Consider the following 61784-nt stretch of genomic DNA (forward strand, 5'->3'; position numbering starts at 1 on the left):
TAAAAAATAAAAGAAACATTATAGATATGGGGCCTCACTAACAGGCCAGTGAATCTCATATATCCTGAAAATGCATTGATATTGATTACCTCAAAACCTTCAAAGTAGCAACAAACTCAAGTATCTGCGTGGTACTTTCCAAGTAGGCAGTAGGTTGCATGCTCCCTTCATTTCAATGAATAATCAACCTCGTTTTCTCACTCTTTACAGTGTAGAATCATGAATATAAAATCATATATACTCCTAATTTGGGCACACATATTTTTATACGTATTTGAGAAAAATCTTTTTTTGGTTGGCTCTTTTATTTTTTATAAATTTTATATAAAAATAATTAAAAGAATTATTTTTTTTCATCATTCAATCTTGTCCTTTCTAGATCATATATAGGGATAGAAGTAATACGAACTACGAAGTATATTATTAAGTGGCCTCCAATTGTGTCACAATACATATAATTACATGCTCCCATGTCATTATATATGATGTGAGAGGGGAGGGGGGTGTGGCTATTTATTTGATAAAAGGGACATTATTTTAGTTTTTCCAAATGATTTTCTTATCTATTCACCATTTTTGCCGCTTCTAATCCACACCTTTCCTTCCCAAGGTTATATTCAATCAACATACACTATGCTTTTCTTTTCATAATATATTTATGGATAATAAAAAAAATACATGGCTATTTTCTAGCTTTAGTTAAGTTCTTTTACAAGAAATTGAGACTTGAAAAGATGATGGAGTGTGTATTAAGTGATCTTAATTCTATTCAAAAAAAAAAAAAAAAAAAAAAAAAAAAAAAAAAAAAAAAAAGTGACTTAATATACGGAGTATCATTTTGCACATTATTTGATTAATACAAGCAAAATAATTATTTGGTGGAGTCATTTTATGACTTAAAAAGTTTTGTATTCCAACAGGGATGATATATTGAATACATATTAATTAGTAAATTTTCATAGAGACATGAATTACAGATTTAGGGCATGTTTACTTCAGCTTAATTTCAGTTCAGTTCAGTTCAGCTCCAATCAGTTTAGCTCCAATCAGTTCAGTTCAGTTCAGCTCCTAATTTCCTTCTCTCATAAAATATTCAGTTCAACTCAGTTCAGTTCAGTTCAGCTCTAATCAGTTCTGTTCAGTTCAGCTCCAATCAGTTTAGTAAATGTAAATAGGGCCTTATAGTATGTATATACAAATTACAGAGTATATACAAGTATAAGCAATATTTATGTGCCACACATTCAAGCTATTTGAATTGTAATTTATAATTGAGTTCAGCCATCCATATAAAATCAAATAACCACAAGTATTTGAATTAAAAAAATTTGAAAAAAGAAATTTGGAAAAAGAAATTGAAAAAAAAAAAAAAGAAAAGAAAACTACATGCATAGAATTAATAATGAGTGTTTTATAAATAAACCTACGCCCACTGGCCACATTGGTCACAAAGTCTTCACCCCGTGATTAAGTCCCTTGAAAAGAACAAAATGATAGTCATATGTTTCAATCAAAATCCAAAGCTATATACGAAACCACTTACGGAGTACAATATTTTAGACGACCCTTTCTCCATCTATCCTTTCTACCTATCTACATCCATCATTCTCTCACTCTCAAATTATTTAAGTCTTAGTGTGTTACTAGTAATTAGCCTTTGTAACTTATACTCCAATTCAATCAATTCAATATATACTGAAAAAGATAATGGAAGTAACAAATAACAATGAACAAAAACCTCCCACCTTGTTTAAACCTTCAAACTCCATGCCAATTTCAGATGATCAGTCTCCATCATGCTCCATAGAAGAAGTAGAAGCTCAAATAATTTCAACAAAAGCAAAAAATGAAAATCTCCAATATCAACCTATTTATAACTTGGATCTTAGCTTATGCAGCAATGATTTTGAAGAGCAAGACGACTATGATCCAAAACTCGATCTTATCGGTGGTTTCAACAAGGATATAAGTCCAATTTCAAATGTAGCAGAGAGATTGGGAGAAGCAAGGGTTTTCTCATGCAACTATTGCCAAAGAAAATTCTACAGCTCCCAAGCACTTGGGGGCCATCAAAATGCACACAAAAGAGAGAGAACACTAGCGAAACGCGACCAACGGATGATGACTTCAACAACATTTGGTAGCTATCATCTGCCTCAACATTTCTACAAGAGCAACAGAGCATTAACATCATCATCATACCCTAGCAATATTTCAGCCCTTCCTCTTTATGGCTTATATTATAATAAGCACAACAACAACAACAACAATCTTATTAGACCTCTAGGAATACAAGTTCACTCATTGATACATAAACCGCCTTATGGATCAATGGTTCCTATGATTGATCTGCAACCAGCAATTGGGCGTCTTGCAATTGGCTCATCATCTTCTTCAAATAATAACTCTGGGCCGCCTGGCCATGGTGTTGCACGGTTTGATAGTGTTCATCATCACAAGAATTCTCAGCCATTGGATAGACATAATAATATTGGAGGAGGGCTTTGTTGGAAGGAAACTGTCAATGTTCTTAAGACTAGTCTTAAACAAGATCATGATCATTTGCATAAGCTTGACTTGTCTCTTAAGCTTTAATGCATGCTAACCCGTTCACTTTTAGTTGCAATACTTTGTTTGACTAAAAATGTAAGAGTTTTTTGGTCAAACTTTATATTATTGCAATCAAGTATAAGTGAACGCAGGAAGTTCATGTAGGTTGTTTAGCCTTAGTTTGATTGAAATTTATTTCATATATATTTTTATTTTTAATATATCTAGGCTTGATATCATTTACCCTTTAATTCCTTGAATTAAACCTTATATTACACGAAGTAGCTAGGTTAACGAATGTATTTATGTTGAAAAAAGAGTTGAGCTATATGCTTTAGATTTTGAGGTCTAAATTCTATGTTACTTGAAGTCTTAAATTAGCTCCAAGCTTGAAATTTGATACCAACTTACCAAGTATCTGTACATAGTTGCATCCTTTATTTTTATTTTATTTTACTTTAATGATGTTTTTTTTCCTTCAACGTTATCGACGAGATTATATATGTGAGGGCTATTAATAGAGGCGAGGCTATAGATACTAACACTGAAAGTGGCTTGGTGCAATTTTGTTGAATAAGGCCCTAAAATCATTTTTTTGGAGGAAAAATATGTTACTAAATTCAAAAACCAGGGCCCTTTTATAGTAGTTTCACTTAGGGAGCCTTGTGCGATCGACCACCCTGCACATGCTTAGAACCACCCTTGGTTATTAATAACAAAGAACCTAGATAATGTATGACTCGCGACTTCACTAGCTGGAAGCCAATATAATTCCTTAGCTATATTACTTCTTTTGTTACATATTAATTGTAACAAATGAATATTTTATATCTCATGGATAATACCCCTTTGTTGCAATTAATATTTAACGGAAAAAATATATTGATGAATGAAGCATCAAATTAAATATTTCTTTATTTTCAATGACATCATTTTTCCCGTTGAACACTGCAAAATCTAACTAGTAATTGATTTGCTACCTAAGAGATCTCCAAATTATAGTGGGGTTTGTCAAAAAAAAAAAAAAAAATTATAGTGGGTCACAATTGATTATTTAGCGCGTCCATATCCACTAATTATTCACAATTTCACACTATAGTCCATAGATCTTTAAGTCAAGGAAATTTGTACAGTGCAAGATAATACGGAGTATTAATTTTCCATGTAGCCAGTAAGTACAACATGCTACTTTTAATATTTAGGCCTTGTAATAAATTTCCGTAGGAAGTTGTATTTTATGGAAAATTATTTCTCAAATGAAATTCCTAGGAAAATCTTTAAGTTATTTGATTATGACAATAAAAAGTTGGAATTCGCATTAAATTTTATTGACCAAGGGGGTTTAGGTAATTTACTTTTTATGTTTTGAGGGAAGTAAAAATTCCCATGATTTCCAACTTTTCATAAATTTTCACTTATCCTAATTTTTTTTGTCAACCAAACAAACCCTTAGATGTCACGGAGTATATATCATACGCGTATATTAATATTTTCGTTGGTTAAATTTTGAGAATTATTTTTGAAACAAATCTATATATTACTATGCACATACTCGAAATCCCTTAAGAAAGTAAAGATTCAATGAAGGCCGAATTTTTTTTTAGAGGATCTATAATGCTCAATTGCTCATCATCAACTTCAGCTAGCTTAGTGGCTAGGTGATCAATCATACTCTATATCCATATCACATTATTATCACATAAGTATATATTGATTAGGTTAAAATTTAAAATAAAAAAACAAAGCTGTCATTTTACCCAGGATATCATGCAGAAGCAAAAGATTTACGTAATAATTTGGTTTGTAATTGTCCCAGGACCAGATATTGATGACGTGATTTGCGATTCTTCAGATAAAGAAAGCCAAATATCCGATCACTTTCTTTCTTTCTTTCATACAAAAAGAAAGGATTTAAACATAATGTTAATGTTAATCTTACTTTAACTCAGTCAAACATTAGTGTTGACTTTGTTTGTGTTTATTTTGTTTTATATTTTTGGATTAGTTGTATAACTCGATGGAGAAGTAAGATGCAGTTTTATTATTAACTTAAAATTATAATTGTCGTAAAAAATTAGGCAAATTTCATTTTTTTTAATCTAGATGATGATCCGATACTAATACGAAGTATTCAATAATCAATCTTCTCAAGTTACACCTTTGTTTAGGATGATAAGGAGGTTTGGAGAGTGGTTTGGGGTCTTGGGGGTCCCCCGAAGCTTTGCCATTTTGTTTGGAAGGCCTGCAAGGGTAGCATGGCTCTTAAGAAGGAGCTGCATAGATGCCATATTGCCCCGGATGATCGATGTGGTGGATGCGGTTTGGAGGTGGAATCCATTGCCCATGCTTTATTGAGTGCCGGTGTGGGCAGCAGGTTTGGAGCTATTATGAGCTATCAGATATTATTGCAGACTCTCCCCGACATGCCCGCTTGCTGAGTGGCTATTATGGATGAACAATAGAGTGGAGAGGGGTGTGTTGAGAAGGATTATGACCATTGCGTGAGCTGTTTGGTTCTGCCAAAACAAGAGAGCTTATGCAAGTGAGCAGCTGGATGTATTTTATGTTGCCGCAGGTTTCATTCGAATTGTACACGAACATAGTTCGTATGCCGTGAAAGTGCTCCAATGCCCTTCTTGTGCTAGGCAAGTCAGTGAGACTAAATGGAAGTGTCCTCAAACCGGCATCGTAAAGATTAATGTGGATGCTCGCGTTGGTGTTGGTGCTGCAAGCGGCCTTGGTGCGGTGGCCAGGGATGACAAAGGTAAAATTTTGTGGGCTGCTACCAAGAAAGTACCTGCTAGCTGGCCTGTGGAAGTTGCGGAGGCTGCAGCTGTTCGCTTTGGTTACAAAGTTGCGAGGAGAATGGGTCATGCAAAGGTGTGGGTAATGGGTTGAAGGTGATGCATTAACTGTTGCGAGCAAAATAGGCAAAGCTGAACTTGGTTTCTCCCCTTTGTGGCTGATTTATGATGATATTCGGTTATTAGCTAGCTCATTTCATGTTTTCAATATTTCTCATGTACGTAGAGCAGGATATACAATAGCCCACCTTGTAGCAAGATGGGATACCCGTAGTTGTTTGGAGCTTATTTGTATTGACTCTATTCCACAAGGTGTTTTAGCCTTGGCGGAACTTAATTTGGAATAAATTTCCTCCTATCGTTTTCCCTTACACCTTTGCTGTTATTTATTTATATGAAGTATGCTTTTTCACAATCAGTTTCAATCACATTAGACAACGTACTATCACTCCTGATGTATGTGAAATTGGGCTCAAATCCAAGACGTTAGACATGTAATATTGTAAGGTATACTGAGAAATAAGTATCCAAAAACAACATTGGGCTCAAATCCCAGACATTAGACATGTAATAAGTAATATTGTAATGTATACTAAGATATAAGTATCCAAAAACAACCATGAAGACTCTAAAGTCATAGACTTTATTCAACCATCACCATGTCATGTGCATGTAGATATGAAACTGATATTGGTTCCTTTACCTTCCCCGGAGTTGGTGGAAACTGAAAACTCACCTTGTAACTTTGAGGTCATGAATTTGAGCCTCACCAACTACATTTGCTTGAGTGTAGGGAGATTCCCTTACCTCCCCCCTCTATTTTCAAGCATTGACCAGCTAAGTTAGGCTGGTTTAACTTGTGAGAGGTGTTAATTCAGTAGGATCCTTTATCTTATCTTACTAAAAAAAATAATAATAATAATAATAATAAAATAAATAAATAACGCAATAGTTTGCCGTTATTTTCTTTTTAAAAAAAATGGTATCCAATCCCTTTGCAACTCTAAATCTCTAATCCTAGCCGGTCATAGGATACAAGTTTAGTATCGATTATAACACCACACAGTGATATCATCAACATGATAACAATGTTCTATTATGGAAATCACAACTGTATCAGCAGTATCACTTACATTAGAGCACAAGTGACCATTATATATTGAGTATTCATGATAACTGCTCAAGTTGCGCCATCAAGCACATTCATCTAGAGGCAAACATGCTACTTCTCCATCACTGACTTTACAGAGTTCATCCAACGAATGTATTCAGCCTTCTCTTTATAATTTACATAGTTGTGCAAGAAAGCACAAAGTGTATCATCTATCTGCCTTTCTTCCAAGAATTCATACAGTGAATCTTGTAGCTCATCATCCAACTCCCTAAAAACAAAAATATAGGTGCGAGGAAGAATAAGCAAATAGCTCATGGGAAGAAACTATCAGATGAGAAAAATGAAAAAATCACAAATTTTTCAGCAGATCGATATTGCTAAACAAGAAAGTAACTGCCACAAGTGATTGCCTTTATTTATATGAAAGCTACATTGAAGCTTCACTAAAGGGGAAACTCAACACATTTGTATCCTTTAATCTCATGAGATAAGCGAATCAAACAAGAAACAATTAGATTAGCATAACATCACTACCTGAATTTAGGACCAGTATAAGGGTTAAGTGGCACCTTAGCCTGCTGACGCACAAAAAGTTTAGAGATTGCTATAGTGTCAGGCCAAGCAGAGCAGACGAACTCGAGGACTTGGTTAGAGTTGTTCTTGAAAATACTAACTATCATCGATATATGCAATTGAACATCCTGGCCAGGCAGACCAGCTTTCTCGCCCTGGTTAGGAACATGGACTGAACCATTAAACATAGTGACTTCGAGTTTAATCACTTCATTCTCTCCAAATCGTTTTTCCAAGCTAATCCACTGCTCACCAGGCCGCTCAACCACCTTGAATCCATTGATCTCAGAAGGTGGCTGTGAAAAGAAACATGAGAAAATCCAAACAACAACAGAGAATAGAAGAATTCTAAAGAGTGAAGGTAAATTATTTATTGGCAGAAAACGAATTAAGCTTCTAGTTCCACAATTTAAAAGGTGTTATTGACATTGACAATAAAACAATTTCGTCTATTAAAGATACTTGGTATAGCAAATCCATCAATGCACATAATTAATCCACTAAGAGATGCATGAATTTGCATTTGATTGACTAATCCCGATAATTAAGAGAATGCGATGATTTCCTTAACAACAATAAATAATGAATCACTTACTACACTTGAAAAATAATGCATTTAAAGGGAAAAAATAAAACCTGTTGGAGAGGGGAACGATCAACTTCATATTGAATCTCATTGCGGAGAAGTCGCAAGGTATTCGCATCAATGCTCGACTTTCTCATTTGGGTGACATAACTGCTGCTGCTTCTTCTTACATAACCAGGAATCAGATTTAAGGAAACTAGTTTCTGGGTTTCAAACATTAATCCTTTTTGGAGCAATTGAATTGCTCTTGCTCGTCCTATCATTTCTTCCCAGATTTTTTTTTTTGGGGTTTTTCGGGGGTTTAGGGTTCTAAGCTTCTAAAGCCTTATTTTAAGCAATAAAACAAACTTTTTTTGAGGAAATACAAGTTTATCCTAGGAGACAAAAGTGTAATTTTCGTGGTGAAAATTGGTAAAATCGCTACCTGCTGTGATATACGAAATTTGTTTATCACGGAGATTAATCGGGGTAGCCTCAACTTTTAACGAGATACAAAGATTACAAACAAGCCAACTACCACTTTGGGCCATTTTAATTAAATTTCCCAAATTCATTTTTTTTTTTTTTTGGTGTTTAGAAAGCCACAAGGGCAGGGTGTGGCACACAAATCGAGAGGTTTATGATAAACCTTAAGGAATAAAACGACTACCAAAACTATAACCGAGCAATTTTCTAGATACGTAAATTGAGACAATATTCGAGTACGCAAACCAATGTCTCTGGTATATTTGTCATTTTTAACCTCTACTTGGATTCATAAGAGTCAAAATAACCCCTAAAACCTTAGCATAGAAATTTTCTTATTACTCATATTGAGACGATAGGGCACACAATTGAGGCATTTATGGGTTTTATTTTGTCAATTTTGACTTCAAATTGAATCTATAAGAACCAAAATGATTCCTAAAGTTTAACGGAGCAATTTTAGTCATCAAGATGATTTTCGAGCATGCAAACCAAGTTAAATTGTTTAAAGAAATGCATTGACAAATGGCAAACGTGTATGATCAAAGTTGGGAGATCAATTGTGAAACAGAGGGAGTATAAGTTTTTAATATTCTTTTACTAATATCTAAATTTTATACAAAGTATATGTCTAAGGTCAATATTTTTTTTTTTTTGAAATTCCCATTGATACCACTGTGACGTTGACATATTGATACCACTGTGACGTTGACTTTCCTCATACATACCGATGGGATCCCCAATCATGCCCGTGAAATAATTTCAATATCCATTCCCTTAATTCTTATTATACTCCACTACTACAGGATAACAATAGCAGAGCTAGAAGAAACTAGTAATGCTAATGCTAGCTAAATATAAGATTCATGATTAAGATGTTCTGTCAGAAGAACACTTGTGTAATTGTGTTGATGGTGATGTTTCCATTCCAGTTTACCTCAATGTCTATGATATCACTCCTTTCAATGGTTATGCTTATTGGCTCGGCCTCGAGGTTTATCACTCTGGTGCACAAGGTACTTTTTTGTATGTAACTATGTATGCTTTTGGAGCGCGTGAGTGCCCCTCCACAAGGGGGAGCCCAAGAAATGCGAAGGATTTTTTATCTAGAAAGGCGATATTGATAGGATGGACAGAGTTAGGGGCAGAGGAAGTCCAGGATTCAGGAAGGTCATGGAGCAATTCTCAAAGGAATCTTATTAGCAAGAATTGCAACCATTTCTGAAATGATGCTCATTAGGCTCACTGGGAATAACATCACAACTTGGGTCAATTGCCTTCCTCTAACTGGTACATTCTAGATTATTAGACTTGATAGAGTTAATTAGAGATTCCTAAAACACATTAAATGCACAGGAATAATATGCAACTGTGCGACTCCAGAGAGGATAACAACAAAGAGGACCTAGCAGCATCGCACAAAAGAAGAAAAAGGAGATCAACTACAGTAGTAGAAAAGAAAATAGAGAGCAACTTATCAAAGAGGTTCGCTACATCATCGCTGCCTTCCAAAACTATTAATGATAATAATTGCAGAACAAAATTGGTGACACTTTCTTGTTTCTCCACCTTTAATATTGGCTTCTCCTACCACCAGTACCAGTAGCAAATAGCAACAAACTACAGTAGTAGTTTTAGAGATCCAACATCTACCTAAAGGCCTGGGAGGAGGGTAGCACTGTTGTCAAAATATTCTGGGAGGACTCTAAGGAGGAGGGTAGCACTGTTGTAGCATGCATCAAGTGGAAGAGTAATGCTTTCAACCCATAATTATGTATCAAGATTAGTATTTCCACATGCAATTATGTAAAGACAATACAAACTGCAACGACCAGAGTCCAGCGCAGTGGACATCACCTTAATAACAACTTTATTAAAAAAAATGGGATTGAAACGTATAATTAAGAAGCAAAGCACTATAAATGAAATAACTACCGAGTAAAAATTATTCAGCAAATACTTCACATGAGTTGGTTAACAAATGGAACAATGATAATCCATCTATTACTGTGGTCTAAAAATGGTACCATAACGACTTCCAGCAACTCCACATACAAGTATAAGATCAAGAATTTTTACCAACTACCACAGTTGACTCAGGATACCTCCATGAGAGGATAACAGTTGACTCTGACAGCAGTGACATTTGATGAAAGACATTGATTTAGGTTTGCTTTGCTTTCATCCAATCAACAAAGTTGTCCAGGATCAAAGGCCAAGCAAGGTCTGGATCATAATTGCTGAAGTCTGGGAAACTTATCTGATAAAATATCAGAGAACATAAGACCTTCTGATAAAGAATCTCTCCATAACGAATGCTCATAAAAGCAGCGGCAAAAATTGCATCTGGCACTTAAATTTTCAAAATCATCCAGGACGACAATGCAAGAAATTTAATGCATAAATCAAAACTAGGCACAAGATTAGAGAGATTCCAACACATGATGACGGGAATATATTTAACATGCACACTCGACTCACTCTCACCAATAGGTGAAAAGGTAGCAAGTTGCCAGACCAAATCACCCAACCCAAGGCTAGAGGAATTAAAATTTAGGGAGCTCAGCAGAAAAGTGTAATTACAAAATTTTGGAATTTCTACAAACTCAATTATAGCACTACACAATCCAATTGGTAGTAAGAACAACATCATTAACTATATCAGCACTAATATCAGTAAGAGAAGATTAAAAATAGAACTTCATTATTAATTTTCTTGCTGCTTTTCGATAAACTATATAAATCCATATTTCGGCAAAAGAACCACAGTGAAGTAGATTCTTAAAGGACAAAGCAACCTATGCAATGCAGAAATGAGGTTCTTTCTGGGAGAAGAAAAACATAATTTTACCATGTATAAAGTTTTAAAAAGAAAAGTCAATACAGCATTTAGGTTGTGACTCACTTCTCCCTACGTATCATGGAATGCAATCCATTCAAAAAAATCACGTATATTGGGCTCCATTTTTAACCGAAGCATTATTATCATATAGACATCGTAAATTTCAAATTAATTTCATTGCATGAGGCATGGCAGGAGCTAAAAAAGGCAACATGTCAGCGCGTCCATTTTTCAACTGTAGTTTAAAATATCAGTATTCTTAGACTCTAATTTATAATGGATAAATTAAAACAGCTAATAAGTTGTTCACTTAACTTACTTATTGAAGCAGGCACAGAGTCATTACATTTCAGATCAAGGGTCAGGTGAAAATTTTACCAATAAAACAATGAAAATCCAATCTACAAAAAAAAAAACCAACTCAACGTTGACCAGATTTAAGGATTATTGGACTCAAATGCAGGACCAATATCACCATACCTCATTGCAGAACCGGTAAAATCCCATCCACTGGTCCATGTTTATGACCTTGTAATCAGTCTGATCCTGAAGCACACACACAATCAAAATATTAATCCTTTTCTTCTCTCATTATTACAGCAGAATAAAAAGTGAGGATCCAGACCTTTGGTTGTTTTTCTTAAAATATACGTCAAATGGTATAACTTAAATCAGATAAGCTCCATATAAAGAAAATATTATGACTCCGCAAATTCAACAACCACTGCCTTATTTACCTATTTGAGTGAACATTGTAAAAGCAGCTTTACATAGTATTCAAAACCACATGTTCAGTTCAACTGCTTACTTTCAAATATTCGATGAAATAGTCAACTTGGGCTCGAAATTGGGATCCTAATACAAGATCCAACAGTTGACAGATGCTTTCAATATCTATACTCTTCTGCTTCTCCTCTGCAAAGCAGAAAATAGAGACTATATAATCGACAAAACACTATATTATCAACTTCCCACATTTGAAAGGCTATCACATGACATGAAAGCAGCATACCTGTAAGACAATAATGGAATGCGTACTGATAGAAGTCCACAAAATTTGACATCCTTCTAACCTTTTGAAAAAGAGGGTAAACAGTGAGCATAAGTCCACAAGACAATAGCAATATCTCACTTCTCTACCTCCCCCCTCTTGTTTGCACAGTTGGTGTGAAAGGAGAATCAAAGATAAACATACCTCTTTCTCAAGCTCAGGGAGTGTCTTCTTTAATTTTGCAATCGTATCAACCCTCAGAGCTTTAAGGCCTCTCCGCCACTCTTCCTGCAGGAAACATTGCTTTCAACTTTAAGGAGCACATAAAGCATATCAAGCTTGGCTTGCCCAATATAATTAGTTATGGTCCATGATAAATGTTTGCCAACAACAGCAGACAAGTAGTATACAGAGTTGTCTGTTTAAGTATCCTTCATTAAAGACAACTTAACACTTTTGCTTACCAAAGTGAAGTAACCCTGTTTCTCAGCATTCATTTTCCTGAAACAAGGAGCAAGCAAACAATTAATATTCAAGACAGGCTAAAAGTATCACAATTTAAATACAAGTGCCTGGAAAAATGATTGCATTTGCCAATCTTACCAGGCAAGCATCAGTACTCTGACATCTGTATGATCCACTTCCATGTCTGAACACAATGCCTCTATACCTTCTGGACTGAGTTACAATTGACAAATCATGGGTGAAAAACAGTCTCGTTGATATTCATAAGGAGGAAACCACGGAAATGAAGACGAGAAAAAGTTGGGAGTAAAGGAAGTGCTTGAACAGTAAAACCTCAATAAAAATATTTTTTTAAAAAAAAGTTTACAGTTGTCAAATGGTTATTTGCAACTTTGAAAGGAAGGCTATCAACCAGAGTAACAATGGAGACAGGAAAAAAAAAACTTAGGCCTTGTTTAGTTTGATGTAAAATTTTTTCAAATTGCAAATTACTTTTCCTTTGTTTGGTTCCTTACAAAAAAGATTATAGAGTAATTACAAATAGTAGTGCAAGTGGGGGTAGATGGGAAGAAAGTAAAAAGAAGTTAAGGAGGAGGGAGGAAAATGTGGGAAAATGTTTTCCATCATTAATACTATGTATGGATAGAGAAAAATGGAGGGAAAGGAGGAGAAAAGAAAAGAAAGAAAAGGATACATTATCTATTTGGATACCTAATGCAAGGAAGAAAAGGGAGGGAATTAGGAGGATCCACTTTGTTTCCCTTTTTTAATAAACCAAATCCCTCCAACAAAATGAAAGTTCACCTTCCCCCCCCCCCCCCCCCCCCACCTCCCTTTCCCTTCACTATTGTTATCCAAACATAGGGCAAGAATGCATTTTTCCACCGTCAGGAAATTTATTTTCCACCTCTTCACAAACCAAACAAAGGAAAATGGAAAAGGATGGGAAAATCATTTTCCATGAAAATATTTTACATCAAACCAAACCGGAGCTTATGGGATGGTAAACATAGCATAAAAAAATTTGAACGGCCCACTCCAAATTAAATTACATTTGTTTAGTAGTTCACTATTTTTGAATATGATCATTTCATAGTTCTTATATAGGAATTATAGGATGCTCATATATTTTCAGTTTTTTTAAAAAAAAATTACTTATGATGGTATAATAAAACAAATAAATGTAAATTCTTCATAGCTAATGAATCAAAAAAATATCCAGAATAATTAGAAACAGTTGTGTAGTAGCTGTAGTGTGTTAATAATACAAGTGTGAAAAGTATAAATGAGAATTAAACTGGTATCTAGATAAGAATAGACGAGAATGACTGGCAAAAGCACAGGCACTCCCACAAAGTTTGTCTCCGGAAACAAAAATTAAATTAAACAACACTTACTCAATGAAACCCGATGATTTATTGGCATAAGTATAGAACAATTGATCAATTCTTTCTAGCTCCTTTGAACTAGCTTTATTTGTAGCTGCACATAATCAAATCAGATACTCCGTATTAATTGAATACTTATAACCCATGTAATTAACAAATCAAACTTCCTTCATTACAAGATCTTATATTTAATCAACACCACAATGCTACTCTTTTCTACTTTTCTTCTTTATCTTTATAATCCAGGTCAACAATTGCATGTTAGCGTTGATTTTAACACAAGATTTTCAAAGCCACTGCTAATCGATCATACAATCAAGAACGAATTAGCAAGAGAAAAGATCACCAAATTCACAGAAAGTAAGACTCGAAATCAATCGATTAAAATTTTTTAAAAAAAAATTAAAATAAACAAAAACCTCGATTGGGAATAATAAAGAGTACGAAATTGAAGAATGATGAGAGACTAAAAAGGAAAAAAGGTACCGGAGCGAAATAGATCAACGGAGGCGTTAACGGCGGTAGAATTAGATTGGCCCGTTTTTTTTGATGAAGCGCGAGGCATCCTTGATTCCAGAAATTAGAATTTGTAAAAAAGAGAGATAAAGCAGACGATACACAAATATCACTGCTATAATTCTACTCCTCCTTCTCTTCTCAAGCTTTTTACTGAGATGATAAGAGCCTTCAAGGACGGAAGAGGGCTTTTATAAATACTCTCTATATTTTATTTTATTTTTTTAATTAATCTTACCGTCCCGGGAACTCTTGTTCTACGCCGACTATCCTTAGGGTCTATTCTCATTTACTTTACTGAACTGAACTGAACTGAGCTGAACTGAATTGTTTATAAGAAAAGAAAATTAGGAGCTAAACTGAACTGAACTTGATTGAGCTGAACTGAACTGAACTGGATTGAGCTGAACTGAACTGAAATTAAGCTGAAGAGAACAGGCCCTTAGTCTTCTTCCCCTTATCGTCACTTCACGCGACAGTTTAACACCCTTCTCATGTAGTAGTAGTATAAGTATAACTATTGTTTATCTCATAAGATGCCTCGAGTCATCCGTTATATAGTAGGAAAAGTATATTTTAATAATCAATCAATAGGATAATTTTCTGATGTGTCCTTAGGATAATTTTTTTTTTTTTAATATTTTTATATCTATAAATAAACTTGTAATCTTTAAAGCAGTCATTTTAATTTGTAAGGAAAGCTTAATATTTTTTATTATAAAATCCTTGTATCTTAACTAATTTGCACTTTATATAAAAATTATTTTGGAAAATTGGTTAAGATATTTTTTAAAAAAAAATAAAAAAATTTACTCTTTTGACTTATAACGCAAGCTTAAGTATCTTACATTAAAACAATATAATTGTAGACTCCTGATTGTGTCTCCCCAAAACCAAACCCAGTGATGAGTACCTTTCACATCAATGATTATCGAACGAGCTGAAATGTGAAAGAAGCTCATGAATGCGGCCGCTTTAATAAAAATATTTCTTTCTGTTTTCGAAAATATTTCTTTTCGTATCCTATTTATGAAAATGTCCAGTCCAGATTAGTTTGTTCCATGATAAAGGTCCAATAATGGTATAGTTGGATTGGGCTCGAAAAGAGTTTTCCAACAATATATTATAAGCCCAATTCCGATGAATAATGAGGAAGTTATGGCCAAAATACTAAACTGGGCCCGAAATGGTTTTTATATGCGGCCCAATGATCTAGTGGAGAGCCTATTAATTATCATTCCTAAAGTTATTAGGATTTACTTTAATTTTCTAGAGTAATCTAGAGGGTTCTCGTAAATTCTAATTGGGTTAGGATTAATAATTATATTTTCAGAAAATAAAGAATTTTATTTTGGATAAAACAAGTGTTTTCAAGAGATTGAAATCGGTTTTAAAAGATAAGTACGGACCGTAATTAATCAAGTTTAATCAGATTAAGGACTCCGTACAGAAATAAGAAAACGCGTTGACCATCGCCAAACGACAGCTCCATTGCGTCGCGATGGTGACCAGTTTTACTCCAACTGAAATTCCATCTTTTTTGGTCGATTTCGGGACTATTTTCTTATAAATAGGGTCGTTTTTCCCCGTTTTCAAATCATCCACAATTCTCAATCCACAATCACCAACAACTCTCCATTCACATACTCTCTCTTTCAATCATCTTCTCTCTCATGCTTTTCTAAGCCTAGCTTTTTACAAACACAATACCGCATTCACAAGACTTTGACACACCTAGCCAAGCTCGATGTTGCCTTCGCCCTAGACGTGAAAGGTTGATAATTTCTGAGGGTGTGGACCCAAGTCCAATTTCTAACCTTATCTCTTTGATTTAATTCTTTAATCTTATTATTTTTATTGAAGTTACTAACTTGTGTATTCTTTTGTTAGAAAGAAGTACGAGGCATCAAAGTAAGTAATTAGATTATTCTTTCGACGTAGAAATCATATTTAGATTGTTTTGATATTCCTAGTATCATGTTTAGGGCATAATTTAATATTTCTAATATCATGTATGTCTCTAGTATCATGTTAGGATGTTCTTTAATGTTTTCTTCTACCATGTTAGGGTTAAAGCTTTGATCTTTAATGTTTAATGACATGCTAGGGTTTGTTATTAATCATGTTAGTATCATGCCTAGGATCTTGCTATTATTATTATGCTTTATTGATGAGATTGTGATGATGATTATTGGGATAATTATTATTGTTGCTTGATATTATTGTTATTGCTTGATCACGCCTTTTCTGTAGGTTTAAAGGGAATTTGTACTTGAAATCACGCCTGATAAAATAATTCATAATTTAGTTTAGGCTAATATGATTTTAATTCAAGTGATCGCCAATAATAGGTTTATTTGTGCATTAATATTCAACCAACGTAGATTAAACAGGTTTAGGATTAACCTAATGATTGTATGTTAGTCAGAAAGCGCACATGAATATTATAAGAATAAAGTAGAGGCCTATTTTTAGGGCGGGTTCAATCTCTTTTCGGTTGGATTCGTACCATCATCCCCAAACATCCAGTGTCATGGTTCCAGACCACTATGAAGTTAGCGATCTCATGGATCGTGAATGGAGTGTAACCTTCACCTCGTGAACGGTTTACAAGTTCCTAAAACTTGTTGGCGACTCTTTTACTCTAGCTTCTTTCCCTTTGGACGCCACCATGCTTAAATGCATGATCATAGTGGGGTTCAAGTTTGGGATGCTTGAAATATTCCCTACAATAATATAGTTTAGTTACATAATCATTTTTGATTGAGCAAGTGCTACTTCAATTGTGATTTTGATTTGCCAAATTTTTATTTCTAATATATTCAGAATAACATATAAATGCGATTATTATTATGCACTTCCTCCGTTTCTTTTTAGTTGACACGTTTCTTTAGTCACGTTTGTCAATGCACTAATTGAATCGTTAATATCTTTAATTATAGATAAACAAAAATTATAAAAAGTTGATATTTTGAAAATCCAAATTATGACGTATCTAACAAGATCCCACGTGACTATATTTTTCATTATGTATAAATCACAAAACACGGTCAAAGGAGAATGTATGAATAGTGCTAAAGTCAAAACATGTCAACTAATAAAAAAAATAGAGATAGTACTCCCTCCATTTTTTTTATTTGCATCACTTTGGATTGCACAAAGTTTTGGGAGGGTAATATAATATTGTGAGTGGGTGAATAAATTATTATAGTAAAAGTAAGATGGGGACCATGAAAAAGAAAGTATGTGAGAGAGAATAGATATTTTTATTATTTTAGTTGGGACAATGTAAGAGAGAAATAATAAAATAAGTTGAGTGGGGTTTAAAGTAAGAGAGAGAAATGATAAAATATAGTATAAGTTATTAAATATAGAAGTGATGCATTTAAAAAAAACACCCCAAAAAGGAAAGTGATGCAAATAAAAAAAAAACAGAGGGAGTACATGTTAATGGATTAGTAGGTGTATATTTTCATAATAATAATTTTTATGTTATTTACTTAGGAATTTAAAAGATGTTGATGACAAGAGTTGTGTATTGGCATATGTGGCGGTCAAAGTGATCTGATGCATTCAAAAAATGAAGAGTGTTTTGTTATTATATGTTATCTTAACTGATTAAAATAGCTATAAAAATAATTGTGCATGGCACGGGGCCTAAATTAGTTTCAACTATGAGCCATTTACTTCTAATAATTACAATTGTTTTTTGAATAGCTAATAATCTCAATTAATTAAGATCTTTTTAATAATCCTAACTATGGGGTTAGTTTGCCATTAATAGTCCCAACTGGTCATCAACCTAAAATAGCAGGTTGCTTTGACACGTGGCATCACGTGAACGGTTCATATAAAAATAAAAAAACTGAAAAAATAAAAAAATAAAAAAAAAACTTCTCATCCCTACCAGCCACCCTCACCCCCCTAGCCCAGCCGGAATCTGCCGCCACCTCACCAGAAACCTCCCATTTCCCCTTCCACTCCACCGAAAACAACCACCTTCCCCAGCCCCACCCCTGAAACTGCCTCCTCCCTTAAACCAACCCCCAGCCATCCGCGAAACCACCACCCTCCCACCTGCTTGCCCACTCGTCGCTCGCGAAACCACCCCAACCTCCCTCCTTATCTCCTTTTCCGCCTAGCTCCGCTCGCAAAACTCCCCATGCAATCTCCCCTGCGCTAGAGATGACAATTCTAAATGGATATCTGCAAACCCGATCCACCCGATATAAATAAATGGACGAAAATCCACATTAAATGGATGAAGGGCGGGTGATGGATCATGTCGGATTCGGGTGGGGCTCCGTTTCATCCGTCACCCGATCCGTCATCTATTTATCACCCGCCATCCACCCAAATATATAATACATATGAATTACTATTGTTATTTTCCAAAATAAAAAAATTGACCTTAAATATTTTACTATGTATATAAATATTTCTAAAAAAAATTGCTACAAATTATTAGATTTTATTTTTAAAAAATATAAAAGCCCCCTCTAATATACATACTGTACTTACTTCATGTTTTTTTATTTTATTTTATTTTATTTTTATTTTATTTATTTTTTTTTGTGTGTGATTATTGCTATAGTTTGGAATTGGAAGCTAATTAGTGGTTTACTATTCAAGTTAGAAATTGGTTACAAGGTTTTTTTTTTATATAAATAATGTATTAGACGGTTAGAGTAGTGAATATAACTATCACTCGCTAAGCATCCAATCCACCAGTTTCACTCGCGACGACGGATGCATCGGATGCGAGTGATGGTTTTGTGGGTGACGGGTGGAGCGGATGGCGGATGCGAGTGAAGCTCCATTTGTCTCGAATCCGATCCATTGCCATTCCTACCTTGTGCCGGTTTCCCCCTCCACTATTTTCGATAAAATACATCAATTAAGCAATTGAATTTTGCAGAAAAATTACGTTGTTATTGACAAAATAATACACAAATCCAATATTTACCTGGTAATGTTGAAAGAATAACCTTTTTTCGAAAGAATAACCTCATAACACGAAATTGCTTCAAATCCATGGAATTCACGGGCGAAACAGTGAAAATCCTAGCAAAAAAATTAAAAAGGAAGAGGATTTTGGGGGAAATTAGGGTTTTAAAGATGGTGGTTTAGTGGAAAGGGGGGCCAACGGCTAGGATGGTTGAGAAGCAGCGGCCCGGCGAGATTGGGTTGGGCAGTGGAGGTGCCGGTGGGGGAAGGGGGAAAGGCTAGTATTTTGGGGTTTTTTTTAAATTTTTAATTTTTTTTATTTTCTTTTTAACTTTTTTTTCTTTTTTTTTTCAGACCAATAAAATGCGACACATGTAATTACAAAAAAATTTTAAAAAAAAAAAAATTAACCTGCTTATCAGGTTACCGGTCATCCGAGACTACTAGTGGCAAACTAACCCCATTATTAGGATTATTAAACAATAAACCTTAGTTGGGATTATTAAAAGAAAATCGCTCATAGTTGAGATTATTAAAGTGTATTTTCCCTATATAATATTGTATTATAGTTATCATGTATTATACTTATGCTGATAACTGAAGTGCATAAACAAAATATCATAATAGTCCCAAAAGTTTAGCCCATGCCTTACTTTAATTTGACGGGGTTTGCTTGTCCCCATGAGGTACGGGGTAAAGTTACATTGTATACATATTGTGATATTGACATGTTTATTCTTGGAGTATTTTATATTATTTTTTTAAAACTGAACCTTGTGATTTGCACGTATATAATATTATTTACATATTAATAACATTGTTCATAATTAGCTTAGATAGATGGTTAAAGAATTATTTTTGTTATAACGCAAAAAAAAAAAAGAAAAAAAAAAGAAAAATTTTCATATATGTGAAATTAATTTCATTAAAAATTCCGTGTACATAAATTCTCATGTTTGAAGGAGAAACCTAATCACAAAATATTAGGTGAAAGCATCGCTCACTCAATACTTGGTGAATCGAACCACCTTTAAATATTTAGGCTGGATGATATTATTATAAGTGTTTTGGTTGGATGATATCATTATTTATTATACTTCCTTTGTTTTTTTTTGTTGCATCACTTTTGTAATTGCGGACTCCTAAGCAAATCTTGAGGTAGAGGTCAAATAGAAATAATAAAGAGGGATCATGTGATAGGAGAGGGATATAGAGTATTTATTAAGTAAAAGAGAAAGTGATACATTATTTAAATTGAAAATTCCATTTTTAGAAAGTAATGCATCTAATAAAAAATGAGTAAAGTATGTGAAATATTGTTATCATCCAACCTAAACACTTGATGCATGTGATTAAATGTGATTTGACACTTAAAAGTATTATCTATTTGTCTAGATGATATATATATATATATATATATATATATATTGTTTGTCTCATGAAGCCATTGGTGAGGCAAGTCTCACCCAACAGCTAATTTCCATGAATTGTTACTTCATTTTTGCTTTTTAATGTCAACCAAATAACATGACCAAAAGAAAATTCAATTCATGAGAATTTTGAGTGCCTTTTGGAAATTAAGGGCAACCAAATGAGGCTTTAGCATCTTGGCTATAGTATATTTTATTATACTATTATACGGAGTACTACATATGTATAAACCTTTGATTGAGAGTACTTATGTATTCTCATCATTTATTATTGTTTTTGAATTTTAATTATAGATATAATTAATATATTATAACTCAAATAATATATTTTGATGTTTAAAGTAATCCATACAAAATATTGAAACACGCTACCATTTTTTCAAAATAATTAGTGTGTCGTGCAAGAATACAAGGAATTATAGCAAAGAGTGAAAATTATATATGCATAACTTTTAAGCTATATATGTACTATTTTTATAAAAAAAAATGTGCATATCTATATCTATATTATTATTATTAAAACTCCAAGGCAAAGAGTATCATATTGCCATGTGTCACTTTTCTTGTGTTATTCCGCCATGTCATCATATTTGAAACATGCCACATAATCAGATTGTAGTAATGTTTAATCTTTAAGGAAAACTCTTTATTGGTCTAACCTCCATATATTAATTGTGTAGTTTAATTGAAAAATCTTCATATGTATAATCACTCTATTTAAATTTCCATTGAAATGTAACTTCTTAATAATTGCACATTAATGTAGTTTGTAAGAAATTAATTACTACTTTTTTTGTATAGTAGTTCATAAAACTATAGTTATAGAGTATTGTAAGTCTGTAATAATTGGTAGTATATATTTATATCAAAATTATAAAAATTTGATTTATCATTTATCTTTTACATATTAATGCAAAATATTATTTTTATAGTCAAACCAACTTATACAAACAACTAACTCTACTTAATAAGCTCTCATTAAAAAAAAATACTTTTATTTTGAAACCAAAAAAAAAAAAAAAAAAAAAAAAAAAAAACTACTTTTAATATGCTCTTAGTGACAAACAAGGCAAAAGTATAATTTGATTAAGTAATAAATTTATAATGACCCAGGCATCCCCAATAACTAGTTTATTATTAATGGAGATGTGCATATCCTTTGTACTAAAGATGCATATTTTAATCTTCACCAAAAAAAAAAAAAAAAAAAGATGCATATTTTAATTAAATGAGCATATAATTGAATATTCCCTAAATGAGTAAGGTAATTAAGTATATTTATGATTTAAACTCCTACTAATTGATTGATGATTTCTACACCTCATCATATTACATTTTGAATGGTGTTCACAAAATACTCAGTGCTACGATTTTGGGAGTGGAATTCGACATTATACCTAGGTAAAGAAGCCATCTAGAAATCCGGTCTTTATTAGGGGGTGTTTGGTTCAAGTATATTAGGTATAAGGTATGGGTTTGGAATGACCAAAACCCATACCTTGTGTTTGTTTATAGAAATTTTATTTTTCAAACCCATACCTCAAACCCCCAAGGTATGAGTTTTTGAAACCCAAGGGGGGGTGGTATGACTCATACCCATACCTTTAATTTAAAATTAAAAGGAAAACTATCATTCCTAGATAAAAACCAAACACATGAAATCAAGTATCAAGTTCCAACCCCATACCACCCAGGTTTCATTCCTCATTCCAAACCTATACCATTGTTTGAACCAAACGCCCCCTTAATGGGTTTGCAAGTGAGGAAAATAAAAGTATAAAATGAATGTGCATACTTCTTAAATAAATGTGCATAACTTATGTACTAAATGTGCATAATTTTTTTATTTTATTTTTTTGGCTAAATGTGCAGATTGTGCAAGTGAAATGTGAATCATTGGATTCATCGAGAGTCTTTCTCATTTAATTTAATCATGATAAGACCCTTCTCATTGAATCTCAATCTTATCTCTATTATATAAGTTAAGGGGGAAGGTTATGGTGTCCCTCTGAAAAGATTTTAATACCCTTCTTGGCTTATACTTAAAAAGAGGTTAAAAAATTCTACATTTTTTTATCATTCACTCATTAATCATCAATCAATCATGCCTTTAATTGATTCAATTAATTAATTTTAATCTTCAATCAATTGATCTCATAAGATTATGTCATGATTTACTCCATAATCTTCAATGTACTCTCAATTTCATCAATCTCACAACCATTTTAACAAATAAATCAATCAACCTATAAAATCAAATCACGAATTCCCTATATTAATAAAATTATTTCTATCAAAATTTTCATCTACAAAACAATAATTACCTAATATAGTAAATTATACTCCCTTTGCTCCTATAAGTTCTTCCCATTTTGATTGCGCATGTTTTCCAATATACCACTTTGATCATAATATCGTTAGTTGCACATTAAATAAAACCAACATGACTATGTTATGTTGTATATATTTTTATTTTATGCAAATGTTATACTGTATATATTGTGAGTAATTTGAAAGATTCTCTCATCATATGAATAGTATCAAGATTCTAAATAAGAAGAATAAAAAGAATGAAGGAAAAGGTAATATATAATTTAATTTGTATCAATATTGATATTCATATACGCATGCATTGCGTGCATATAAAGGATAGTATATATGTGTGCGTGCGCGTGTGTATGTGTGTGTCGGGCCGGCTATTGGGCTGTGCAAACAGCCCAATAGCACAGGGCCTCACATTAGTTAGGGCCCCAAAATCTGAAATATTAAAAAAAAAGTATATATAATTTTTAATGAGCTTCAATTATTGTATAATAGTTTGGTCGAGATGGTTATGCAATTGATTCATTGAAAATACTTGGTTTTTGCATAGGTTGTGTGTTCGAATCCTTCCCTCAACTTTGTTATAAGCTTGTTTTTTTTTTTTACTTCATACAGTACCATTTGATAATATTCACCTTTTATATGTATTATTTTGAATTTTAGTGTATATAATTCCCTTCATGTAGTACTATTTGATAATATTTACCTTTTATATGTGTTATTTTGAATCAGTGTATATAAAAAAAAATATTACCTACTTGTATTATTTTTTTATATGACTAAAAATGCAAAGTATTTTAGATTAGGGGAAAATGAATGAATTTATATTTTTTTTTTGGCACAAGGCCCCCAAAAAGTTTAAGACGGCTCTGTGTGTGTGGATCGGCTAAAATGAGAAATGAGAAAACAACTAATAAGTTGTCATGTGGCCTACATAACATCCCAAACCCCCTCCTTCCCCCCCCCCCCCCCCCCCCCCCAAGTTTTCCTAAAATGAAAACAATCTCCGTCGTAGCTTCCTATCTTATAATTTACAATTTATTTTATAATAAAAGTAGAGGTAAGGCCAAATATAGTCAACAACAATTGTCAATTATGGGGTAATAATACATGTAGCCCTTGGCTACATTTTTTTGTTTTTTTTTTTTTTGTTTTGAGGAACATATAAACATTAATAAGACTTCCTAAATTCTAAAGTAGTATAAAATTGGAAATTCATGGCAAAACCAACCTGCTTGGATTGGTGTAATTAATATTTATTTATTCTTAGTATTTTCCTTTGTAGCTTTTTTATATGTAGCCCTTATTAATTTGTTTATCAATTTTTTTTGGGGTAAGAATGAGCCACAAGGAGAATATGGATGTTAAAAAAAAAGGAATATGGATGGAGGGATTTGAACCTTGTTATCAGTCAATACTTCATTGGTAAAAGTAGTACACATTATTAGTTGCAACTTGCAAGTATAGAGTTGTTAACATGAAAATGCGTGATTAAAAGCAAGATGGATCTATATTTTTATCTACATAAGATAAAATTAGAAAGTGACTCCACTAAAGTTGGTTTCATTTGAATGAAATGAAGAATGGCCAAAAAAAAATAAAAGTTGATGACAAATGTCATATGTGATTTTTATGTGGTTAAAGAAAATAAATAAATATTATGTACTCCGCATGTAAGCACATTTTACTCACTCTCCAGTAGAGTTAAAGTTTGTTATGAATGAGAAATATTCTCACAACCACTAATTGTGAAACAAAAATTCATTCTTATACCCCAACTCCCTCACTCTTACTTAGCTAATTTATTATTATTTCTTCATCTTTCATCTTATATCAATTAACTCACTCACCTATTCACTTTTCCCTCTTCACGTAGTAGTAATCCACATTCATTCCAAAACTTTATTTTTAATAGTGGATGGAGGGACTTTCCAAGAATGGAGTTGAAGATATTACGAGTGAGGATTTGGATCTCGTAAGATTGTCCATCTTTTTCTTTTGTTATAGTTACTTTTTCTTATATTGATAATCAATATTCATGATGTGTGATATATCTAACACTATTATTATTACTATTACGAATTATATCGTGCATGCGTGAGAATGAGGTTCCATCTAATTACTAGAGTATTATTGTATACAAGTATATAATCACAATCCTATAAATGTTGCATTAACTACAGTTTAAAGTTTGTTTATTTATTATTTCGTAATAATTAATAATAATGCACTTAAACATACAGGAAAATATACCTATAGATCAACTGTTCCAGGTGCTAAAATGTTCAAGACATGGACTGACATCAGATGAGGGCAATAGTAGACTCAACCAATTTGGCCCTAACAAACTAGAGGAGAAGAAGGTAATTTCCCAGTCTCTTATACAAAAGCTTATTTGTTTGTTTGATCCCATACATAATTTTTTTAATATCAAATTAGCTTAATACATACGAATTTTAATCCTTTTAACAGGAAAATAAGCTTCTCAAATTCTTGGGATTCATGTGGAATCCCCTATCATGGGTTATGGAGATTGCTGCTTTGATGGCTATTGTTTTGGCTAATGGAGGAGTAATTACTTTTCCTTTGCATTTTATAACATACTTTCCCTTCAACACTACTTGCTTGACATCTTATTTACAACTTTAATCCATGAAATGTCAGGGTAAGCCCCCGGATTGGCAAGACTTTGTCGGAATCATCACATTGCTCGTCATTAATTCTACCATCAGTTTCATCGAAGAAAACAATGCCGGCAATGCTGCTGCAGCACTTATGGCAGGCCTAGCTCCTAAAACCAAGGTAATGTACATGTATTTTGCTGTCACCCACTTAACCTAAGCTATTACGAGTAGTTCTTAAACTACAATACCAATATAATACATGATTTTACTTGTGTAAAGGATGTCAAAATTTTGATATGAATCATTATAGGTCCTTAGAGATGGGAAATGGGGTGAACAGAAAGCCGAAATTCTTGTACCAGGAGATATCATTAGCATCAAGCTAGGAGATATTGTTCCTGCTGATGCTCGCCTCTTAGAAGGAGACCCGCTTAAGATCGATCAATCAGCTCTCACTGGCGAATCCTTGCCGGTGAACAAACACCCAGGTGATGGAGTTTTCTCAGGATCCACTTGCAAGCAAGGTGAGATTGAGGCTGTTGTAATAGCCACCGGTGTTCACACCTTCTTTGGCAAGGCTGCTCACCTTGTTGATAGTACTAACCAAGTTGGTCACTTCCAACAGGTAAAACTAAGTTACGATTAATTGCTAGAAAATGACAATAATGATATTCATTTCCAAAAAAAAAAAAAAAAAAGACATGAGAATTAATCAATTATCGATACAGGTGCTGACGTCAATTGGAAACTTCTGCATAATTTCGATTGTTGTTGGAATACTAGCTGAGTTAGTAGTGATGTACCCAATTCAACGTAGGAAGTATAGGGATGGAATAGACAATCTACTGGTGTTGCTTATTGGTGGAATTCCAATTGCTATGCCAACGGTGTTGTCGGTGACAATGGCCATTGGATCTCATCGTTTGTCTCAGCAAGGTGCGATCACTAAGAGAATGACAGCTATTGAGGAAATGGCCGGCATGGATGTCCTTTGTAGTGATAAGACAGGAACTCTCACACTTAACAAACTAACAGTTGACAAGAACATGGTTGAGGTTCGAAAACGTTTTGTTATAATTAAATTTTTGCTCTCTTCATACTTCAATTTGCAAATTATCCACTTTCTTTTTTTTCATGCAGATATTTATGCCCGATTTAGACAAGGATACTGCAATCTTGTTAGCAGCTAGGGCTTCTCGTGTTGAAAATCAAGATGCAATAGATACTTGCATTGTAGGGATGTTGGCTGATCCTAAGGAGGCAAGAGCAGGAATCACGGAGGTGCATTTTCTTCCATTCAATCCTGTAGAAAAGCGTACGGCCATTACTTATATTGATGCCGAGGGCGATTGGCATAGGGTTAGCAAGGGTGCTCCAGAGCAGGTAGGTGATAAGAATTGGTATTTGATCTATAATATCAAAGGTCATTTTGTCTATATACTTCAAAGCTTTATTTTGACACACATTCTCACCTGAATATTGATTGCAGATTATTGAGCTTTGCAACCTTGGTCATGACGCAAGGAGCAAAGCTCATGCCATCATCGATAAATTTGCTGATCGAGGTCTTAGATCCCTTGGTGTTGCAAGACAGGTAAACTATATCTTTAAAGTCATAAATAAGTTAGTCATGCAATTAAAACTTCTTACATGTCCCATTTTCTCTCTTCTAGGCTATTCCCGAGAAGAGCAAGGATAGCCCAGGAGGGCCATGGAAGTTTGTTGGTTTATTACCTCTCTTCGATCCTCCAAGGCACGATAGTGCTGAGACTATAAGACGTGCATTGAGTCTTGGTGTTAATGTTAAGATGATCACTGGTGACCAACTAGCCATTGGTAAAGAGACAGGCCGTAGGCTTGGCATGGGAACTAACATGTACCCTTCATCTTCCTTACTTGGTCAGCATAAGGACGAGAGCATTGCTTCCATTCCTGTTGAGGAGCTCATTGAAAAAGCTGACGGCTTTGCTGGCGTCTTCCCTGGTATTCGGATACTACATTGTACTATGCTTTAACTATTTTTTTTTAAAAATTTTTTTTAACCATTGTTTAACAATAGTTATGGATAAATGCAGAGCACAAGTATGAGATTGTAAAGAAATTGCAAGATAGGAAACACATTTGTGGTATGACAGGAGATGGAGTGAATGATGCTCCAGCCTTGAAGAGGGCAGATATTGGTATAGCTGTCGACAATGCTACTGATGCAGCTAGAAGTGCATCTGACATTGTGCTCACCGAGCCAGGGCTTAGTGTGATTATTAGCGCTGTCTTGACTAGCCGAGCAATTTTCCAAAGAATGAAGAACTACACCATATATGCAGTTTCCATAACCATTCGTATTGTGATGGGTTTTATGCTCATCGCCCTTATTTGGAAGTTTGATTTTGCTCCCTTCATGGTTCTAATAATTGCAGTTCTTAATGATGGGACTATTATGACTATTTCCAAGGATAGAGTCAAGCCTTCTCCTACGCCAGACTCTTGGAAGCTCAAGGAAATTTTTGCCACTGGTGTTGTCCTTGGCACTTATCTTGCTCTCATGACCGTCCTATTCTTCTGGGCTGTTAATGACACCAGCTTCTTTTCTGTAATAAATTATTTGCATTTTTTATGTATAATTTTATATTTATTATCATTTTTAACAGTTCACATATTAAAATTCCTTACGCTTAATTAATGGCAGGACAAATTTCATGTGAGATCGATCAGGGGAAATGAAGAGGAGCTAATGGCTGCCTTATACCTTCAAGTGAGTATTGTAAGTCAGGCACTAATATTTGTAACTCGGTCAAGGAGTTGGTCCCTCATTGAACGACCTGGCTTCATGCTTCTCGGTGCTTTCTTCTTAGCGCAATTGGTGAGTTAGACAAAGCTCGTGTTTTTTAAAAATAAAATTTTAATATAACATCCTCTAACACAAGGCTATCCACTTTTATAATTGGGGGTTACTTAGATTGCCACACTCATTGCTGTCTATGCAAATTGGGGATTTGCACGTATTAAGGGCATTGGATGGGGATGGGCCGCTGTGATCTGGCTTTTCAGTATCATCACTTATGTGCCCTTAGATTTCTTGAAATTCATAATCAGATATGCCTTAACTGGTAAGGCTTGGGATAATCTGCTTGAAAGGAAGGTAAATATTCTTTTTCCCTTAGAAATTTTTATTATTATTTTTATATTTTAAATTCAATTTCTAATTCAGTATTATAATATGTTTTATTGTTTGGAAAGGTGATTTAATTATATATGGTACTCATTACATTTTAAAACTATCAATATATATAGACTGCATTCACAAGCAAAAAGGATTACGGAAAGGGCGAGAGAGAAGCTCAATGGGTTGTTGCTCAACGTACACTACATGGTCTAGAGGCTCCAGAAAATCCAGATCTCCTCGCAGACAAGAACAACTATCGTGAATTAACAGAAATTGCTGAGCAGGCTAAAAGGCGTGCTGAGATTGCTAGGTAAGACACCCTTGCAATGGAGGTAACAATGTGTTTTTTTAAGAAAATAACTTTAAAGGGAAAAAACGATTCTCCCTTGTACTTTCTGTCATCAAGTCACTCATGCAGAAAGCAGTGGAAAATCGTTTGGCTTCTCATTAAAAAGGGGTCTATATTAACTTAGGGAAATCACATTGGAGGGATAGAAAACAAAATAATCTAGTCTATATTGTCAAGATGGGTAATAATAATAACAATAACTATTATTACTACTATCAGGTTGAGGGAACTTCACACACTGAAAGGGCATGTGGAGTCAGTAGTCAAGCTCAAGAATCTTGACATCGAGACGATCCAACAAAATTACACAGTCTAAGTATTCAGAAGAGAGGATTATCAGGCTCAAGCTCTACTCCACTACTTTGGCATCTGGTGGTAGATAAAAGTGATGAAGATATAAGAAAGATGGGAAGCCTATTTTGCCCTTGTTTCATTTTTCTTATTTGAAGTTTGTTGCAAACCCAACGCCAATAAACCCAGCCACAGAGATTTTGCTTGAAGAAGATACAATGCTGGGAAAATAGGCTTTTAGATAAGATAAGACTAGTACAATCTTATCAAAAAAATTCAGAAAATGATAAAAGATTAGTACCCTTTTGAGTCTTATGAAAAGTTGTCCCACTCTCTCAATGAAAGAAGATTTAGCTTTGTTTTCCAACTATATATGCTTTCGTCAGTTTTGCATAATTGTATAGCATTGACTAGTTCATTCAAATAACCAATATAGTTCTTGAATCATTGTAGATAAAATGTCAATATATAAGATTTTGGTCATTTATGACTAAGGTGAGGCCTTGAACACATAGAAGGTCACTCATTCATATTTCATAATACTACAAAAAAAAAATGCAATTATTACTTTTGATGGAATTCATTTGTACAGTTAAAAGGTGTTGCACAAATTCATCTTGAGAAAGTAAAATTCATACTACCCCTAAAGTAACTACTATAAAAGTGTATTGAAATGATCATCATCAACTGTATCATAACGAATTATATATTTTCTCAGTTTATACTCAATGTACTCTACTTATCCTCCAATAATAGCATAGTTTATATGGCTCATTCTCTAACCTCTAGTTTATATGTTTAAGTTAAGATTGCAAGTTCAAATCCTTGTGTGAATGACTAAATGATAGGACATTTGGATTTTTACCAGCCCACAACACTCTCTCTTCACTCTCTTTTCCATGTATAAAAAAAGTTTGTTTTATTATTAAAAAAAAGGTTTTTCATCCCCCATCTCTCCACTCTCTCTTCTACATATACTATGTAGTACACATCATACATTTAATTTTATTACAATTAATTAATAAAGTTTATTTTATTATTCGTAGATGCTTATTAAATTGTTTAAAGTTAATCGAATAAAAGTAATACCCACTCTTTTTTTTTATATTTGCATCACTTTGTCTGACATATTTACCGAGACATAACTTTAATAATTAACTAAGCTAGCTTAGGACCCGTGCCATGCACGGTTATTACTAAAACTTTATTATTGTTATCTTAATCATAAATAGAATTTGTTATATACACCCGGGTGTACCGTACATGCGTACACCCAACTAACCTAAGGTTAGCTTTTGCTTTTCATTTGATGATAAAATGAAAAACAATCTTCAAAATAAGAACAAATACTCATGGTTATACGGTACACCCGAGTGTATATAACAACATCTCAATCATAAATAATAATAATAATAAGAAAAAATTATAGTAATATATGTCGACCTATTTTTATGCACAAATATACCTCAAACATTATTTATGTAAAAATATACATAAATATTTGAGTACAAAATCGACAAAATTATTATAAACCTCATACAACAATAAAAGGTTTATTATAAAGTATGTTCATTTGTACTCAATTTTGTATGTCAAACCATGTTAGAATAAATATATTTCCTTGAATTTAATTAATAAAGGGTTATATAAATAAATTATCTTGATTTCTAAATTAGTTTAATTTTAAGACTTTGATTGATTTTTGCATTAGTTTACATAGTAAAACAAATCTGAGCAAAAAAAAAAAAAAAAAAAAAAAAAAAAAAAAAAAAAAAAAATTGTAAAAATTAAGTACAAACAATACATGGTCAAATAAATATAAAAATAAAACATTACTTACCTAATTACATTGCAAAGTTTCATATGCATCTTTTACAACGTTCTTTTTATTGTTTTATTTCACTATGTGATCTAGCATGTAATATACTTTGTTAAAAATAATATTTATTTTTTTAATTTTATTTGATATAATCTTTCTTTAAGGTGATGTTATAGTAAATTTTGCTGACAAATTAAAATTGTCATTTTTACGTAAATGTATTTGAATATTTAATTTATTAAATTATATTAGCAATATATGTTTTAATATAATATTTTGGTGATAATCTTGACATACTTTCTATAATACAAATCAGACGAATCTGTTCTTTTGTATTTTTTATTTTTTTTACAATTACATGATAAAACTATGGTGCTCAAATAGGAATGTTATATTATCATAATAATATGTTAAATATTATTTTAAGAAGATTTTACTAAAAAAAGTAAGAGAAGATGGCTTTGGAGGAAAAACAAACATCACCAAGAAGTGACACGGGTTATTCCTGGTGTTTATTGTAGTATTATGTAATTGATTATGCTATTTAAAGATAACATACGGAGTAATATTAATAAGATATAAAGTAATAGATATGAAAAATATATATTATATTACAAATATAGAAAGTGTGTGAATCAAAATTACTACAATTATTATAAAGATATTGTGAATATTTCATATGCAAGTTATAGTAGGTGACATAGGCTAAAAAAGGGGGGAAATGAGAAAATAAAAGAGGGGGGGATTTTTGAGGGAAAAAACAGAATCAGGAAGTGACATGTGTCATTTCCGGTGTCTGTTTTAGTATTATATATATATATTGATATTGATTGATATTGTTAACTAATAGTAAAAATTGTCAATTTTTAGGAAAATTTGCCAGAAATAACCCCTTGCACCTTTCACCGGTCTTCCATAAATGAAACGACGACCTTTGAATTATTTCAAAATGGAATGATCTTTAACACACATTTGCCAAAAATGGAACATGACCAGATGGCCTGTTTGGAAGGTTACCTGTGACACGTCTCACAATATCATTGATTAATTTTTTTTTTAAAAAACCTTAAAATAAAAAAAAATACTTACAAAAAATCTAAAAAAAGGAAAACCCCTGCCCTCATACCGGCAGCAACCCCACCGCCGCGGGCGCCTGAAACCCCTCCCTCGTGCTAGCTTAACTATTTCGCCCTTCCGTCGGCCTTCTTTACCCCCTTCCCCCCTTGAACCACCACCAGAAAGTCGAAAACAACCCTATAACCCTAAAACCACTCAATTTTAGGGTTTTAGGGTTTTTGGATGGTGGTTGAAGGGGGAAGGAGGTGGAGACGGTCGACGGAGGGGCAAAGTAGGTTCGCTGGCACATGGGAGGGGGTTTAGGCGCCGCCCGGTAGGGGAGGAGGGTTTTCGAGGGGAGAAAGAAGGGTTTTAGGATGGGGAAGGTGGTTTAGGGGAAGGGGATGCGGAAGGGATGGGTGGTCGGGCTGGGTCAGGGGGGTACCGCCTACGTCGGGTAGGCAGCTATGGTCGCCCGCGGTGGTGGCAGCCTTGGCAGGTGGTGGTGGGGTTGCTGCCGGCATGGTGGGGTTCCTTTTTTTTCCAGTTTTGTTATTAGTTTTAGGTTTTTTTTAGAAAGTTTTTTAATTTAAGTTTTGTTTTTTTTTAAATCATTATTATTAAAAGGAAAAAGCTAATGAGTGCCCTCGAGGCGTCAAATAAGAGAATTAAATGTGGAATTATTAGAGTAAAACTAACATTAATTACACCAAACGACGTGTGATTTTATCATGCATTCCTAACTTAATACTATTTTAACTAATATAATTATTCAGATCCTTATTAAAAAAATGTTAAAAGAAAATAAAATATTTTAATCAATTACACATGTGACACATGTCAAATGTAACCTGTAAAATAGGTTACATGTTTTTTATTCCATTTTTGGCAGATGTGTATCAAAGGTCGTCCGATTTTGAAATAAATCTAAAGATCGTTCCATTTTTGGAAGATCGCTGAAAGGTCGTGTTATTCTTGGTAAATTTTCCTAATTTTTATTTATGAAAATAGAAGTTGTAACTAATCCAATGATATACTCTCATTTATTCGTTTTATAATAGTAACATAATTAAGTCAAGAAAAGTATGTGAATAGTGCATAACTCAAAGTAATGTAGATATTAAAAAATAGAGGGAGTAATTTAGATAGAAAAAAGTAAACTTGAAAAAGATGTGAAAAAAATATATAAATTAAAAGTATATAAATTAAAAGTATAGTCTTGTTTATGCGTAGATCTCAAGAAATAATAAACAATGACATTTTTTTTAAAAACTTTGTACTTCATGATTTTTTCTTAAAATGCAATTGGAAAAAAAAAAGGATACATGCTCAGTTAACCTCATACCATGACCTGGTTGGCCCATATGGTATAGACTTGCGCATGGATGAATGCTAATTATTTATACCACGTAAATGGGGTAAACTTTATTAAAGTAACTAGATAATCCCCCGAGCAAATGCTTGAAAAGTTGAAATTTTTAGTTATTTGCAAGTAAGAATCTTAAAATTTTAGCAATGAAAAATTTAACAAAATTAAGAGAATTAAGTAATACAGAGTAGATAAAATAGAAAACCCCGCTATAGGCCACAAATCACAACAACAATGGAGCCATCGTCGATGCAATCCCGCACAAACCAACAAGCTTCAAGCCGCTTCAATGGAGACGAGAAAGCTTCACACCGCTTCAATGGAGCCTAGAAAGCATTACACCGCTTCAATGGAGAATTCTTCTCTGCCTTCTTCACCACGTAGACAAACACAATTTAGAGTTCTATACATGGCTTTCATCAACACAATAGAGGGAAGTGAGAGTAACTTTATCAGCAAAAGGAAAGGGAGGAAAAGTAGGAATGACCAGCCAAGATGCCCGCGACAACAACTCACAACCGAGGCAAAAGAGGAATTTCAGGGTAAAAGGCAAGGGAATAATTTACTGTTCAATAAAAAATTCGTATGTAAAATTAATTTTGGTTCAATAAGAATAAAATGAAGACATGGGCAAATGTTACTTTTTTTTTTTTTCAAGAGCAAAATCCGTTAAACAAGTTTTTATTATCAGGTAATGACAATAGTACCCACACTTTTTAAATGAGAAATGACGAATATAAGATTGGATAAACGGTACTCCCTCCGTGTTTTAATAAGTGTTACACTTACCAAATTCGACTGTGTTTTAATAAGTGTTACACTTTCTTTTTTGACAAAAAGCTACATTAAAATATTTTTACCTCCGTCCCTTTATTACATGCATGTATTCCTTTTTGGGGTGACCAAAATTAAGTGCTTATTTCTATTTATAGGTTGTACTTTTTTACAATATTATTCTTTTTTAATGATTTGTCACCCTTTTTCTTTTTCTTTTTTGTACTTTTACATCAATTCTCAATACTTTCTCTCTTCTAATTCCCAATCACTTTTTCTTTCTCTCCATCTCTCTCTAACCCCACATGCATATTCATATGCCCAATTATTAGTTTTAAGGAATCTTTAACTTTCTTAATTTCCGTGCAAAATGAGAAATAGGCATGTAATAAAGGGACAGAGGGAGTATATATCTTTCCTCTCATGATCCTCACCCAAATCCACTACAACTTTTTTTTTTATTACATCTTTCCTCTCACATTCATAATTTTTCAATAAACTATTAATCTCACTATCTTTCTTTTATAATTTTTTAACTCCAACTACCCCACTTACCTCTTATTTTATTTAAATTAATTAAATTGCCTAAAATTATGTGCCGGTTAAACTGTAACAATTAAAAAAAACACGGATGGAGTATAAACTTGAATTTTCTCTTTTTTATTTGGACGAAGAAAATAATAAAAACTTCCGGAGCAGATATTAATTAAAAAAACAAAAATAAAAACGTACTACTATATTTTTCTCCATTGTTTCTCGTCTGAAGTGGATCACTAAACTTCCCAAAAATTTGATCTCCGAGAGTGGTGAATGGAAGATGGAGTACATAGACAATTTGCCGGCGATGGATCTGATGAGGTCAGAGAAGATGTCGTTTGTTCAGTTGATTATTCCAGTGGAATCTGCTCATCGCGCAATTTCTTACCTCGGTGAACTAGGCCTCCTCCAATTCCGTGAGGTATCCCTGTCAGATTAAGATTCTATCTGTATGTGATTTCTTTTGCTGTTAATATGTATGATTAGGCTTTTATTTTATTATTAATTATGTCTTAATATTGATGTTTCAATTCATCATTTTCATTTCTGATGTTGCTTTTTATGTGACTGTATTTTGTAATTTAATGGTTCATCTGCACTGAATAGCTTAGATCTGAACCACAATAATGGCATTATGAGGTTCTAGTGAGAGGATAGCGGAGCGCAAAACATCTCCATTAGTGCTCAATTACTTATATGCGAAATAGAAATGTTACCGGGAACCTAATTCTAATAATCGCGATCCCCGCCTAGACGATTGCCTGGCTAATCAATGTTTTTGAATTGATCATTCTATATATTGAGTTGTGGTTGTTGGATTAATGTTAATTTGTTTTCTATTGTGCAGCTTAATGCTGATAAGAGCCCTTTTCAGAGAACATTTGTGAATCAGGTACATTTTTAATGCCTAGGTAGCTTTTCTGTTTTTGCCTATGCACTTTAGAAGGCTTCTTCTAAGTAATGCTCAAGCAGCTAAGCTTCTGAAAAGATGCAAGAAGCAAGGAGTTGTCTACTTGGGGGGATGTTTCTTTTTAAGCTTATTCTAGGCATTGATAGTTGAAAATGTATACAAATTTGTCATCCCCACTATGATAATAATCAACCGTGGCTGTGTTTTATAGTATGTTTATATGCCCTTGTTTCACGAACCTCCTTTATCATATTTACTCATTTATTTCCTATTGCGAAGAAAAGATGGAATAGGATAACAAGTTATAGTGCTGAGAGGACCATCCCAAATGTTCATTGGCCTATAGCAAAAAAAAAAAAAAAACCCCATATTTTAGTGATTGCAATGTGTATTTGATTAAGAAGCCTAATCCTAGAGTAAAAAAAAAATATTTTATTTCATTTTTTTTAATATATTTGTGTAAATATCTTCTAGAATAATGACTATCCTCATATCAGTGTTGGTTTCCTAAAATATTCCTGATATGTCTGCTATATGCATGTCCTGAGAGGCTGAGATTCATACCCTATGACTGACTAACATAGATTTCGGGCTACTGTACTTTCAAATTTCTAATATAGACACAAATGGATATTTCATATGATTGGGTTGTGATTGCAGGTGAAGCGATGTGCAGAGATGTCAAGAAAATTGAGGTTTTTCAAAGATCAAATCAGCAAAGCTGGCTTGTTAGTTTCTGGTCATCCTGGGATGCAACCTGATCTTGAGTTAGAAGAGTTAGAGGTTAACCATATATCTTTAAAATAAGTTACAATTCACAAATATCAGTGATGCTGCAAACTGTTAATTGCTGCTTTGTCTTTCAACAACATTTCATTAGTTGAATCTTCTGTTATTTTAGCTTTATTTGAATTTTTCTTGTCTTAATTGGATAGATAGGCAAAATGAGGTTAGATGTAATGTTACTTCATTCCTAGATAAGTCACACAATCACACTTGGTTTGGAGATTTAGGACACTTGTTTATCATGAATTAAATTTTTAGAAATGGGTGTAGACTATAGAAACAAATGAAAGGGATAAAGCAAATAGAAGGCTGATGATATGGAGCGAGAAGAGGAGAAAATAGAAGCGTGATTGTGTGAAGATTATATTGGGGCATCTTGTAACGGAATGTGTGTAGTTTATTCAGGGAATGGGATAATATTGATTACCTTGTTATACTATGTTGCATTCCAATTAGGTTCCCTCTTTTATAATCGTGTAGAACTGAAGCCAAGTCTTGGATCGACTATTGAAGTAGGGTGGATGGTAAAGAGGTGGTTTTTAAGATTGATTTTTTTTTTTTCAAAGTTCTTGATGTTGAAAATAAGGGGCTTGATGCGCGATAGAGGCTCTAGATTTGCAATTGCTTGTCTAATGATTATTATTTATTTAATAATGGATTAATGGTGAATGGTGCACCTAAAGTGGTTAATCTTGTCGCAAAGGGTTAGAGCAAAGGGATTCTCTTCTTCTTTTCTTTTTCCTTTGCAGTTGATTCTCTTAGGAGAATGTTGGAATTAGGGAGGGGGTTGTTGGAGGTTAATGTTATTTTGTTAATGGCGTGTAAAGAGGAGGTGGAGGTTTCCCTCCTGTTTTGTGTTTTGTCTTTGGAAGCTGACTTTTGCCTTTTAAAAAGGTTATATGAGCAGTGTTACCTTATTCGCAGTTCGCTTTAGTACATGAAATGGATACGGTATGTGTCACGAGATATTTTGTGGACTAACTTTTTTTCTAAGTTAGGGACCTAGGAGGTTCCCGTGATGGCGCCTACACCAGCCTAACACTCAAAGAATAAGAACACACACTCAAGAAAGAGACAAAGCACCAACACGAGTAAGAACACTTTATTATTTTCGTGGCTTACAAATACAAGGAGTTTCTCTCTCTAGAATCTCTCTCTAGAGCCCCCAAATTCACTACCCGGCAAATGAATGCCTTTTACCGACTACATCCCAATCAGCTGGGATAACTACCCAATATGCCCACTACACCCATGATTTAGTAACTGTCCACTACTTGCTTGGTTACTTGGATGCATCTGGACTTGTCCACGTACTAAGGGAGTTATCCACGTTCGGCATGATCCCATAACTACCTGGTAACCGTCAAGCCCCACTATGCCTGCAACGAACGTGGTGGTTTAACTTTAGATTATTGGTTGGAAGGTAAATTTCGATTGATAAAGCATAAAGCTTGCGTACAACGTCAATGACTTTAGGCCATTACTCTCCAAGAGTTCACTACAATAATTTTCTGCATGCTTCTTCTTTCTCTCCTTTCCCTATTTATACTAAGGCTTACAACTACTAACCTAAGAACTAGACTTCCCATATTGCCCATACTACATTTGATAACTACTAACATACTAGACTACCCATAATACCCTTCCCTAAGTCAGTTCATTACAATGCTTCTACATTTTAGGAGGCATGCATCAATGTGCTTATGTATATGGCGCTCCGGATGAGTGTAACAGCCCACTCTCCCTTAGTGTTCCTATTTTCTAGGAACACTAAGTGAGTGGTGTAACTACCATATAATGTGGCACCATTCCCTCAAAATAACTACCCACGTTCTAGGAAACTCCCACTACTTTGGTGCTACTATTTTATAGGAATCACCTTAGTAATGGCTTAACCGCGTTCCCGTTTGACTTTGGTCAAAGGTCCGGTCTTTAGGAACCATACTTAGCCACGTGCCACCTCAGCATAACAAGGTCCCTACTTTTTAGGGAGAGTGGTGCAACGTGGGTGGTTACCTTAACCGCCCACTAGCCCCACTACTTAGCCAATCCCTAGAATCAAGGCAACCACATGCTAGCCACAATGACTAAGCTTAACCGTCAAGGAGTCCTTATTATAAATAGCCCACTAAGGGAAGCTTTGGTTAGACCATTCTACGAGCCAAGGCTTTTCCATCGTAGAAACCATAATCATCGTTGACCGGGTCGCACTTAATCCTCCATGCAGGAGCCCCCATGGTCTCCACCATAGTAGTGGACCATTGAGACACCGATACATGATCCCAAGAGCATCCCTTTGTCAAAACACGCAGCGTCAAGCTAGCATGCACCATACTAAGCCATAGGCCCCTACTGGTCACCTCGCCTCACTATCGAGTCGGTTTGTCCTATCGAGTGTCCACCATAGCCATCCATGTGTGCTATAGTCCCCGAAGGCCGTCCTATGTCCAAGACTCCTACCCATAGAGCCACCCTTCGGTCTGACCCCTTAGTGAGCACTCGCCCCCTATAGAGCTTTATTTTGTTTTGGAAATACTAGTGAACACCTAACTAATAGTAACACAATAATGGGTTCTCAAGCCCAACCCTTGAACCTAACCTTGGTCCTATGGCCATGTATGATCTATTAGGGTCCTAATCAGTCCCCTCAATCAATACCAAAGGTTGTTATGGAGTTTTGCTCGAGTTTCTTCTAGTGCGCGCGCGTGCTAGCCATAGGCCCAAGGCCTAGCTGATCAAGCCCTTGCTAGCACCATGGCCTAAGCACTTTGGGGTCATCCTAGATAACCTCACAAGCCTTAGACATGGTTGTGAGCTATCTTAGCCTCACTTGGCTCGTTCCCATTGAACCCAGCATACACTTGCTTGCATAGGCAAGTGAGACCCCGAAGGCCTTGCGCGCCTATGCGGGGTGGTCGACGCTCTTGCCTAGGTGGCTGTGACAGTATGGCAGTATCACAATTCACTAGGTGGCTGATTTACAATTCGTTTTGGGGTTTTTGTTTGGTACGAAGTTTGGGAACCTAATTCGTCGTTGGTATTCAATCAGTTTGCTAATTGATTTTATTATACAGTTCTTGGGGTGAGATGATGGTTATTAAGAGGGCGGAGGGCTCATTACGATATAACTGGTAGTTATCCAATTTCCTAGTTCATATAGTTTTTATTCTTTCGCGAGTTGTAACAAATATATAATTAATGAAGTTTAAATTGAAATTATATGGGAAAATTCAAAGGGGACATTAAGAGAGAGAGAGAGAGAGAGAGAGAGAGAGAGAGAGAGAGAGAGAGAGAGAGAGATTATTGTCATGTCTAACATGGTGGCACAAGGGACTAGGGAGTTGCCTTCAAATTTGGAAAATGCTACCCACCATTGTTGGTGGATTAGCAAAGAGTCACTAGGGTCTCTACAGTTTCAATTTTCAAGCATTGGGCAATCCTTTGTCTAGTACCACACACCATTTAAATTTCAGAGTCCTTGAAAACAAAGGAGAAAAAGGAAAATGAGGATAAACGAAAGGGGCAAAACTTCAGGTATCAAGAAATGAGGGTCATTGGAAAGGATGGCGAATTGGTGCTGTAGTGAATTGTAGTTTGAAATGGTCAAACAAAGTAACTCATAAGGGCTGGAGCAAAACAGGGAACATTGGGTTTGATACTTAAGTTCAACCTTGTTAAATGTAGTGTGGAGGGCCTTAACTTGATGCTTGTGCTCTTAGGGAGTATGCAGTATGCACCTATGGCTGGCTGACAAGTTGAGAGCTGGCCTCTAGTTAGGCTTTTACTCTATTCAATTATTTTGAGTTTTTTTTTTTTTTTTTTGAGACGATGTATCTGAAGTTCTACCTTACTCTTGGTGGTAGGATGATGTTGATTACATTTTTTTTTGTTGTTGTCTAAAATCTCTCTATACAATCTCTCATTGTTCAAAATTCTTGTTGCTATTTAAACTTGTAAGTAATATTTTAGGCCTGGTGATATTTTCTGATTTACGTCTGGTGATGACTGTTAAAAAAAAATCTTGTGATGATGATGATATTTTCTGATTTAGGTCTGGTGACTGTTAAAATAATACAACTTGTGAGCCTGGAATTGGTATGTTATCCAATGGCTAAAGGAGGTTTTTATTTTGAGAAAGGGGTTCCTAGATATATTGCATTTGATGGAAAATGGTTGTGGCATTTTGCTCAAAAATTTGAGTATCTTTGGCTCCAAGTCATTAAGAGCAGATATGGGTGGGATGCTGCCAAAATGAAACAAAGTACCCCCCCTCCTCTTTGGGTGAGATTCAAAATAGGGGATAGACTTCACATTCGTTTTTGGGAATATAATTAGAGAAGAGACTAGAGAGCAACCTTTTTTGTGTTTGATATCCTTGATTATTCCACTTGCCTTCTATCTATATTTACGGATTTAAGAGGAGCTTTCTTTTCTTGTTGAGATTATTGATTGGCTGAATAGAAAAAGGCTGGTTATAGTGAAGTGGCAAGTTGCCTTTTGAGGAGGTTTTTTTTTGCTTTGCATGTCTTTTCATGGGTTGCAATGGGCTAAAAAAGGGTTTATAAGACTTACTTGATTGGTAAGATTCAAAGATATTGGGTTAATATGCAATTTTGGTTTGTGATTGACTGATTGCAAGGCAACTTGTCCTTTATTTGTATTCCTTTACCAGCTGTCAATATATCCAATTTTCTTATACTACAACAACCATAACAACATGAATTGTTCATGAATCTGATTTGGGGTCGGGCTAACATGAATCATCATAAGGGATCGTTTGCAAAAATTGGAATATTCTCTTTGCTTCCCTACCTTTTAAAAACTTTGAGATAACTCTTATGAATAGTGTTTTTGACAATAATATCATCTAAAATCTTTATTTACTTATTTATGTTAATTGCCTCTTTTTTGAACTCTTAAATAATAGTGTGCGGATGTTTATACCTTTAAAAATGTTTGTTTACATATTTTCCCTCATTATGTTATAACAACTAAATTTGTGACATAAGGCCAAACCAAAAGAGTTCCACGGACACCCACATTAGCTGCCCTAGTATACAAATAAATGTTACCCTATATCAGCTGACACTTTTTAGTCTGGATCATATTATATGTTCTTTTATGCTTTTTTAAAGCCAAAGATATCCAATAGAAGGCTCAGAATTCAAAAATTATTTGATGCAAGTGTTTGATGCTCTATTAATTTCCTTTATGTAATCATACCTATATGACATTTCCTCCTTGCGAGTACCCAAGTTATGATAAGACAAAAGGGTCAAAATGCATTAAGCTACTAAGACATTAGTAGTGTGTCATACCTTCAGGCACTTGACTGAAAAATCTCTTGTTAGTATCTTACAAAATTTCATATAGGTTTCAGAATGTTTAGTTACTGCTCTTTGTTGCTGTAGATACGACTTGCTGAGCATGAACATGAGCTGATTGAAATGAATTCGAACAGTGAGAAGTTGCAGCAGACGTATAATGAGCTTCTGGAATTTAAGATGGTCTTGCAGAAGGTACTCATGCTTACTATTCCGAGTAGATTTTATGCTCTTTTTGCCATTGTATCTTTTAACTATGTGTCCTCTGCAACCTTCTGTTTCAACAAGTGCAGCATGATTTTGCTCTTGGAATGCGCCAGTTATTCTCCTTGATGTTTGAACTCCATATAGTGTTAATGCTACCTTTCTTTGTCTATCAATTTACTATCTTTTACTGTGGTTTCAGTTTTTGTGTCTGTTTTCTAATGAATAATGCTGTTAGAATATTTCCTTGGAAAAAAAGCTTCTGATTTGTTGCAGTTTTTTAGACTGTTATTCTGATGAATACCTCTCTTGTCCACCTGCCCTTAATTTATAAGTCCTGCTTGAGATAAATAGGTTAAGGCGGCTCTTTTAAATAAGGGAATTGAAATGCAGCGTAGGATGAAATGTGCACTCTCTGTGGTTACGGGGTGAAGAATTATGGAAGTTGTAGTTGAAAAACCACTATGGCATACATAATTGATTTATGAAGCTATACATTGATACTGGAAAATTGAAAGAATTGTTTTAACGGACCCGATTTAAATTTTTTTTTTTTTTTTTTTGTAAGAATTGTTAACCGGTTAATTTAGGGAAAATTGAAAATAGATTATAGCAAAAACACATACTCAAATTTCAGAGCAAGGATATACTGATATAGTAATAGAGAATTTAATACTTAAAATAAGACAAACACTAGAAATTGGGGGTAATTGAAAGATTTTATCACACAAAAATAAATTGGAAAAAGGGGGAAGAATGAACTCATTAAACATTTTTAATATCTCTTAACAAAATTAAACGACATAATTGTAAAAAGACTGAAATTAACAAGTAAATTAATAAGTTGAGGAAGATTAACAAGTTTGAATCTACTATGAATCAGCAATGAATGAAAAGAGGAGGGTGGAGAGAGGAGAGAGTAGAGAGAAGGAAGGAAAGCGGCTGTGTGTTAATTTCAGGTCGGGGGTTGACTCAATTAGATAAACAGGTTGGAAATCTCAATCAGAACCCATTTATTTTGGGTTGGGTTCGGGTCGGGTTGTCGGGTCGGGTCAATTTTTGCCAGCCCAGGGTGAGGTGCATTCAAAGAGGCGCATTTGAGGCGCGTATAAGCAAATTTCTTGGAATATGTTCCTAGTTACAAGGGGTATTGTATGTAATTAAAGGGCTATGCTAGAAATTGTGAATGTGTTCCAAGCATACGAATAATCACAATAGCTGAAGCTCTAGGTGATTATGGATATATGATGTTACTCTTCTCTTCAAGGCAATCACAAAACTCATGAAAACAAAGGTTAGGGGGTATTTTTTATGTCTAAGTTTGTGCTTAAAATATGATAATAACAATGAGAATATTGTTGTTTACTTTGAAGTTGAATCTAATTCAATCACGATAAAAGTGCTCTTGTTATTTTGCTTGTATTAGAATTATGTCCATCTTGTTCCTTTGATTGAACACTATACCCATTTTAACAGGAGCTTAATTTGATTTGTAAGGAGGTCCTATTTTTCACAAAAAAAAAAAAAAAAAAAAAAAAAAAGGGTGCCTGCTCCTAGAATAAGAAATTAAGAAGCGAAGAAAAATATCTGAAGTAGACTCACTCTTTGCCCTGTATAACCATCTGTCTCCCTCTGGAAAAATGTTCTCAATTATTTAAATTATGCTGATTTTCCATAGCGAGTTGTTTTATTTGGTCAATGTATAGGGCTGACCTTTTGTGTAGACAGGGGTTAGTTGTGTACTCAAGATTTGTTTTTTCCACATAGAGGTTAATGTCTTTATAACATGATTAAACAATGATGCATCAGCTGTCAAGACATGCAAATTATACAACTTAAATTGACGAGTTAAAATATGCTTGCAAAGTGCTAGTTAATGCCCCTTTTGGAATTTATTATTTATCGATTTATTTTTTATTTTTATTCTATTTTTATCAACCAGGCCGGATCCTTCCTTGTACCAGGAAAGAGTCCTGCTGTTGCAGAAGAAGTGGAATTAGATGAGAATATTCATTCAAGCGATGATTATGCTGATACAGCATCTTTATTGGAAAAGGTAACTGTGTGCCTTCTTTAAATATTCTTTACTTGTTGCTATATTTTCTGATGGAAGAGGACCAATTTGTCAGGAGATGCGTGGAACACCAGTACAATCTGGTGTCCGGTGTATGTGTGGAATCATATGTAAATCTAAGGCTCTTAAATTTGAGAGGATGTTGTTTCGTGCCACAAGAGGCAACTTGCTTTTTAATCAGGCACCAACTGATGTTTATATTTCAGATCCTACATCATCCGAAATGGTCAGTATCATCGATTGTTCTTGTAGCTAATTTTTTTTCTCAGTTCCTGTACTTGGCCAGTTCGATTCTTTGCTATTATGTATTATTGCATTTCAAAAAAAAAAAAAAAAAAAAAAAAAAAAATAAATTAACAGCTATATCTGATTTGGTACTGTTCTACTTTTTTCTGTTTTTGGAGACATTTACATTTGGAACTCTAGAAGTCATCTCTACTCAATCTTCAGCTTTATTGGTAGTGAGTTTTATAGTGGTTGATTGTTGTTACTGCAGGTTGAGAAAACAGTTTTTGTTGTATTCTTCTCTGGAGAGCAAGCGAGAATGAAAATTTTGAAAATTTGTGAAGCATTTGCTGCTAATTGCTATCCCGTTCCAGAAGAAATTAACAAACAAAGGCAAATTATTAAAGAAGTGAGTCTTGCCGATTCCCTATTCTAGCTTCCCTTTTTTTTTCTTTGGCAGACAACTTTCAGCTTCTGTTTTCTTTTGAGACCTGGCTCTTTATGTGTGAAACAAAATTTATTCATCTTCAAAATATATTTTTAGACTAGGGGCCTAAAAATTCAACAGCTATCCATGGTGCAAGATCATAACAACAACTAAACCCATCAACTAGGTTGGTAAAGCAAGTTTTGAGTTGGGATTTGTTTGTGGATGAGTGGATGCAGATGAGTTGCAGGTCAACTGATGTTGAATTTTGACTGTACTAATGCTTGGTTGTAATCCATAATTTCCATTAATATCCATTAATGGTAAAAGTGACTATAATAGATAGTTTCAGCTAATTATATTTAAAAGTTGAGCTTTTACTCTAGAATCATGGTTTAAATTGACCTTTTAATATATTATCCTATTTCTAACATGTACTGTAATCATTTTCGGTCAATCTACATGAAATTTTTGACTTCAATTAATATTTATTGTACACCAAACTAATGAAATAACCTTGACCTTTCAACCCAACATGTGATCAAGACTGACCTGTTCAGGTTATTCTTGTGCAGCCAATTTTGACTTGTGGTCCATGTATCCATGTTATATACCATACTCAGCTCAGTTCCTAGTTGGGTTGGATTTGTCTTTTTATTTAAAATAGTTGCTTAATCAACAAAATTGCTCTAAGTTATCTCTGGACATGCTCACCAATAAACAACACCCTCCCTCCTCCCAACGAAAATATTATTTTGAATGTCTTGATCCTTACCTTCCTTTTCCAATGTATTTCATTTGGAAATGCTCTTTGTTTAACGAGGATGGATTGCATGGATCTGCTTTTCCCCTTCCACAAAATGTACCATACTTATGAGTAGCAGCAGCTCTATAAAAAAGACATGTTATTATTTCTTTGCATGCTTGCTCAAACTTATTTTTGGGAATTTTCTTTGGTTTTCAATTCTCGGGCAATTGTTAGTACTGATTGATAAAAGTGGTTGAAAGTTCCCTTCCTTTTATTTATAAGGGAATTAAGTTCTGAAATGGACCATGATTTTCCTTTTAATGAGATTTTCATTTGTTACATGAAGTTACAAAGTCCTAAACCACCTCTCTCTAGTTGGCCTATGGACTTGAATCTGCCAATTATTCCATTACTTCCAATTATATTATTAATTTGTAGTTGAGGCATTCTTTATTTTGTTCGATCTTATGTTTGGGAGACTAAATGTAATCTGTTATTACCAGGAAGATGACCCCTGCGATCCATAGTAATGTACTTGATTACTTTCTAAAAATGAAATTAGCTTTCCTAATATGATTTTCTATTATGGTATTAAATCTTGGCTGCATCACCACATCACGATTACTTTATAGAGGACTTTAAACTTACCCCGATCAATATATAGACTGCAACTGCTGATTACCACCCACATTGTCCACCAAGATGTTTCCACGGCTGAACCTGAGATTTAAACCATGTTTTCCAAGAAGTTCCCAAACATGCTGGTTGAATATGATTGTTATCTTTTTAACCTTGAACCATCCAATAGTGATAAGGGGTCATAATAAATAATGTAGGCTGTTGACATGCTTTCAGGTTTCCTCACGGTTGGCTGAATTGGAAGCCACACTTGATGCTGGGATGCGTCACCGCAACAAAGCCCTTGCTGATGTTGCCTTTCACCTAACAAGATGGATGAATTTGGTAATATATGTTGACATTTCTAGATCTGCGTAGATTACTGCTTTGAATTTGGAACCTCCACTTCTTGGTGGCATGAAAGTGTTTATAATCAGTTTGGATTGTGTCATTTGCTGGCAATGTTTATGATTTATGTGATAGTGGACTTCTTAATTATGATAGAATCTTTAGGGTTTGACTAATTCAGAGTTAAGTACTTGTGATGCCAATTCAGTTTTGAAAGGGAGTCAAATGAGGATTTATGCTATTTTAATGAAATTATGTCTTAGAAGGTATTTCTTTTTGTAATTTTGTGATTATATTAAATTAAAAATGAAAGATGGTATTGAAGCTCGCTAACAATCAAGCTTAAGCTCAACTCAATAACGAGGGAAGACAACTTATCTTGGATGGAATAAAAATAATATATACAAATTGGGTTTACAAGAGTTTGCTTAACCTCCGTTCTTTAATGATTTGCACATTTGCACCATATTTTACTCGATTTGTACAATCTCCTCGAATAAAAGCTCACGATTTATTTATAAAGAAATGCCGTAATCATGTAAAATCTTTTTGGATCATCTCGATGTAAAAAAAGAGTATGACACTTGCTAATGTGAATGGAGAAGTTACATTTTTTTTACTAAACAAGAAAAGTCTGATGCTGCTCAACACTTGATGCTTGACTCCAGCTATTCGAATAAAGTAACTTGGAACTCTTGACATGAGAAAATTGTACTACAGAGGCTGCTGTCTTATATAAGTTCATCACCAGGTTGCCAGCAGACCCAATTTTCTCACTTCATCAATCCAGCTTTTTGTTATCCTTGATTTTTCACAGGAACATCATTGTTCAAACGAGGTTGCATCCAACATTCCAACTTATCCCAAACCGGGCTAAGTGTCATATAGAAAGAACTCAAGCACACCTGGTGTTTGCAGTCCTCTTAATTTTTTTTGCCTTTTAAGTTCTAACGTCAGAGTGAAATGCTCATAGGTAAGAAGGGAGAAAGCTGTATATGATACCCTGAACATGCTGAATTTTGATGTGACAAAAAAATGCCTTGTTGGAGAAGGTTGGTGTCCAATATCTGCAAAAAGTCAGGTAGTACCCTCTTTTATCAATGTACAATATACTATTGGAAATGTTTTTCAAATTCTTTTGAAGTAAATTTTATCTCCCAACTAATATTCAGAATTTATTATTCCCAGATTCAGGAGGCTCTTCAGCGTGCAACATTTCACAGTAATTCTCAAGTAGGCGTAATATTTCATGCTATGGATTCCGTGGAATCTCCTCCAACGTACTTCAAGACCAACCGTTTCACAAATTCATTTCAAGAAATCGTTGATGCTTATGGGTGAGTTTAGCTCTATCTTCTAGTTATCAGAAGTCCTAGTGTCCTACTCTCCATTCTACTTACCATTAAACATTTTTTCTCATTAAGTCCGAAAAGATCCCACGTGACAAGATCTGCATTTAATGGTTCATCTTCCTTCTCATTTCTCGCTCTTTCTCATTCTTATATTATTATACCTCTATACATTAGTTTATATAATCCCACCGTGTTAAAAAACTCCACCCAACTATCTCTCACCTTTTGTAAGGATTTATAATTGTACTTGCATTAGTTTTTTTGCTCTATGTTGGTAAAATACTTGTCAATTCCAATAACAAAATAAAGAAGATGAAAGGGAAAATTACATGATTGATGATCTCAATAAAACAACCGCACAACAGAATCTACTGCATTAGAAGCGAAATACGCCACCACCGATACAGGTTTCCTAATGACGCACGCCCTCCAATGTTAACACAACTCTCCTCGTAATTCGTGTACCTGAACTCGAAGAGTGGAATTACTCAAGAACTGTTCAGATCTCAAAGGGTAGGTCTGTGTTTATGTGTTTAGGGTTTTAGAGATAACAAAATTGTATATATTAATTTGAGGGCTTAGGAGAGCATATATATATGTGTACAAAGAAAGGATATAAATGAAGCAAACAAGGCATCCACGCTAAGCCCACGAGCGGCCGAGCTCTCGCTCGTAGATGAGCGAGCTATCGCTCGACCATACCACAAGCGACAAGAGTAGCGAGCTAGCACGTGAGCTATAGCTCGCCCCTACCGCAAGCAAGAAAGCAGCAGCGAGCTATCGCTCACCTTTGCCATGAGAAATCCAGCGGCGAGCTATCGCTCGCTCGCACACGACATCCGAGCCGAGCTACCATCCGAGCTATAGCTCGGCCTTGCCGCAACTCATTTGCCTTGAGATCTATAGCTCTCTCGCTAGCTCCATGCACACAACATCGCTAAAGGGTAACAACACTCACTTAGCAACACTTCGATTTGCATTACAAGGATTATTAATCCAACAATCCCCCACTAATGCAAAACGGACTGAGATCATGAAATCTGAATAGTAAAATGAAAGGTTAGGTACTTAATCACTAGTATCCATAAGGTTTGAACTAGTACCTTAGTGACACAGGTATTCAACACTCTTCTGGTGAGTATTCAAAGGTTTGAACTCTCAGGCGAGGAAGGAACATGTATCACATACTTCACCTTTTGAACTTAAGCAATTCCGCCAGTCTTGGCCAACACATTGGGGTCTCATGAGTACTTTAGGAAACAACACCACAGTTTACCCTTGAAGGAGGTCACCCCTCGTACTCACGTAGGTGTTCGGTCTGTGTATATTACACATTCCCAGCACATCTAGGGTCTTTCCCTGCAGACTTGAAACACATTCAAGCACCTTGCAAACCCAAGATTCTTTATGCAATGGAATAAGAACATTAAGAACGTAAAGTTCAACCCTATCAACTCAACGGTGCATCTAAACGAGCTCTTAGGCTAGATGCATTAAGGGATACTCCCAACCTCAGTCATTCGGTACTACTATCGTTCCTTACTCTAGTAATATCTGGGCTAGTGATTCTAATTCATTTAAGGATCACTATCGTTCCCTACTCTCGAGCAACTGGTCTAGTAGTATTAAGAGCAAGCAATGCTCAACCTTTCACCTTCGGTGTCATTATCAATCCTACTCTAAGAGCCGCTGGGCTAATGGTCTTAAATCCACTTAAGAACCATTATCAATCCCTGCTGAAAGATAACTGGACAAACGACATTAAGAGCCATGCTCAACCTCACTGAATCTACCTGGTCAACAAACCACTCAAAAGAGTTATAGATTCAATACTTACACAAAAAGTGTAAATCCAACAATAATTCAACCAAAACAAGGCTCCAGACTCATTCTAAACAAAAGTTCAGACAATTTAAAGCACTTCAGTGTGTCCATGTAAGTTGTCTCACTTGACCACCCATCCTGGGCCATGGACACATTAAGAGCAATAAAACTCAACCTATTAATATCAAGCAACATGTCTAGCAAGGCATCTCATAACCATATAAATTAGAGGGTTACCAAATCAGATACCATAACAACGTAGACACATTTTTCGAAACTTCGTCCCTGGAATTAAACACTGCATGGGATTTTGAACACATTCCCTTAGACGATCAAGCACCTACCTGGGTTTCACCCTTGTATAAGGACCTGCTTAATTCTTCTTTGCTTTCACATACTCTAACATGAGTATCACCTCCATAAGATCTGTCTAACTTTGTCACTTGACAACATACATAGACACTTGTGAAAATTAATGTAGAGAACATGAGGATCAACTTACCCCCACAATGGACAAACTTCTAAAGGTTAAATTTTGCAACAATCATCTTCTTGACACACGTCATCCAATCTAATGAACCTTGCTTCATAATGGACAATGTACAACAATTTGTTTTACAACTCACTCGAAACAAAGCACCACCCTTCACCATGTAAAAACCATACACTGAAGAGGTTCAACTAATCATCGTTTCATTCAATCATTGTCCTTAGATCATACAAGGACAGGTACTTGAGAATCTTTCTCACTTAACCTTCATCCCTGCATCACTCAAAGCTCAAACGATAGTTGAGTAATTCTCTCTTGAAAATCAGAATAAACGATGAATTTTCCAACAAAACAATTTCATGTCAAAAAATAATTGTTAACTCATTTAACTTGCAAAAAATTCCACATTTGAATCAAACATCAAAGGCTAAGAACACAAAATTAACTCTGGCTTAAACATGATAAACATAGTTTACTAAAACACGTTCCCTACATCACGAAAATGAGATTAATGCGTACCTTTATCGGTTCATTGGCTTACTGCCTAGAACCATACTGCTTATCTCATTATCTCGTACTTGTTTCTTGGCTTTGAGACATACATACATCTTTATCTCAAATGAACAACAAGCATGTGAAGTTAACAACATATGATCATTCTAGCATATGAACACTATCAATGCAAACCATATTAACATCACACATGCGGCAAGAGGTTCAACGCACATGCCAAGACAAACTTAATGTAATAAAAGTTTGGATACTTACATTTGACCCCCACTCACCACACATATAACAAAGGATATAACGATATGAGGAAAAATACCTCATTTTTTAAGTTGTTACTTGTGTATGCATTTTAAATACACACTCTTGATAAATAATCAATTATGCTAAGACGCTTAAGCAACCTTACTGCAAAACAGACAACCTTAGAAAAAACCGGTGAGATACAAGAGTGGGTCAGCATCAAACTTACAGAATAAATCCTGACATCACAATATCTCAAAATGGCATTATTGTAAATAAAAAGAAAGTATGAATTTTAAATATTTTTTTGTACTATTCTTTTGTCTTTTTCCTCTATCTTCTTCACGCTTACCTCCATCTCCATCCTCCATCTTTTTCATGCTTTCCTCCATCTCCATCTTCTTCATACTTTCATCACCATATTTCAGCGGCTTCGTCGTCGAATTAAACTAAAACCCTAATAGATAAGGGAGAAAAGAAAGGTATGCTTAACCCCTAAAGGGAAGGTTATGTCTTTCTCCGGTGAAGACCTTTGCCATGTTCGATTTACCCATTGAAGTTTCTTAACTAATCCATTAGTGTTTTTCAGTTCTCCATTGAATACTTCTGATTTTGTTTGAAAATAGAGATTTTTTTAGAGAAAATTACAACATTAACCCTATCATTAACCTGCAAAAAGACCATCGTGCCCTGTTGAGATGGTTCAATGTATCTCTAGTTGAGATACATGAATTTTCTCTTATATAAAGGTGAGAGATAAATGGGTAAATAAGGGGCAAATCTTGTTATCCTTACGTAAGTGTTTTAGTAAGTGGTTTTAGACAAAGTTAAAAAAATATAAATAAACACTTTCTCTGTTTTCTTTTATTTGCAACACAACCTTTGAGCACACTTTTTTAGGAGTTGATTAGAGTAAGTAAATGAATGAATTTATCAAAATAAGTTTAACACCGGATTAGAGAAGGGATAGGTACTCCGTGTATAAAATATTTTGATTTATTTGCCCATTACATTACTTAATCTCTTTCTCAAAGTGTGTGCCATGAAAGTGTGTTGCAAATAAAAGAAAATGAAGGAAGTACATTACAAGTTGATTTTCCATAAAAGATATATTTACATGCGTTTCACATATTACGTGCACACAAACACACATGTGATGTTTGAAGAAAAAAATCTTTTGAATTGCACTTTACTCCTAGCACATTTAGCCTTAAATTAAACAAGCATATACATTTACTACTCGATCTTTTGGCCGTCGTTCGTTCTGTAATACAAATAAAGTAGTTTTCCTTGATTGAATAACCTATGTTGCTCCGACTCTTCATTTGTGTTGATATTCGACACTCGGACATGGGGATGACACTGCGAGTAAGTGGGTAGGCATTAGAGTTAATTCTGACACGACACGACAACACGACTGAAACTGACACAACACAAACACGAAATTATTGAGAGAAAACATGCGGTTGACACGACACGACACGAAACCAACCCGAACACGACCTGTTTTGGTAATTTAGTCAAATTTTGCAATTATCCTACATAAAAAATATTTTTTTGAAATTTTGTTAACAACACAAAATGGACACGAGACTAAAGAGTGACTTAGATATCAAAAAGTGACAATTTTCTTCTTTTTTCTCAGCAATGGTCAAATAGTGACACAAAGAGTGACTTATTTTGCAGTGTTGCTAGATATCAAGAAGCCAATCCTGCAGTTTATACTGTTGTCACTTTTCCATTCTTGTTTGCGGTTATGTTCGGGGACTGGGGTCATGGAATCTGCCTGCTGATGTTAGCATTATTCCTCATAGCCCGAGAAGGCAAGCTTCGTTTGCAGGTACAACCTTTTTCTGGCATTTTGTTGGGCACTATGTGTTTAATTTTTCATCATTGACTGTTTACTTTTCTTCTTCTTCTTCAAAAGAATCTGCATAGTCATTGAAGAAATTTGTCTTTCCATAACACACATATGATATATCTAAATCCTTGTAGATTATCTAAAAGATATTTCTTTGATGAGGTCCTATAAATTGTCCACTGTTACAATAAGGCAATCAGGCAGACATCATCTTCCTAAACATTTCACTTTTTTATTAACACACATGAAATATCTTAATCCTTTTAGATTATCTAAAAGACATATCTTTGTTGAGGTCCTACAAATTGTCCACTGTTACAATAAGGCAATCAGGCAGACAGGTCATCTTCCTAAAGGACCTAAACAGTTCACCTTTTTTTAAAAAAAAAAAAATTAAATTAATTGTTATTCATATGATTGTGGTAATTAATTGTTACAATAAAGCATTTTATTGGGATTTGCTTAGTAGATCCTAGTCAACGATGATTGTGGTAATTAAAGTTTATTAAAATCTTGTTTGGATAATTTTCCTATTACAATGTGTTTGGACTCTGGATAGGATGTTTTGGAGGGAAAGTGATTAAAGAAAGTGAGGGATTTAACTTCCCTCGTTTTGGTATGATTTGGTTGAGAAAGGAAAGGAATTGGGGGGATGCCTCCAATTCCCTTCCCCTTTAATTAACCAAATCCTTTTAATGTTAGAAAGGTTTGGAAGAAAAATGCGAGCTCATATCTTGTATTCTCTAGAGTTAAGTTATTGCGAAATTGGAGCAATGGTGGCAAAACTTAGAATTTTTGGGGTTTAGAGACTAAGTCGTAGCAAGACTGAGTACATGGAATGTAGTTTTAGGACTTTATGAGGAAGTCAAGTGGGGATTGATAACATTGGATGGTAAGGAGGTTCCCATGAGTGAGTTTTTTATAAACCTTGGGTCGATTTTAGCTAAATAGTGAAGATATGGACCAAGGTGTAACCCGCACAATTAACTAAAGTTGGCTCAAATGATTAGCAACTTAGGTATTGTGTGAGTGGAGCATATCTATGAAGTGAAAGGAAAAATTCTGTTTGACGACTATCATTGAGTTGTTATTTAGGACATATCCAGGAAAGACCATATTAGGAAGATGAGAGTAGCAGATATGCGTTTGTTGAGATGGATGCGTGGGAATACCTTAAAGGATATAATTAGAATTGTCAATATTAGAAGGAAAGTTGGAGTTGCGGATATTGAGTATATAATAAGGGACAACTGATTGCATTGGTTTGGGCATGTAAGGCGGAGATGGGAAGAAATTGATTTGCAGGAGCATATAACATTGGATAGAAGGGAATGGAAGGAGAGGATCATAGTTGGTGAAGAGACAAATTCTTAGTTCATTGTTGTTATGAGTTGACATTTAAATCTTGATTAAATATGTTTGGCACTTTAAGGTTTATTAATTCTTTTAAGTCTTATATTAATTATAACCTATTTGTAAGAATAAGGTTGTTGATGCCTGGAGGCTGGAATTATATATTCCTCCTATTTTGTGGTATGTTTTAAGTTTGAATAGTCACAGGATTAGTACCTTTTTCTGTGTGCTGAATATGAGTTTCCACTTCTTGTTATTGGTGTAGACTGCTTAAATTTTTCTTTCTGATTTTATAATTCTCTCTACCATTGTTCTCTGTTTTTCTGGTACTTCCTCATATCCCTAGTTCATAATTCTTTAATAATTTTCTACATGTAGACTGGAAAGGGTTGGTTACATGTGATTTCTCAGTTCTTTACTTTCCTTACCATGCAATTTTTACTTGCAGAAACTTGGCAGCTTTATGGAGATGCTGTTTGGTGGGCGCTATGTGGTCCTTCTTATGGCTCTTTTTTCAATTTACTGTGGGCTGATCTACAACGAGTTCTTTTCTGTCCCATTCCATATATTCGGTCAATCTGCGTACAAATGCAGAGATGCAACATGCAGGTAATTGTTATATGTTTGCTGCCTGAGTTGTGGAAAATATGATGGGTTTGGCATGGGAAAAGGCCCTTTTACAATTAAATTTATAGCTAGCTTTGATATAAAAGCTTATACAGAATTATATTGTATTAATCCAAATTAAATATAACCTCAAGTTGGATGTCACAGTGTCCCACTAACAATGGCTTTCAGAAAAATATAAAATTTCTTGTTAAAGGTTCCTTTGTAGTTATATTTATCAAATATAACGATCTGTTCTTTGTATTGAATGATTATGAATTTGTTGATTACTTGGGGAAAGGCAAGTCTAAACCTGACTTGCAAACATGCCTCACTGTTCTGGTATCATTCAAGGGGAAAAATTCCCACTTATATTTATATTTTGTTTTATGATTTCATCAGTGACTCTTCTACTGCTGGTTTAGTCAAATTTCGGGACCCCTACCCATTTGGTGTAGATCCCAGTTGGCGTGGAAGCCGTTCAGAGCTACCGTTTCTTAACTCATTAAAGATGAAGATGTCTATATTGTTGGGTGTGGTGCAAATGAACTTGGGGATCATATTAAGCTACTTTAATGCAAGGTTCTTTAGCAACTCATTGGATATAAGGTACTGTCTTTAGCTGCATATCTGGTCTTCAACTCCCTATGGTGCATGTGAAATGTTCACCGAGGGATTTATTTTGGTTCTTAGGTATCAGTTTTTGCCTCAGATAATATTTCTCAACAGCCTTTTTGGCTATCTTTCGCTCCTAATTATTATTAAGTGGTGCACTGGATCTCGAGCCGACCTCTACCATGTTATGATATATATGTTTCTGAGTCCTTTTGAGGACCTTGGAGAAAATGAGTTATTTTGGGGGCAGAGACCATTACAGGTAATTATTTGAATCATCGCTTTGTTACATCTTAAATAATATTACTTTTACAATTCTCTCTACCATCTCATATCTTATTAAAGTTTTTCATCTGTAGATATTGCTTTTGCTACTGGCCATGGTTGCTGTTCCTTGGATGCTTTTCCCAAAGCCATTTATTTTGAAGAAGCTTCATTCTGAGGTAGCTTGAAGTGCTTATACCTGTTTGATATATTTCTCTCTTACTCAAAGTCATTTCTTTATTTGTGATATTACATGCTTGGTTAATGATAAAGAAAAACATTTGAATGATTTGAGACATTCAGTGGTCTTTAAAGGAATTTAGGCTTACATTTTTGTATGATTTATAGGACTTAATTGAAGAGCTCTTTCCTTGTGATGTACTACATCTGATTTAGTAATCAGGATGATGTCAATTAAGATCTTCTTTATGCTCATTGGCCGTGTCAGCTTCCTTGCTTTGCTTGATGTTTCTGCTTGTCCCTCTTTTTACTCTATTGCTTCACAGAGATTCCAAGGGCGTATGTATGGGATACTTCACTCCACTGAAATGAATCTTGATGTGGAGCCTGACTCTGCACGACAACTCCATCATGAGGATTTCAATTTCAGTGAGATATTTGTGCATCAATTAATACACTCCATAGAGTTTGTCTTGGGTGCTGTTTCGAACACAGCATCATATCTACGTCTTTGGGCTTTGAGGTACGTTATTTTTTTCATTTCTTAATGCTTTGCAGCTGTTTAGTCCTGTTCATCAAACTCATATACTTCATTGACCTTGGTGCCATATTGACAGCTTGGCTCACTCAGAATTATCAACCGTCTTCTATGAGAAGGTCCTGCTCCTTGCCTGGGGGTGAGTGTTCATGGTCAATTTATCTTATTTACTACTTCCCCTGCCCTACCCCCACCCCCACCTTGGAGAGAAAAAAGAAATAAATGAAAGGTAGTGAAACCCACTGTTTCATACTTGTTGGGTAGTTGGTATGTGTGTTTCATTATGTTTTAGAATTTGAACAGTAAATAATACGGAGTAAACAGTAACTTAACTTCCTTACTAAATTTTTGTGCAAGCGTATAAAGGGACATGTTAACTGAAACTAACAAGGTTTAACTTCTATTGTTGGTAATTTTAACTCTAATCATGTCATTCATCTAAAATATATTCTCAACTATTAGTTGATCTCCTATTTATTTAAATTTATTTTTCCATTAGGTTTTTTGCATAAAGCTCGTTTTCTGCGATAGATAGATCTAATATAAGAAAAGATATCCGTCATGCTTTTGTTTGATTATTGTGTTTGATAGTTATTATTGTTATATCTTCAGGTACGAGAATCTTGTTATTCGGTTGGTGGGGCTAGCTGTGTTTGCCTTTGCAACTGCTTTCATACTGCTTATGATGGAGAGTCTTAGTGCATTTTTGCATGCTTTGAGGCTTCATTGGGTGGAATTTCAAAACAAGTTTTACCATGGCGATGGTTATAAATTTAAACCTTTTTCCTTCGCCATACTAACTGATGAGGATGATTAGTCAACTTTTTGTAAAGTTTGATTCTTTTAGAGATTAGTATAGTGAGAAAAGCAGCTGATGCTCCCAAGTCCCTACAGAAGCTTGATTGAGCCATTCGAAAACAAGTTTTGGCTGGTTGACGTGGCAGTCCTTCAGGTGACATTTTCTGCATATTTACGAAAAATGGACCTCACATACATTCTTCTATTCGATCATAATAGTGTTTATTACAGTTGTGCCAAAGCCAGGAAAATGAGATCATCCTCTGTTAACACACACAACCCACACCCCCCCCCCCCCCCCAAAAAAAAAAAAAAAAAAAGAATATTAAGCTAATAGGGATTTTTGTAAAGATAGACATCTTGTAATCATGTAGCTTTAAGAATAGATTGACTTCTTGTTTTGGATCGTGAACATTTTATGCAGAGCTATAAACTAGAGAGCTGTTTAGGACCCTCTCAATTTGTCGGTTTTTTTTTGTTTTTTTTTTGGCAACGTCAAACAGTCAAAATATCGATATCGCTACCCCATAACCTTTAGAACAGAAAAAGATTGTAGGATACAAAAGTTTCTTGTATTTTCATGCATTCAAAACATTGGTTGGTATATACTGACATTAAAGCCCTAATTTGAAATTTCAATTATGTGATACCCTAAAATTTAGCTTGGAAAAGATTTAATATCGAATCATTCACAAAAATTTTGTTATATTTTAATCCTTATAAGCCTCATGTTTACAGATTTTGAAACATAAAGTGATTCATTCATGAAAGTTTCTTATAATTAGGGGTGAGTATAACAGGGTATCCTATTGAAATTTCGGGAATCGAAACCGGAACCTGTTGCAACAGGTTCCTCAAAATGAGAACCGAAACCAGAACCTGTTGAACAGTTTCCTGGAAAGTGGGAACCGGAATCGAAATCGGAACCGAAATCTGCAGGTTCCGATTTCGATTCAGGGTACCTTGTCTTTCAATATATTTAGTACTCCCTCCGTCCCCAAAACTTCAACCCTTTTGGGTTGATTTCGCGGGTATTAAGAAAGTTAAATAAAAAGAAGTAAAAGTATATTGGAAAGATAAATTTATATGGGGTTTGTAAAAAAGTAGAGAGAGAAAGTAATAAAAATACATGGAAAAACAAAATTATACTATATGGGGAAGCTAATTTTGCACAAATATTGTTGCAAGTTAGTGGGTATTTTAATCAAATGGGTCGATCATTTTGGGACTAAAATTAGGCCAAAATGATCGAAGTTTCGGGGACGGAGGGAGTATTTTTTTTGCAAAATTATTTAAAAATAAATTGAAAGATCATAAATTTACAACTCTTACAACGTGCAAATACATCAAATCAGAAATAGTTATTTACCAAATATAATAAATATATTTATGACTATTATTTATTAATTTATAAAAATTTGAACTTAATTTGATATATGATTTGGGTTTAAATGATAATATTAATAGGTTACAAGGTACCCTACAGGTTCCGGTTCCAAAAAATCGAGAACCTGAACCATAACCCGTTGTAACAGGTTCCCCATTTTACTACTCGAAAATAGATTCCGGTTTCAAAACTTGCGATTCCAAACAGGTCCGGTTCCGATTCAGAGTACCCTGAATTTTTGCTCACCCCTACTTATAATTTCATACTTTAAAGCTATGCGTGCCATCTCATAATTTAGAAAAACAACAGTTGGTTGAACCCTAAAAGTGAATCAAAATCCAAATTTCATGGCCCCATAAATTTCAGCATATAACACATGGTATGGTGATGGTTATTTCACGAAAGTTTTTATGATCATACTCTAAAGCCCATTCGTCTCACAATTCAATAAAACAAACAGAAATGATTGGGCGAGTTTGTTGCACCCCAAATTCACCCACCATTACTCTATTTGCAGGAAGGGCAACGGATCGGATTTAGGTCCTATGGAACTTCACCCGCATCCACCTGCTCACCCCATCCGCTCCACTTGATCCACCCGTCACCCGCAAAATTCATCACTTGCATCCGATCCATCCGTCATCCACGGGTGAAACAGGTGGATCAGATGTTTAACGGGTGATGTTTATAATTCCTAATGTGGAAAGCTAAACGTCGTCCTCGAATATCTAACTAACGGCCGTATAATAAACTAAAATTACAAATTTACCCTTTTTTAATCAAAAAAAATTACCCCCCTCTTCATACTAACCACCACCACCACCACCACCTCCTCCTCCTCTTTTAACCACCAACTCCTTACCTCCAGTTTCACGATCTATACAGCCGCGGTAATGACGAGTAAGGACAAAGGGAAGTCGGTCGCCGGCGGAGAAAATGTTTGTTTGTTTTTTTTTTATTTTCTGAATTCGCGGCAAACGCCTAGATTTTTCGCACGTCCTAGGCTCAAATGCCGAGTTCGTGCGAACAACCGTGTGGTTGTATGAAAAATCTGGGCGTTTGAGGTGAAACGCCTAGTTTTTTAGAATACCCTAGGCTGAAACGCCTAGTTTTTTCGAATAACCTAGGATGTTTCGAAAAAACTAGGCGTTTCAGCCTAGGGTATTCGAAAAATCTAGGCGTTTCTTGGGTTTCGAATTTTTTTTAAAAAATTATCGCGACGTATCGATTCCTTACGGTTCAACGAGCCTTTGGCGAGCGTCTAAGGTTATGTTTCTGGTATTTCGTCGTTATCCATAAGATCTAACGAATTTGATTTAGCAAAATTTAAAAAATTTGTTTGATTTTGAAACTCACAGTGGGTGGGGTAGTTGTTCGATGAGCATTAGTGGCCGTTGACCACTAGAGAGAACGGTAAAAAGTTTTGTGTACAGTAAAAGTGTGAAATTGAGGTAAAATTAATTATTTTTATAATCGTTATTATAAGGATAAATACGTAATTTTATTTTATTTTGCGGGCGTTAGTTAGATATTCGAGGGCGATATTTAACAACCCCCTTTCTAATTTATAAATTCATTAAACTTTTCGATGCATATTATTGATGTTAATACATCAAAATTGCCGATATTACTCATTTCTGGGAAATTAATCCTTTAAACAATTCCATTGTTGACTGCTTAGTAACCTTATCAAAACAAAGGCAGCAACAATCTCAACATTCTATGCATTAACTAATTCAATTTCTTGGTCAAATTACTACTACAACCAAATTCAAAACCCATATAAATTCTTCAAAATCTTTGTCTTCTTAAGTTGTCTGGTATTGCAGCTTAAAGCATAATAGAGAGAATAGAGTTTTAAAGAAAAAGGGAAAAAGCCGAAGTAAAAACGAAATTAGAGGAAGGTGCGTGAGGAAGGTCGCGCACTGCCGGCAGTGAGAGTAGCTGGTTTGTCGAAGTAATGGTGAGGTGGTGAGAAACTGAGAGTTAGAGGAGAGAGAGTGCGAGAAGTGGCGTTCAAGATTAAGGGTTTAAGGTTTAGGGTTTAGAGTTTAGGGTTTAGGATTTAGGTTTCAGGGCTTAGAGCTTAGGGTTTAGGGTTTAGGTTTTAGGGCTCAGGGTTTTGTAATCCCCCATATTAGGGTTTAGGGTTTAGGGTTTAGGGTTTAGGGTTTAGGGTTTAGGGTTTAGGGTTTAGGGTTTAGGGTTTAGGGTTTAGGGTTTAGGGTTTAGGGTTTAGGGTTTAGGGTTTAGGGTTTAGGGTTTAGGGTTTAGGGTTTAGGGTTTAGGGTTTAGGGTTTAGGGTTTAGGGTTTAGGGTTTAGGGTTTAGGGTTTAGGGTTTAGGGTTTAGGGTTTAGGGTTTAGGGTTTAGGGTTTAGGGTTTAGGGTTTAGGGTTTAGGGTTTAGGGTTTAGGGTTTAGGGTTTAGGGTTTAGGGTTTAGGGTTTAGGGTTTAGGGTTTAGGGTTTAGGGTTTAGGGTTTAGGGTTTAGGGTTTAGGGTTTAGGGTTTAGGGTTTAGGGTTTAGGGTTTAGGGTTTAGGGTTTAGGGTTTAGGGTTTAGGGTTTAGGGTTTAGGGTTTAGGGTTTAGGGTTTAGGGTTTAGGGTTTAGGGTTTAGGGTTTAGGGTTTAGGGTTTAGGGTTTAGGGTTTAGGGTTTAGGGTTTAGGGTTTAGGGTTTAGGGTTTAGGGTTTAGGGTTTAGGGTTTAGGGTTTAGGGTTTAGGGTTTAGGGTTTAGGGTTTAGGGTTTAGGGTTTAGGGTTTAGGGTTTAGGGTTTAGGGTTTAGGGTTTAGGGTTTAGGGTTTAGGGTTTAGGGTTTAGGGTTTAGGGTTTAGGGTTTAGGGTTTAGGGTTTAGGGTTTAGGGTTTAGGGTTTAGGGTTTAGGGTTTAGGGTTTAGGGTTTAGGGTTTAGGGTTTAGGGTTTAGGGTTTAGGGTTTAGGGTTTAGGGTTTAGGGTTTAGGGTTTAGGGTTTAGGGTTTAGGGTTTAGGGTTTAGGGTTTAGGGTTTAGGGTTTAGGGTTTAGGGTTTAGGGTTTAGGGTTTAGGGTTTAGGGTTTAGGGTTTAGGGTTTAGGGTTTAGGGTTTAGGGTTTAGGGTTTAGGGTTTAGGGTTTAGGGTTTAGGGTTTA

General features: G+C 34.7%; 5 protein-coding genes across 7 annotated transcripts; 3 read left to right on the forward strand and 2 right to left on the reverse strand.

Moving 5' to 3' along the window:
- Positions 1–1707: 1707 nt before the first annotated feature.
- LOC145589294 (zinc finger protein 1-like) lies at positions 1708–2595 on the forward strand. The gene has a single exon (XM_081645816.1). The coding sequence runs from the start codon at positions 1708–1710 to the stop codon at positions 2593–2595; it is 888 nt and encodes a 295-aa protein (XP_081501942.1).
- A 3865-nt stretch (positions 2596–6460) lies between these two features.
- On the reverse strand, positions 6461–7914 carry LOC145588663 (uncharacterized protein At2g39795, mitochondrial-like). Its single transcript, XM_081645278.1, has 3 exons — positions 7678–7914; positions 7003–7337; positions 6461–6736 (listed from the first exon to the last, which is right to left on the reverse strand). Exons 1-3 carry the CDS (start codon positions 7888–7890, stop codon positions 6577–6579), a joined length of 708 nt encoding a protein of 235 aa, XP_081501404.1. The 5' UTR covers positions 7891–7914; the 3' UTR covers positions 6461–6576.
- A 2066-nt stretch (positions 7915–9980) lies between these two features.
- On the reverse strand, positions 9981–14460 carry LOC145588682 (uncharacterized). Of its 2 annotated transcripts, none has more exons than XM_081645297.1 (9): positions 14265–14457; positions 13788–13872; positions 12529–12603; positions 12390–12426; positions 12130–12213; positions 11947–12007; positions 11743–11849; positions 11415–11480; positions 9981–10352 (listed from the first exon to the last, which is right to left on the reverse strand). In XM_081645297.1, the coding sequence occupies exons 1-9, from the start codon at positions 14341–14343 to the stop codon at positions 10257–10259; spliced, it is 690 nt and encodes a 229-aa protein (XP_081501423.1). In that variant the 5' UTR covers positions 14344–14457; the 3' UTR covers positions 9981–10256. The 2 variants fall into 2 exon arrangements, with proteins under 2 accessions (XP_081501423.1, XP_081501424.1); XM_081645298.1 differs by having other exon boundaries at positions 10306–10438; positions 14265–14460.
- A 10451-nt stretch (positions 14461–24911) lies between these two features.
- Positions 24912–29839, forward strand: LOC145588704 (ATPase 9, plasma membrane-type-like). Its single transcript, XM_081645316.1, has 14 exons — positions 24912–24968; positions 25237–25356; positions 25466–25564; positions 25658–25795; positions 25928–26242; positions 26346–26672; positions 26758–27000; positions 27107–27211; positions 27291–27600; positions 27693–28207; positions 28304–28477; positions 28574–28756; positions 28909–29090; positions 29349–29839. Exons 1-14 carry the CDS (start codon positions 24912–24914, stop codon positions 29443–29445), a joined length of 2865 nt encoding a protein of 954 aa, XP_081501442.1. The 3' UTR covers positions 29446–29839.
- A 5306-nt stretch (positions 29840–35145) lies between these two features.
- Positions 35146–57770, forward strand: LOC145590172 (V-type proton ATPase subunit a1-like). 2 transcript variants are annotated; one of them, XM_081646929.1, is made up of 18 exons: positions 35146–35396; positions 35823–35867; positions 36546–36668; positions 42083–42190; positions 44142–44255; positions 44329–44499; positions 44770–44907; positions 46529–46636; positions 47613–47720; positions 47828–47976; positions 52742–52895; positions 54718–54878; positions 55278–55484; positions 55569–55752; positions 55850–55933; positions 56249–56457; positions 56552–56611; positions 57085–57770. In XM_081646929.1, the coding sequence occupies exons 1-18, from the start codon at positions 35256–35258 to the stop codon at positions 57287–57289; spliced, it is 2469 nt and encodes an 822-aa protein (XP_081503055.1). In that variant the 5' UTR covers positions 35146–35255; the 3' UTR covers positions 57290–57770. The 2 variants fall into 2 exon arrangements, with proteins under 2 accessions (XP_081503055.1, XP_081503056.1); XM_081646930.1 differs by having other exon boundaries at positions 35147–35396; positions 56261–56457; positions 57085–57769.
- Positions 57771–61784: the final 4014 nt, after the last annotated feature.

The sequence above is a fragment of the Chenopodium album genome, chromosome 17 (genome assembly GCF_948465745.1).
Source record: "Chenopodium album chromosome 17, dcCheAlbu1.1, whole genome shotgun sequence".
In the NCBI taxonomy this organism is placed as follows: Eukaryota; Viridiplantae; Streptophyta; class Magnoliopsida; order Caryophyllales; family Amaranthaceae; genus Chenopodium; species Chenopodium album.

What these genes read in the sequence shown, in the direction of transcription:
- LOC145589294 (XM_081645816.1), top strand. Translation starts at nt 1,708, where the DNA reads ATGGAAGTAACAAATAACAATGAACAAAAACCTCCCACCTTGTTTAAA.
- LOC145588663 (XM_081645278.1), bottom strand. Translation starts at nt 7,890, where the DNA reads ATGATAGGACGAGCAAGAGCAATTCAATTGCTCCAAAAAGGATTAATG. An exon ending in ATCGTTCCCCTCTCCAACAG is followed by an intron (nt 7,338 to 7,677) that starts GTTTTATTTTTT and finishes TTCTTTTCACAG; the next exon opens with CCACCTTCTGAGATCAATGG. An exon ending in TATACTGGTCCTAAATTCAG is followed by an intron (nt 6,737 to 7,002) that starts GTAGTGATGTTA and finishes TTTTGTTTTTAG; the next exon opens with GGAGTTGGATGATGAGCTAC.
- LOC145588682 (XM_081645297.1), bottom strand. Translation starts at nt 14,343, where the DNA reads ATGCCTCGCGCTTCATCAAAAAAAACGGGCCAATCTAATTCTACCGCC. An exon ending in AGAGTACTGATGCTTGCCTG is followed by an intron (nt 12,427 to 12,528) that starts GTAAGATTGGCA and finishes TCCTTGTTTCAG; the next exon opens with GAAAATGAATGCTGAGAAAC. An exon ending in TCCCTGAGCTTGAGAAAGAG is followed by an intron (nt 12,008 to 12,129) that starts GTATGTTTATCT and finishes CTTTTTCAAAAG; the next exon opens with GTTAGAAGGATGTCAAATTT.
- LOC145588704 (XM_081645316.1), top strand. Translation starts at nt 24,912, where the DNA reads ATGGAGGGACTTTCCAAGAATGGAGTTGAAGATATTACGAGTGAGGAT. An exon ending in TTGACAAGAACATGGTTGAG is followed by an intron (nt 26,673 to 26,757) that starts GTTCGAAAACGT and finishes TTTTTCATGCAG; the next exon opens with ATATTTATGCCCGATTTAGA. An exon ending in ATAATCTGCTTGAAAGGAAG is followed by an intron (nt 28,757 to 28,908) that starts GTAAATATTCTT and finishes CAATATATATAG; the next exon opens with ACTGCATTCACAAGCAAAAA.
- LOC145590172 (XM_081646929.1), top strand. Translation starts at nt 35,256, where the DNA reads ATGGAGTACATAGACAATTTGCCGGCGATGGATCTGATGAGGTCAGAG. An exon ending in TTAAGATGGTCTTGCAGAAG is followed by an intron (nt 42,191 to 44,141) that starts GTACTCATGCTT and finishes TTTATCAACCAG; the next exon opens with GCCGGATCCTTCCTTGTACC. An exon ending in CTACGTCTTTGGGCTTTGAG is followed by an intron (nt 56,458 to 56,551) that starts GTACGTTATTTT and finishes CCATATTGACAG; the next exon opens with CTTGGCTCACTCAGAATTAT.